The sequence below is a fragment of the Tympanuchus pallidicinctus genome, unplaced genomic scaffold (assembly GCF_026119805.1).
Source record: "Tympanuchus pallidicinctus isolate F22 unplaced genomic scaffold, pur_lepc_1.0 scaffold2, whole genome shotgun sequence".
NCBI lineage: Eukaryota > Metazoa > Chordata > Aves > Galliformes > Phasianidae > Tympanuchus > Tympanuchus pallidicinctus.
This window is the reverse complement of record NW_026294721.1, coordinates 9126721-9198809: the sequence shown is the minus strand read 5'-3', so window position 1 is coordinate 9198809 and position 72089 is coordinate 9126721. Positions and strand designations below refer to the sequence as shown.

The 72089-nt window shown below is 40.3% G+C and overlaps 1 long non-coding RNA gene across 1 annotated transcript; it reads left to right on the top strand.

The window, feature by feature from the left end:
- Positions 1 to 50432: 50432 nt before the first annotated feature.
- LOC128080481 (uncharacterized) lies at positions 50433 to 53574 on the top strand. Its single transcript, XR_008206696.1, has 3 exons — positions 50433 to 50515; positions 50607 to 51733; positions 51836 to 53574. It is a non-coding gene; the product is annotated as an uncharacterized LOC128080481 (long non-coding RNA).
- The last annotated feature ends 18515 nt before the right edge of the window (positions 53575 to 72089 follow it).

Genomic DNA, 72089 nt, shown 5'->3' with positions numbered 1-72089 from the left:
TCACCATAATTCTGACAGTATTTTGTCTTACTGAGTGCTTAATTGGAGAACTAACATAGGAACCACACTACAACACAGAGTAAATTGCTTTATATGGACACCACACTGCTGAGATTCTTCTTCAGAAAGAACAAGTTTGTGTTCATCCTTAAGATTATGTATTTTTCCTACTTTTATTGCTTTGGACACATCATAATGTTCTCATAACTTCTGAAAAACTGATTTCTCTCCCCCATGCAGAATCTTTGGAGAATGAGAAGTAGAGATGTTCTTTGTCTTCCAGCATCACCTACATTTTTATTACTGCACAAAGCAGAAAAAAAGAACCAGGGTTATTTGGAGTGGAAATCATGTATGATTTATAATACAGCTAGCTTAGATGCCCTAATCTGAACAGAAACTCTTTAGCAGGATCTGTTCTGATAGGACAAGGGGAAGTGATGTTAAACTAAAAGGGAGGAGATTTAGATTGGACATAAGGAGAAGGTTTTTCACGATAGGAGTGGTGAGGCACTGGAACAGGTTGTCCAGAGAGGCGGAGAATGCTCTGTCCCTGGAGACATTCAAAGTCAGGCTGGACAGGGCTCTGAGCCCCTGATGGAGCTGTAGGTGTCCCTGTTCATTGCAGGGGCATTGGATTAAATGCCTTTAAAGATTCTTTTCAGTTCATGACCAGAACAAATCCAGATTGCTTAAACATAGTTACTTAGTGCCCTTTGATATTCCAATATATGTCCAAGATGCTTGCATAGGACATCAAATATGACACAGAACGTCTGGGAGACACATGTGATAACAATGTAGAACCTTCTTTTAATTCTCACCTGCAAGACCAACGAGACAAATGTTATAATTAATGTCAAAGGACACTCTAACTAACAAAGTGATTCATCAAATCCCAGACAACTGTTCACTCTGGATTCGATTCTGGCAGCATTTCTCTGGTATGCAGTCATGGATCAAGAGGGCAAATCACTGTCATGGACATGAGATATCAGTTCACAAGTGACACTAATATCTTGGACTTGGTTTTGAGGCAAGTGTAAGAAATATATTGTAATTCCCATAAAATGGCACAAGCAAAGCTCCTATGCACGTCTTTCAGATGCTCTTAACTCTTCAAGTGGAGTCTTCAGTGGCTCTGCTCTGTGGAATTCTCACAAATGGCAGCACAGATCAAGGATTTCAATGAGAGAAGTAAAGATAAAGGTGAGGGAAGTTAGGAGACAAGAGGAAGCATAGTGATGCCTTAATCCCTATCCTAATGACAAGGTTGCACTTCCATTCAAGACTGTGAATCTGCAGGTTGTTAAGGTCCCACAGCTGGTCCTTAGATAGATCTAGGACAATAATTTCCTCAAGAGGGAGTTAATTTCAAGTTCTTAAAACCAAGATGTCTTTCATTAAAATGGCCCAGTGGGAGGTTAACTTAAAATCTGCTCTTGAGACACATCAGCCTTTTGTGAGAAGCAGCATGCTTTGCTTTGCACCAGGAACAAACATGGCTCTGCCCTTAGTCGGATCTAGTGCAGCTCACAGGTAAAAAACACAGAAAAGACACAGCAAAGCACACAGCATATGGTCAGCATTGCACAATTCAGTGGCTGGTAATTTGGTATGCCATGTCTGCATCTTAAAGTAACTCTCATCAGATAATACAGTTGGAATTAATCCAAGCCTTATGAACTATTCCAAAAACTCTAAGCTAATTACTACGCCTGAGGTTCCCAGATTGGCATATGGTGTTAAAAAGCGTTGTGCAATTTAGGGGAAAACATAAATTCCACAAAAACTTTCTTTTGCCAGAAAGCTGTCTTTCTCCTCAGATTACTTACTGCTAATTGCAGGGAAGTGTCTTAAAAATGTTGGTGTGCTTCTTTTTGGATCTACTTATTGATGTCCCAGTGCTCTGTTAAGAAAATGCTCTTATTAATACCATCAGAAGAAAGTCTGGTTCCCAGTTTGGCCAAGAGAGTAGAATTAACTGTTATAAACTATAGCAGATCGCTTTGCATTCACATGAAATCAAAGCTTAATAACATTAAAGCTTGTACAGTGGTTAATTTCTCTCCGAATTCCTTCCCCATCTGTTAAATAAAAATAATGCCATGAGTAGTATTTTCCTTCTCTTTTCTTTAGGGCACTCGGTGCACAGATGTCAGTTTCCAAAGGGTGGAATCTGCTGGTGGATGCATTTCTCCTTACCAGAAGTTGTTGTATCACTGTAGAGTTGTTCTAAAACTGACTTGCCTGCTTAGCCTTCTTTCAGTGCACCTCTGCTTTGGAGCTGGCGCTTGAGCATTCTGCTGTGATACAACTTTGAGTGAACAACTTATTTTTTTTCTCCCCAAAATACAGCAGTTTACTGTACCGATCTGAGACCTTGCTTCTGCCATCTAAACAGCACCATCTTCAGGCAAGTCTTAAAACCTCTCAGGAGCAAACACAGATTGCCTTTCTTTTGCTGGCACAAATTACAGCTGGTAGAAAACATAGAGAAGAGACACAAAATAGCACAAAACATCTGATAATTACTGAAAAATTTGGGATGCTGTTTCTCCGTCTCCCCACCCAGCAAGGACTTCATCATTCTTCCTATTGGAAAGGTTTTTTTTTTCTCACACTGAAATTGTGTTCCTACCCTTACTATTTCTCTGGCCACTGTCTTTCTGTCTTGACACGTGTCAAAATACACCATCAACTGCAAATGCCACAACCTATCTCCAGTTACACTATTTGTGATCAGAACTTTCCACAGAAGAACTCTTAAATTTTCCTTAAAACGTTTCACTGATGTATCTGTTCCACATTGTTTGTTTCAATTCTTTTTGCTTTCTTTCTTTCTTTCTTTCTTTCTTTCTTTCTTTCTTTCTTTTTTTTCTTTTCAGTCTCCCCAGTGAAATTTATGGGATTCATGACCTAGTTTGTGTTCATTGATATGTTCACCAGCGTATTTCATGTCCATGTTTTTTAAATTTAAAAGAGAAATCAAGAGATTTCTAGATCAGTTCTCTTCCATTATTTACTTGACTTCAATATAGGCTTATAATACAAGAAAAATCCAACTAAGTCAAAGGAAATGCATGAATTAATAAGCTCTAGCGGTTGCCTTTGTCTCATTTGTAAACCAGGCATAAATCTGGTCTTGGTGAGTGTTACAATCAAATGAAAACACAACGGGCAACACTCAGTACATTTTATAATGTCATTGTAACCACCTACCGTTATTTCCCCAAACTAAATGTCATTTGGATTGTTTCTTTATTCCCCAAACATTTTTTTTTCTCTATAGAGAGTAGACAAATCAACAGCAAAGACATGCACAGATAGCAGCTCTGGCTCAGTAACCATGTAAAGAGAAGAATGGTGCTTATCCTTAGGGACAAGCTCCATGCCAAGCATTGCCAAGCCGAGATGAGACCGGGCGAGGAGCCTCGGGGAGCAGGGCTGGAGGATGCCTCTCTTCATTGGTGCAGGAGGAGTTGTGGGGAGGGGAAGGAAGGAAGGGGTGCCCCTAGGGCTGAATCCCAGAGTTCTGGCTGGTCCCCTAAAGGGAAACTGGGCTGTAAATAATGAAGAGACTTTTTGATGCCTTAGAGCCAATGACAAAATTCTCTGAACTCCCCCTTACCCACTTTTCCACGTTTCCCATGCCCTACTTTTGGGGCACAGATAACCTTTGTGGTTTAATTTAAGATGGAAGGGGCTGCTGTAAGGGACCAGGAGGGGAGCGGAAGGCTGGGAAAGCATCTGGGCACCCTCTTTGTTGTTGAGGGCAAAGCAGACTCCGTTTTACCCCACCCATCAGCAGACAGATGCTTGGCCCAGCCCCAAACCGCCCCAGCGTCTTACAGGGAAGGGAATGCTTCATCCTTGGGACTCGGCTGTGGCTCACTGCCCACTCCGTTGCTCAGCCCCAAGTCCCGCAGTCCCACAGTAAGTCCTCCAGGCCCAGGGCCGGCTCCCGGCTGTACGCAGGTCATAGCTGGGCTGGGGGCAGAGGATGACCCCCCTCGGGACCAAACCTGGCCCAGACAGAGCTTGGCCGGGGTTTGTCAGTGAAAAAAATCCTGCCTGGGAGTGTCTGAGCCTGCAGTCATTCCCCATCCGTTGGAGCTGGGATGCTATGCCTAATGCTCATTTGCACTCCTGGAAATAATCAAGAACTAAAAGGATTTCATTTTCCTTCCTTTTTCCCTTTTTTTTTTTTTTTCCCCATTTTTCCCCTTTTTTTCCTTTTTTTTTTTTTTTTTTTCCCATTTCCACCCCCTTTTTCCCCTTTTGCCCCCCTCCCCTCCCCTCCCCTCCCCTCCCTTCCCGTCCCCTCTCCTGCCCTCCCCTCCCCTCTCCTCTCCTCTCCTTTTTTTCCCCAGTGGTAAATCAGGACCAGTGCAGCCATGCACTGCCCTCCTAAATCACAGCCAGGACACGGGCACAGGTGGTTCAATAGAGGAAAAGGGCGGGGAGGAATGGAGAGGTGCTGACATACAGGAAAGTACATTTCTGCTGCCCCAGAGCAGCTCCTGTGACCGTCTCAGAACGAAATTCGTTCAGCGTTCCCTGCCCCGGCCAGCCCTACCGCCCCTTCGCTTCCCCCCTGTCTCTTCCGCCCCGGCCGGGATTGGTTCTCTGGCTTCTAGGGGGAAAAAGCTGAGCTCAGGGCATCCGGAGGCTGTTCATTCGATCACTTCCTCTCCCTCTTAAAACAATGATAAATTCTGAAAACGAGTGCAGATCCCAAGAGATGAAGAACGAGGGGAACTTTGCAGAATCCTACCAAAAGGAATTATTCCTAATATTTTGTTCTTCCTTATTTTATTTTATTTTATTTTATTTTTATTGCCATTTTTGGCTGGGTTTGCAAGAGCAGGTGTCTGCTGGGGAGGATTTGTGCAGGAGGGAGCAGGGCTGCACAGCAGCAAGGCGGGCATCCTGGGGAGCTTCTTTCTTCCAGAGACATTTCCTGTGTTAGGACAATGCACGCGGCTCTTACTTCCATGGGCCTTTAATCTGCCCGGACATGAATCAAGGTTAGTGAAAAAGGCTGCAGATTCCTGCCTGGATTTTCTTGCACTGGAGGAGCCACAGGAGCAGGTTATCCCAGCATCACTTCTCAGCATTTCCATATCTGAGCAGAGCTGGGTTTGGAAAGGGAAAGATGTTTGTGTATGATTAAGAGAACCTTTTGAAACATGCAAGTTTAGGTGGCTTTTTAATTTTTTTTTTTTTTAATTTTTTTTTTTACAACAGAGATCCTTCTTTTCCCTCCTCTGATTTTGTTTCAAAGATTGGCAATTTTTTTAAAAATTCACTTTTTAAAAATACATATTTAGAGGTGTTGCAGTCTTTATTGGATTTTGCTCAAATAAATGTATTGCTATTTGTTGTTTTGTTTTGTTTTGTTTTTTTCTGGGTAGCACTCATTGGGATTAGTCTCAATGGGGAGATGAGATGACATCAAACCATTACTCAGTGACTTAAATTAATACTCAAAACAAAAGTGCATGCAAAAGGCAAGATACACATCAAGCCTTTTTTTTTCCCTCCCCAAATCAATAGAAGAACAGGTATTTTTCTTTGGAAAAAAACCCCCACAGTGATTTGCCCTGCTCCCTCTGAGCTTTTATAACAGTGTTTGAGCATAGACACAGAACTCCCACCTAAACAACAGTGGACTTTTAAATGCACAGTCTGTGATTTGTTTTCTCTACTTGCTTCTGCACTTTATCCCATTTTCATAGCACAGTAGCTCCACATAGCCCTTCTTGAGTCAAACCTGTTCATTATTGCCCCATGTTCTGTTTGTGTGTGCCCTACCCTGCTTTTACAGCCTTCCAGAGCCTTCCAAGGTTTCTATTTCCTTCTCACCCAGGAAATGCTGGCAGATGTTTCTGAACTCTGCTCTATTCCTTATTTAATTAAAATGTGTAAATGTTAACCAGCACAACTAAACATACATACAACACACACCAGATTCTTCTATTCTTTGCCTTCCTTGAAGTATGAGGTTTCTAGGGGCTGCATGGTTTTATTCAAAGTTAAATCTAAGTTACCAAGAAGTCTTATCATATTGTCCACCAAATTTCCTCCCCCATAGAAAGAAACTGTAACTCACGTAGTAACAGAGATACTAACCTGACTCTTCTGTCTCAAATCCAGAATATCACATTTGCTAAAATTCAATATTATCTGTGCTTGTGCAGTTTTGTGAGGTACACTGCAAAGGTCAGTTTGTGGATAGGTTGTAATCTCTGGCTGTGTCCTGGCAACATGACACATTGCTAATGGACTTCATATTAGGGAGACGTCAATCCATTTGTACTCTGAGCATTTCTGAGGTTTTGCATTTTGGAACTTTTCCAGTCATATAGGACACTAAAACCCTCATTTTATTACTTTCTGTGATCCATTTTGATTGCTTGGGACCTCAATAGTATTAGCATGAAATCTTACCTAAGGAGTTCAACAGAGTGGGGAAAGGCTGGAATTAACTTTGTGAATTTGCTCTCATCACTCTTTTTGGAAAGATAGAACTATGAGTAATTGGTATTGGGAACATACGAAAACATTAGAGAAGACTGAAATTATTGCCCAGACCTCAGTTCTCCAAAACACAAAACACATGTTCCCTGGGTCTAGGTTTGAACATCAAGCTGAGTTAATTCAGATGTGTTCCTATACACAATTATGGATAACATATAGGACTGATTCCATGCCCCACTAGTAGAACTGCGCGTTTGTGGTATTTCCATCATCCTAATGAGGAAGGGAAAAATTAAACTTAGTGCAGACACATTGGTATCATTCATCTGGATGAAAATGTCCATATGATGTGTGTGGCCATGCTATTTCTTGCCAAAGATATTCTTTTAAGGGATTTGAGCGCAGATGCTTCAAGCAGAAACGGGCAGAGTCTTGCTCTTGAATTGTTCATTTCTCATAGTTGGGCTATATCACAACACCCTTTACTTGCCTAGGGGCTTCTGAATAATCCAAATTCCCAGCAATAGACAAATCATGCTCACTGAGTCACTCAGTGGAATCACTGCCCCAGATTTTCAGATTTTTGCAGGAATCCCAGACTTCATAGGAATCACACCCTTCCACACTGCAACTCATTTCCAGAGTATGTTGTCCCTCCCTGCTTTTATTTCCAAGGCACTTGCCTTGCAGCTCTCAGCCTACTGACATTTTAGCAAGCTGCTGGAAACATTAAGGAGCCTGGCTGCCTTTAGACTGGGAGATAGGAAAGAATCTGTGGGATAAAGGAGATTTAGTGAATTGAGGGGTGAAATACATGGTATTGTTTAAGTTGGAAGGAAAAAAAGAAGAGTAGAGGGACAACAGACTGGCTGGATGGGGCTCTGAACAACCTGACTGAGCAGTCGGTGTCCCTGTTTATTGCAGGGGAGTTGGGCTAGATGACCTTTAAGGGTCCCTTCCAACTTAAATGATTCTATGATTCTATGAATCACTTAAAATTCCTGCAGGATTTAGGATAGATGTTAGAAACATAGTCTCTCTCTTAAGGTGGTCCCAAAGTAAAGATTTGAAGGAAATACCAGAACTTGTGTAGTGGATGTGAAAGTTGAAAGAAATATCCATTAAAGATCACCTAAGGTGACATACTTTGATGCAGAGAGTGGGAGAGTGGTCTGGATGAATTCTTGAAGTCACTTTCAGTGTTTTGTTGCCACAGAGTTCATCCCTGCAGGAAAGGGACTCTTCTGCTGGCTGACAGCTGATGCAGGATGAGACTAATATCAGCTGAAGTCCAACCATGGTGATGGGAACATGTCAGCACATCTGGAATTCAGGTTTCTTATTCATACCTAGATTTGTGGCAGAGCTGTTTCTGGCTCCAACGGCTTAATACCATTCCCTCACTGGCAGTCACTGCCTTGTCCATTTTGTTATGTTCTAAAAACATACTGCAAGCATAGCCTCTTACCAAACCTGTTCCACCTTTGAGAAATATGATGATCATCATGAGCTGAGTCAGAGACAGAGACAGTCAGAGAGCAGAGGGGTGCAGGAAGGTTTTGGGGCTGTTCAGGTCACCTCTGGGTTGCCATATGGAAGCATTAAGCTTTTTGTTTTCGGTTTATTATTTTATTTGAATAATCTTAACCTTGGATAATGAAATTATTGACTGAGAAATGGATTGGTAGTGAACAGTGGTATAAAATAGACCCAGAAGGAGGAAGACCTGTGTTTGTATTTCAATCAGAAACAAGATTACTTGGAGCAGATCTCTAAGCAGAAAGTGCACTGTTGTGTTTATTAATTTTGATCATGGATGGCTCTTATTGTACACATAAATTAAATAGATGTGATGGATAATGCAGGGGCAAAACATGCTTTAGAGAAAGGGACTCCTACTGACATCTTCATTTTACACATTTATGTGCTCAGTGACTTTCTCATGATAATCAGAAATTAGTTTTATTTTTTAGATGAGTTGATTCACTTTATGCTGAAGTATACTAGGAGTGCTCATACAAACATTTATGACATCTCTGAATTAGCATGGTAATGACTGGGAGAAGGGTCAGAACATTTTTTATTTCCTATTTGTCCAATTTAAGGTAGAGACTGTGTATTAAACTGAAGGTGGTAAATGGGTAGAGAGAGGAAATTAGGATGGATGTAGGAAGACGGAACAGTGATGGGGTGGAGAGCAGGAACTGAATAGTTTTGGGATCACTGGGTGAAAATTCACTGGTACCAAAGGAGCCTGTAGGGAGATTAATGAATTAGAAGATAAATTGAGGGATGTAAGGATCTGAGTGAGGAATAAGGCAGATATGTGGTTTGCACATGACAACCCCTGAGCTCTCCTGCAAACATTATACTTGGAAGGAGAGCCCATGTCTGTGTGTATGTGTTGGCAATCTGTGGCTAAGGCTTGTTTTTTTGGGGGGTGGGAAAGGAGGATGCTTAGCGGGAATGAGTGTGAAGGAGCTGCGAGGCCAAGTTAACAAACTGTTCAACCACAAAGGGCAAGGAGCTCTGAGGACAAGAAGGGAGCATCGTACTGTCCAACGCTGCACTTATCACATGTCCTTATAGCCCTCATTGTCACCATTTTGGGTTAAGGAGCCTCACTGCCGTGTTCTGCTGCTTCCAGCATGGTCCACCAGTGGGAGGAACACTGCCATCCCCAGCTGCTGACATCCTCACTGGATGGGAGGGAATGGAAACAGTGTGATTTATTAAGCATCTCTGTGAACAAAACAGCAGGAGAAGCTCTCCCTGACTTGCGTCATCTCTAGGAAGGCGCAGCTCAGGTGTATCACGTGTTGGCTACACTGTTGTTGGTCACACCTCAAAATGGGGCAGGGTACAATGTATTGAAAGCCCATCTCTGCAGGGAATTAACCCAGCGGCTTTCTACCCCAAGCAGAGCACCAGACCTGCAGCCCCAGGTGGTGGAGATAAGGTGGAAACCAACCTTCTCTGTGCCCCCGTGGAAGGCTGAGGTGCTTTTCCACTTTTGTCTGGGAACTTTCCCCTCATTACCCTCCTGACAGGATGGGTGCAGACAGCATTAGGGACGCTGGGCTACACACCAGCCCCAGAGGAATGTCCTCCTCCTCCTACTCATGGTACGGTGGGAGGCACACAGGCCCTTCTAGCCAAACACCAGTCCTTGCTGGGCTGTTTTCCAGCCGCAGGCAGCTGCAGGAGGGCAGGAAGCTCGTCCCACCCCTCGCCTGTCTCCCGGCTGCCACACAAGTGAGTCTGGCCAATGCCTGTTCCCAGGGCTAAAGGGGATTGGTGATTAAAGGGGCCTTCTGACCAGCTTTCCCCCTAAGAGGAGCTTACAAAGTCCGTTTGTTTAACCTTTTCACAGCAGCTTGACCCTGTCATAAAGAACAAATCACTTCGAAACAATGTCAAAGTGTGGGACTGGCAGAGTCCTCCTTTGCCGTTGCGTACCCAGAGCTGACCTAGCTGAGAGACAAGAACATTTCCCTGCATCCCACCAACCCCTTTCCTTGATGTTAGATGGATACAGTTGTGTGCTGATTCATCTTTTCTCTGGTGCTGACTTTTGTGACAAACTTCAGGTTCAGACTGCCTGTTTTATGCCTTTCTGCAAAATGTTGAAGACAGAGGATGAATTGACTCACCAGTGATGTTTAGAAGTAAATGGTATTCAGTTGTTCAAACTCTATTACATTCTTTTTTTTCTTTTGATTTTTAGCTGTTCAGTTAGAAGTAGCCCTTAAATGGTTTTTTATATACTCTGATTTTAAGTGATAGTTCTTTTTTCACTTAATCCAGATGATAACAGCAAGAATGCATAAAATATTGAACAAAAGTTATTATATTCCAGTGTTTTCTTGGAGTGATATGGTACATGAACAGGAAAATGAATCTTAATTGCTAACCACAAAAATATCCTCAGGCTTTGGTAGTACAATTAAGATATTTTCTTTAAATAGTATGCAAGATAATGCAGTACATATGCTGCCATTAGCAAGTTCAAACTAGTATTTAGATACTCTTTTAATTTAAAACAGCGTGTGCTAACACAAAACTTAACACACATAATAAATGTACACTTGCATAAGAAAATAAACGATATTATCTATGTTCAATGCATAAGGCACTAGTCAAAATCAATAGGATCATATTTTGATACCAAACATAAGCTGTGCTTATTTTATTTTATAATAACTATTTTTATCTTGTTTTGTTTGACTTCATGAAAAAAATCCTGCAAAGAATTGCCATATTTCTGAGTACTCAGTGATTGTCCTTATGATGAATTTTTCCTTTGTTTGTGAATACACAAAAAAAATCAATGAGCAGTGAAGGGCAGTGGAACAGACTGAGCAAAATAAAGAGAGATGAACTCCTATTGCTGTTAAACTTTCATGTCTAAGTTTAAAAAACACCCTGACTTTTTTTCTTATGCTGTACTATCTGATGGCATTTGCTGCAAAGCAGTGAGAGAAACAGACTTGTGACCTTATGACAGCACAACTGAAAAGCTACACAGAAAAGCAGCTCTGTTAGTAGTCAGCTGCTGAAAGATCCTTTCTGCAAACCAGAATAGATTATTTATTTGCTGGTTTAATCTGGACACATATAATGTTTTTCAGAGGGTAAGACATGAAGATTGTTCAAATGTTGAGGATGAAATGGCACAGGCATTCTCACCAGCACTCATAAGGAAAGATGTTTCTTCCCTGTCTCAGCTAGCTTTGGGTCACAGCTAATAGAAAACCTAGCGATAGCATAGTGATAACCTACTGATATTAGGCAAGTAAAATAAATAACCCAAAATAAATAACACAAGATCTTTGGAAGAAACTAAGAGGATGTGATAATTTCGCACATTTTTGTTATAATGGCAGTTCCTTGTTTTCATGGCTTCCTGCACTGTTCAGACAACAAGGAGAGCTGAGACACCAGGGACTGAGGTGGGCATCTGGCTTAGAGAAAGAATATGCCCTTATCCTGAAAAATGAGTTGCTGATAGAAAAGGAGCCATGCCTCTCTCCAAGATGAGGCTCCACAGTGGACCTCATCAGGAGCTCCTGTCCTGTCAAGAAAGAGAAGTTATCAAATCACAACGCAAGCAGAAGGCATTTGCTTGGAAGAAGAAAACTTGTATCACCCTCCTGGATAGAAAGAAAGAGGTTTTGTGCAGCGTGGAAGGGCTGCCAGGCACATGGGTATGTACGTCCTTCTTGCTGGAGCTGCTCCACTTTGTATAAATAATTCAATCATCTTTGAAGCGAAACCTTGACCCTGCTTCTCTCGCCTCCCAGGTGAGCACCAGAACAACTGGGCAATAGAGTCAATCTCCTGCTTTCCTCTCTCTTGCCCAATGAATATTTAATTGTCCATACAAAGCAAAGCAGCTCCAATGAGAGGGAGTGAAAGCCAGGCACCTTGCAAAGGCTCTACAGCTCAATGGCCCTTCTGTTTTTTCACCAGCACTGGACAAAAGCCCTTGACATGTGAGAGAGTGTAGTGTTGAGTGGCTGCTCCTCTTTATCAGAGCCCTGAGATGGATGCAGGTAGTTCCTATCTTCTCACTTCTCTCACCATGTTATTTTTTACAGCTGCTGATGTTGATGGCCATTCTATATATGTTTGCCTAGTAGAATCACAGAACCATAGAATGGCTTAAGCTGGAAGAAATCTTAAAGATTCCCTGTGAAGAAAGGCTAAGTGAACTGGGTCTGTTTAGCCTTGAGGAAAGACTGAGAGGGGACCTGATCCTGGTCTATAAATATCTAAGATGTGGGGGGCAGAGTGAGGCCAGACTCTTTTCAGCAGTGTGTGGAGACAGGACAAGGGGAAACGGCCAGAAACTGCAGCATAGAAAGTTCTGCACAAATGTGAGGGTGATGGAGCGCTGGAACAGGCTGCCCAGGGGGGTTGTGGAGTCTTCTTACATAATTCAAGACCTGCCTGGACACCTACTTGTGTGACCTGCTGTAGGGAACCTGCTTTGGCAGGGGGGTTGGACTCGATGATCGCTGGAGGTCCCTTCCAACCACTACGATTCTGTAATTCTGTGATTCTGTGATTCTGTGATCATCTAGTTCCAACAGTCACCTAGGTAGGAAAAGACCAAGGCAGGAGACTCACTTTATGCACTGCCTGATGCAAAATGCAATCCAACACATCACAGCAGTGAGAAGCATAAAGAGGAGCTGCAGGGAATAAGAATGCAAAGAATAAGGTCATTCCGCCTAAGGCACGTTTTGTTTTTTTATAATTCTACAGGAAACTAGGCCATCCAGTAAGGTTTTTATAGCTAATGCAAACTTCTAAGAGAAATTCCAACTGAGGGGTTTTTAAAACGTGCTGAGCCAGAAAAGATACTACTCAGGTATTTCTGCAGCCTATCGAGGTCAGAGTGGAATAAGAATTGCCCCCTGGGAAGAATTGCTCCTAATCTAACAAGATGCTGGACTATCTCAGCAAATATTTTCTTGGTATATTTTACTTATAATAGGCACAAAGAATATAAAAAGCTCTGTTATTTGAAACTGCATTAGAAATCCAGTAATAGGACTGTACAAAAAACAAAAAAAAAAAAGGGAAGAGGTTTAACATATTTAACACTGATAACTGGCTGTAGGTCCATTTTGCAGCATGTTGTTGCATTTTTTCTCAACAAACTTGGAAAACCTGGTTACTTATTTTGAGCTCAAAATAAAATGACAAAACACTGTGTATTTCAGAAAAAAAAGAAAAGAAAAAAGAAGACTGAAACTGAAGATTTTCTGTCATTTCCCAATATCAGTGCAGAGTAGTTTTTTAATTTTCATATTGAAAACTACAAGAAATTAACAGAAATTTCTTAGCCATCCTCTTTGACAAATTCTAATGGTCAGGAGGAGTATTTATGCTATGTCTAGACTTGAAATTGAGATGCCCAGATTAGAAGTTAGTATCCCCTTAGTAAGAGATTCACAATGCTCCAGGAATCAGTTCAATACAGGGGTCTGGACTGTTGTACAATCATAGAATCACCAAGGTTGGAAAAGGCCTCTAAGATCATCCAGTCCAACCACCCAGCTATCACCAGTATTTCCCACTGTCACCTCTATTACTCCACACTCTACTATTCCTACTGACTACCATGTAGTCACCAAAGCTGTAATCTGCACAGGCACAGGTTATCTTTCTGAATCCAGAAAAGGAAAATTTGTTAAGCACAGTCTGGTATTGCTCAGGATTCATTAATTTAACACTTTACAACTTTGGGGCAAACCTGATGAGCTTCCCTTCCCTTCCCTTCCCTTCCCTTCCCTTCCCTTCCCTTCCCTTCCCTTCCCTTCCCTTCCCTTCCCTTCCCTTCCCTTCCCTTCCCTTCCCTTCCCTTCCCTTCCCTTCCCTTCCCTTCCCTTCCCTTCCCTTCCCTTCCCTTCCCTTCCCTTCCCTTCCCTTCCGAAGAGTCACTCCTGTCTGCTACTGCTTGCTGTGGTACAGAGGATAGCAGGAAAACTCAAAAATATTGGAGAGGATAATTTCACAGACCCACCAAAATGGTGGAAAGGATTTTCAAATACTTTCCTCCTCCTAGAAACTGTGTAGAAAGTAGTTTTAACTCGTGTTGCTGCTGTGGCAAACAGACACAGGACAGTGGTGGTGGATGCCGACATCATTCTTGCTGGGAGTGAAACAGAACTAAGAGAGAGAAAACCCAGCATTTTCCATTCTTAATCTAGGCTTTTTGCTTCAGAAAATCTAATGAAAATTGTGAGTCTTTGTTGTTGCTGCCAGGGACAAAATTCCTGCTGAGTCAGAAGGGGGTCGTGCACCACAGCTCTGTTCGAAGATGATTCACACAGCGGCTGTGCTAAGCCAACATGCCTTCCGTGCGCAGAAAATAACACTTCAAAAGCCAACAGAGTTCTAGAAAATGAAAGAATTAATTGCTGGTTTGGGAAGCATTCAGCCAGTCTCAAGCCATTAGGATCACAGCAGAGCAGGGAATGTCATGGAGCCAATTGGAGAAAAGCTTCAGCCCTAACCTGCGGTGACTCCATTACAGGACTCTTCACTGTGTGGATGTGGCAATGAGCACCAAGAATGCTGATTCCACAGTACCTCTGACCAGGGGCAGGCCCGGCTGTTTAATTTGATTTCTCTCTCCCTCTCTCTCTCTCTTTTTTTTTTTTTTTAGGGGAGTAAAAACAACAAAAAGACAACCTAGTCTGTCGTGAGATTTCTGACTGATTGTGGAGTAATTTGGGCAGAGTGGAATAGAGCCTGCTCAGTGGTTCATGAACAGCACTTATCCATACTCCATTATTTCCCTTTTAGTTTGCTTTACAAATTAGAAAAGGGCACCAGTGTCAAATTCTTGATGCAAGCCTCTGTGTGAAATGATAAGCTAAATCCTAAATTGAGGTCAAAGCCGTTCATGTGGTTCCTGCTGCTAATAAAAACGCCTTTCTTTGTTCCTGTCTGCTAAGAATGCCTGCCCCATTTATAAACAAGATCTTATCCCTAAAGAGACACATCAGTGCAGATGTTAGAGGAAAATACATTGGTTAAACTGTACTTTTTCTTAAAAATATAGTATGTTTGCATCTGCACGTGGCATTACAGAGAATTTTTGTGAGCAGTTCACTGTGCTAGGAAATAATTGGCAGCATCACAGAACTGTGTTTCAATGACTTGTCATTTGTGAAACCTCCTTTACCTTCAGTTCAGGGAAGAGCTGTGTTCCCTCTCCCTCTCTCTTTTTTTATTTTTCCTTTCTTTTCTGAATCCAAAATAATAATAATAGTAATAGTAATAATAATAATAATAATAATAAAAAGTTGGGAACCAGTTCTTGCTACTTGCAATGTGAGAAAAATGTTGTGTATCTGTGCCCTGCTGAGGGACAGTGGAGAAGTTGGGAGGGTGACATGCAACCTCAGTACGAGATTTCATAGGATCAGAGTTGGTTTAGGAAGAGGTCTGTTGTTCCCATCCAAGGTACAACAGAGTCCATCAGAGGGATGGTAAATTTTGTTTGGAAGTTATGATTGTATCCTGAAAATCGTTGTCTCAAATCGAGATTGATTTTAATTTCCACGTCTTTCAAAATGGTGATATTTAAATCTTAGATATTGCAGAATACAGATCTTCAGAATGACATTTTCTTTCTTTCATTGATAAGGAAAATCAGTGGACCTCTAAATACAAGAAATGCTGTTTGTCTCTGTTGGTGTTAGACTGCACAATGCGCCTGGCATTTTGGCAACAGCATTATGCGTTCTTTTTCTTCCTGTTTCCTTTATCTCTCTGCTGAGCCCCTGGTAACCACAGTGAGATTAATTAGAAGTGTCAGTTTGAAATTGTTGGAAACGGGTATAAATTGGAACTGTCTTTGCTGAGAAGTCGTACAAGATGGGATGCAGGCTAGAGGCAAGGGAGATCTCAGAAGGGTATGGCGGCACATAGCATGCTGGTTGTGTGCTTGCATATGTGCTCCAAACTGGTACCAGTGCAGCAGAACTGCAACCAGAGCTGTGAAAATCAGAGCATAGAAGACTGTTCGCATTTGTTCTGTTTTTATAAAGCCATATTCTAATTGTATTTACAGCAATAATAATTAGGCAGTGTAGACCATACATGTCTTTGGGTTGGACTAGATGACCTTTAAAGGTCCCTTCCAAATCAAATGATTTTATGATTTGCAATTATTTATGCGAGAGTGATGATAGGGAGCAGTGTGCTCCTGCATTTCTCAGTGAATGTGAACCTCATCAGCCTTAACTTCAAACCACATGGTCACATCATGCCAAGGACTGCACACTTTCACCCTCCTCTGTCTGGGGCCAAAGTTCTCCTAAGACAACATACCCCAAAGAAAATTGCTTATTTTATTCAGAGCAGGCTTGTAAAGCGTTTTCCTGGTAAAATAATCCAGCTGTGCACACAGCTCAAAGTCTGGGCATTAACAAACATAGTGTACAAAGATGGCTAATGCTGGATCCCAGCTCTGGCCTGGTGGAAGCTCAGAAAGATTAAACGTATCCAATTTTTCTTCAAGTACTCCCAGGTTTGCTCCCTGCTGGGAATTTTTCGCAGCCACAGTTGGTGCCAGACACAGCCATGAAGTGGTGTTGCTGAGCAAACATCCTTTCTCTCCTATTGCACAGCGCTTCTCTGCAGAGCATCCCCAGCGAGCATGGAAAGGTGGAGGGAGCCCAGCAGACCAGATCTATTCCCCAAACAGCTTGAATGTCTTCACAAGCAACACTCCTCTCCCCTCCAGAGACCAAAATGCCTTGCAGCAGTGTTACCTGCTGTGCCGAGCTCCCGTGGGGATATGGGGCAGTGGCAGAAGAGGGCTTGGAGCCATGCTCCATGGGGCAGCCCCCTGACATCCTTCCTCCCTGCTCACCCCTGCTCTGTCCAGACAAGGACTCAGTGTCATTACCTTTGAATAACACTATTACTGTTTTTTAATACTGCTTAAGTGAGAGGGTTGAGATGCTAGCATCCAAATGTCTTGAGGATTGTGGGCTTCCTGTTGTCTGCTTTGCTTCACAGAATCCTACTTTTTAGCGAACAGATGGAAGATTTTTGGTTTGTTGAACATTTTGTCATTGCTATTCAGCACCAGCTAACCTGCCAAATGTTCTTGAAAAACACACTGTAGCAGCCTCTGGTTCTCAGTTTTACAAGAGCAACTTTCCTACTTTGTTCTCAGAATAATGACTTATTTTTGATCTTTTTTATTTTTCTGCCTAAAGATCCAAAAGCATCTTATGCCTTATGCATCTTAATCGAGTTATATTGAAAGGAAGATTCTGACTGAGCAGGATAAATCTGGGATAAAACTGAGAGGGTCCAGGATTTTCTATTCAGGAAAATCTATCCACTATGCCAACAATTAATAGTCAAGGACAATTGCAGCATGTTTTTTTTCCAGTTGGAGGTGGTGGTCTCTTAGTTTTTAAATGCAGAAATACAAGGATGTTTAGATCGGGGACTCTGCTCTGTCTGACCTTGTATGGCTACCTTCATGCTTCTGCCATTCAGTAGGATGTGCTCCTGATGGATCTCCTCAAAGATCATAATGTTTTCCTTGCAATCTGAAATTTGTCTTGTTTCATTTTCTATTGACAAACATTAAAAAAAATGCTGTGATTCTGTGACACCGTTTTTTTTTTTTCCTCTTCCTGCTTTCTTCACCTATGATGGCTTTGCCCGTGTGTATGTTTTCTCCCCTTTCCAACTTTTCAGAAATCTTTCAACTCTGAAATCTGTGGCCACAGGATCTCTGTATTGATTCTAACACCCTATACAAATCACTTCTCTATTTTTATTCTCTGCTTCTTGTTCAAAAGGGAGCATACCTATCTCACACGTTTGGGTATGATTTATATTACCACCTAAACTCTTTAGAAAATCCAACTACGGTTTGCTACCAGCCTTCAGTTCATCCCTCTGAACGATGGTAAAAGAAAAGACTGCTCTGTAATTCTTATCTTTTCAGTTGTGACCCTTACAATGGTTGTCTGTGTGTTTCTTATCTCTGGACTGAATCTACTTGAACTTGAGACTCTAAAATCAGCACAGAACTGTAGAGTTGTTGTCAGTTTGTTTTGCATTTGTCATCTGCAATGCCAGGCTGACCCTCAGATAAGAAAAAGATGAGAGAAGCTAGAGCATGCCTGTGAAACAAAGAGAATTATAGCACCCCAACAGCAGAAATTCCCTATATCATGGCAGAAATTCCCACTCCCGATTCCCTGTTCTAAACACTAAGGTGGATCTTATGCTGTAAATGTAAGAAAAAAAACCCACAAGAGGCACACTGAGTTCCACTCCATACTTTGGACAAGAGAAAGCTGTCTCAGGAAGAAAAGTCAAATGTACCTTTTCTTGTATGACAGTGGTAGAGAGTCAGCTTCCACTTCATATTACAAGTCCTGGATAAAACTTTCCCAGTGTTACTCATGCTTCATTAGGGAAAATGAAGCATTAGGGAAAATGAAAATTTTCAGAGGAAGAAAAGGGAAAAAGACGACCAGCTTTCACAAAAGAGATCGTTTCTGACCATGCTCACTCAGATGATGTCAAAACTCGGATCTACGAAAGAATATATTCAGGAGGGCTAAGTTACGTCTCCGAAAATCTGAATTAACCCTTAAAATTTACTGATGCTAAGAAAACCGAAGGGAATGTTCTTCTGTTACTGAACATTACACATTAGATCTTTGTACTAATCAAGGAGCTACATTATTTAAAAGCTCTCTAAACCCAGGTGTGCCTGCCTCAACTATCACTCTACAGAGTCATAGAATCATATGAGTTGGAAGGGACCATTAAAAGTCATCTAGTCCAACTCCTCCACAATGAAAAAGGGAGGACAGTATCTTTGATGTACACAAAGAAGCCTGAAGATTTGGGAAAGAGTAACAGGGAGAAAACAAATGTCCAGGCAAAACCAACAAAGCAATTCCAGAAACACAGTGAAAATCTAAGCTTAACGAGTGATGAGCTCAAGTATAGCACAATGCATAAAGATACCAGATGTATGCTTGGAAACCTCTGAATTATACCTCTGTGTATTATCTTTATGGGGAATCCACTGACAACCTGCAGGTCGGACTGTTCCAATGTGCTTAGCCTTTTTCATCAACTTCCCAAAATTTCTTAGAAATCATGATTGTGTGGTACTCCCTTTGAGAATAAAAATCATCCAAGTACTTTCAGGTTTTTATTCAAGTATTTGATTTGGAGCTGGAATCCCGTGTCTTTTGCAATTCAGCACAGAAAGCAACAAATCATTTTATAAGTGAGGTGTTCAATTGATTTTAAAGCCAGAAAGGCCATTTTTGTAACCCTGTCTACCACAGAGCACAGACCCCAAAGACTTCATCCACTAATTCAAATTAAGGTCGATCTAAATACATCTGGTGAAAGCCTTCTGTTTCCCAAATCAATAGCTTTAATTTTTAGCATATCTAAATCTGACTATTGCCCAGCTGAAAACAAAACAAGGTACTTAATGAAGTACTTAATTGTTAAAAACCACAAATTCAACAAAAACAAATCTTGAAACAAGCAAACTTCTAACAACCCTATATATAAAATAGGGAAGTATATACTTTCCATGAAACCATTTTCTAAGTATGTGTTTTGTTCAACTTGTTCTGGGATGATTACTATTTAAAATAAATTAAAATGACACATTCTGATTTGGGTCAAAATACTTTTCAGATCCACAAAAATGGATCTTGGTCTTACAAAGCACTTTCCAACCAGCTCCAGTTTAATGAGACCTCTGCTTTAAAATTCATATTTCTGCTTTTGAAATTCTCTTTTAAACAAGCATTTGTGCAGTATTTATAGCATAAAGGCACCACATGGTTTGTATGTTTCTTATTATCACCACTGCTATAACACTGATTGCAGCTGCATTAATGGAACGTTCCCTGAGCCCAGAGTTAGTCTTACTTCTACCACAGTAAATATATTGAGAAAAGAGAAGAATTGATAAATCAGTGGGCTCATAGATTATACTGGTGATAGCAGAAACACTTTTTGGCTTCAGAGAAAAAGAGTAAGCGCGTGTTTTTGTTATGAAGATCATATTCCACAGATAGACGTGTGCCTGCTGAAAGCTTGGTCTGACAATATGAAACAACACTCCCAAGGACCAAATAGATTTTACTGCTCCTTTCATGGAGCCATGGAACAGATACTTCCTGAAAATGATAAGCAAATCAGCAGCCTCTGTGTCACGATGCCACTACCCACCATGGTGCTGGGAAAAAGTTTTCTGAGCTCCACTTACCCCAGCTGTGACACAGAAGAGAGGAAAGCTGCAAACTGGGCTGAGTTTGTGGTTGGAGTCACAGTCATCAAAGTTCAGAAAGCAAAGGTAAATTGTAGTTGTTTCTAAATCATTATGGGGTTATTTATTTTAATACTCACTAGTGTAATTTACCATGATTTTATGAGGGAAAATTACATCTATTTCCCATTGTACTGAATTTATTATAAATGACTAATTATTAATTGTTACACATACAAGTCAAATAAATTTAATCTGCATTATTCTGCTTCATCTGTCTATTTATCACTGCACTGTATTCACAGCATGGCCTTAAATTAAGCTTGTAGCTGCCACAGGGACAATAACGCTCCAAAGAAAGTTAACAAGCAACAAAATATGGCCAAATAAACCCAGTACCACTGCTAATTATATTGTCCTTTTGATACCAAGGGTGACAGAGGTCTAGGTACTTTACCCAGCAAGACAGTCCAACACCACCACCACCCTCACCCTCCAGGGCCAATTGGGAACACTGGGATGCAGACAGCCAACAGCATGGATCAGGATGCTCTGCTTTCCATGGGACCGTAGTGTCAGCCTTTGGAGCCAAGGTCATGTTTATCTCTGCTGCACTGATAACAAAGCCTCCTCGTGCCACCAACAGACTTTCAGTCTGCTGGACAGGGAGCTTTTCCTGTGGTGAGGAGCAGGGAGCTCTGCTCCCATGCCCATTACTGAATTCTCTGCAGAAACAGCCAGCAAGGATGGCAGCAATTATCACTAATTGGGATCTTTTTTAAATATGTGGACACATGACTATTAAGAACTGAATGATAGACTGAGACAAATGAGTCCTTTTGCTGTTGCCATAAAGTAGCTACTGTACAATTAGGGAGCCTTTAAAATAAGTAGATACAGCAAACTCTATCTGCTCCCCTTGAAGTCAAAGAGCTTTGATATCAGTGTAAGAGAATTCTACCCTTGAACTAGGCACTGACCTAGCTCTAGCACTTCCTCTTGGTGCCTTTATCCAGGAAGAACACCTTGCTGGATAAAATTGTTGTATTTATTGCTTCAGATTTTAGAAGAACTTTGTGCTTTGTTTGTAAATATCTTCAAGTTTTTCTTCTTTATTCTGTGATTAAAACGATCCTGTTTGAGTTTTGTGCCAGAGCCGAAGTCAATTTTCACCCACTTCAGGATTCCTCCCAAACAGTTTCCAAAAACTACCAACAGCTACCACCAATTGATGGTGAGCTGTAGAGCAAAAGAGCATACAAGCTTCTCTGATGGGAAACCTGTTGGCTTGGGTACAGCAGGAAGCTGACAGCTCCATTATGAACTTGTCAGAAATCAGCTGCATCTAAAATAGGGCACCAGCCCCTGGGTGTCCTCTAGCACAAGGCAGCAGAGTAGCAAGCACGGACACTGTGCAACAAAGGTGAGGGACCCCAAATGCAATTTTCATCTGCAGACACAGAAAAGGAGGAAGCCTGCCTAGGGCAACATTCTTGAACAACATTCTCAGCTGGGAAACCAGTTCTGAAAAATGCTGCTCATTTGGTTTTTCTTTTCCTGACCTGTGGCCCTAATGTGTGGATCATATGCAAAGGCGAGATCCAAGATGACAGATCAGTTTTGCTCTCAGATACAGTCAGGTAGATGAATACATTCAGCTCAGTGAGTTTTGGCATTCAGGAGCAACAGCTGGAAAATTCCTTTTAGCACTTCCTTGACATATAGCAGTTGAAAACCAAGAGCTTTTCTTGCAGGGAGATTGGCAGTGCCTCCACCCAACCCCAGCCCTCATCAAGTTAGCAGCACAAAGACAACTTGCCCACAGGAGATGCAGGAACAACCCCAGCACTCGAGTTTGCTCATGCACTTCGAGCAGCAGAAGTTTGTAAGACTTTCTTTATAACCTGGAAGGCTGGAAACATCTATTACAAATGAAAATAAATGGCTGACATTTGCCCATATTGGTGGACAAAACTGAGAGCAGTCCAACAGTGGCCATGCTGGAAGGATCCCAGACTCCAGTGCCAGCTTTTCCATCCTGGTTTGGTTCTGCCACTAGGAGAAGGGCTGCTAGAAGACAAGTTGCCTGCTAACCCACAGACACCCAGGCACATTGTTCCTTTCCAAATCTTGGCTGGACTCTTACTTACCAAGTCCAAGTGTGAAATTCAGTGGGAATGAATCTCCACATAAGAAGATTAAAATACTATGTTGTTCCTTGCAACAAGGCTGCTTATCACAAGGTAACTCCGAGAGTCAAAGCTTGCAACTCCAATGATTCAAAAGGAAAAATATCAGGAAAAAAAGATCCTACAACAATTTGTTATGTTTGCATCCCAGAAAGGCAGCAACGCCCTAACAGAGGCAGAGCTTTGCTTTGCTGCATGAGTTGAAGGAGGGGAAGACACATTCTAAGTTTAGCTGCTGGGAGAGGGAGCCCCCAGCTGAAGCTGCCGAAGCAAGAACTTTTCTTCCTTATGTAAATTAAAAGTAAATAAAATACCACCTTTTTTTTTTTCCCTTACATGTACTATTGTGTCAGTGTAACATTTTGCTGGATTGCTATTAAATTTAAGAATATAATGCTGACTACAAGGTACTTGTGAAGTCATCTATTAGAACAGGCATTTTCTGATCTTTAGCTGATCTGCTGTTGACCTGTTAACTTCGTATTTTTTTTTGCTAATTATTCAGGACATAATCTTGCCAAACCAGTCTTTTTCCTGTAAATGATTCATGCACATATTTATTGAGTATATTTGGATATAGCACTTGATGGTTACTTGCTTCTTGAGCTGGATTTTTTCTGATTCTGTCCAGTAATTAACAGATGTATTTATACTGCAAGAAACCAGAAGATTTCCCTGTTTTTCAAGTCAGCAAGGTGGATTGAGGGACGTATATATGTTTGTCTCACTGCCCTCTTCCAGCAGTGAACCCAGTTCTCCAAGAACCACTCTCCTGCATCTGTAAGAGACATATGGAATAGACCAAGCCTAAGGTGCAATCCTTGCTCATTTGAGCAAGACACTCCAGTGCTCAGTGCCAAGAGCTTACAGCATTTGGGAAATGCCTCATACAGCTTTTACCATGCACAGGGCAGACCTGGTGGCCAAGAAGGTCAGCTGGAAGCCCCAGAGCACGCAGTGCCTCAGGCTCTTCTGTCTCTTCCCAGCCATCAGCTTTCAGCAGACTCAAGCTTTTCTAGCAGTGCTCAGAGCAATATGACCACTAGCTGCTGATGTGACTGCTACAGGCAGCATCCATCCCTCTGCTGAGAACAGCCTCAGCACCTCACAACCCCAGCATTGCTCATGTGCTTCTCCCAGGGGGTGAGCAGCTGCAAGCACACACTGGACACAGCCCCAGAGTAGGCACTTTCCTCAAAGTAAAGCCACATGTGTGCCTGTTGCCAATCTCTACAGCCCCTTACTTCTTCCAACTAGGCTCAAGCCTGGCAATGGCAGACACTGCCCAGGTGTCTGCCTCCATATAATGAGGATTTTCAGATCTGGTCTTCTCCTGAAATTGCATCATCACAATATGGAGGCATCCTCCTTGCTGAAAATACATTTCATATATAATATAATATGAAAGTATTTCATATATTTAGCTGATTACAGACCCAGATACCACTAAAACAACAAAAAATACAGCAGTTTTAGAGTAATATCTAGTCTCATTTTCTCCTTGTGGCAGTACAAGGCAGTACAAAAATGAACCATGCACTAACCACTGCATTTTTGTCCTCCTACAACAAATTTTTTTTTTTTTTTTTTGCAACTTCCCATTTCAAGGAAAAAAAAAAAAAAAAATCCAACAAGCTGGCAAGTCCTCCTCTTTATCAGCACAGTTGTTAATACTTTAAAGATACTCCAGCTTATCAGCTGGATAACCGCAGTTGCAAGCGCATAATCCTACCCAGAGATGTATTCCAGAATAGAAGACTTCTTCGCATTTTTTTTTTAATGACCAGTCTAGAACTGAGATTGCTCCTATTCATATTTTTTTTCCCTGAGACTAATGCATCTTCAAGGGTCTATTCTCCCTGCCCATCTGCATTAGGCCATTGCGTGAGAAGGCTCCAGCTCAGAAACAAGCATCCTTTGCAGAATGGATAGCCCTAAGGTTTAAGAGATTGCACCAGATGAGTCATCACACAAGACACACTTTGGACCGACTGCTTCAATAAGTAATAATGCTTTCTCCAGATAAAATCACCCAAAAGATTCCGTATTTCCCAAAGGCAGCTCCAGCAAGCAGCATCACCGGGCACTACCACCGAGGGCCGGTGAATACCAGGATTTACAAACAGCAGCGAAAGGGAGCTGTAATGAGATCAGTGTCGAGAATTGCAGCAAATGGCCTATAAAGCAATTTTTAAATGGGATTTCCTGCGACAAAAGCCAGCTCCCAATAACCCCAATAATGCGAGGTGAAAGGGGTTGGATTTGAATTATAATACCCGATAGTGAGGTGTGGACAGACAGCTTTGTGCTCCCCTTACAGGCGAGTTCTCGGGCAATTTGTTAATCTCTCATCAGGAGAGAATAGGGAGTCTTGAAATAAAACCGTATAGGTACATGCAGGCCTAAATTCTTGTGCCATAAGAATTCATCACTGCATAACAAGAAACATTCGATAAAATCGGGGAATAAATGCTAAACTGGAAGCAGGCAGCAAACACAGCCATGTTTGTTTTCTTTTCTGATTCTAGTATAAATGTTGTTCCCGAGAAAAAAAGAAAAGAGTAAATAAATTATTAATAAACCTCTGTGAAATAAATTTGAAATAAACATTTTCTATTCAAAACTTCTGAGTTAAGAACGACACAATGCAGAGCAGCAGGATTCCAAGGCACTAAAACACCTCTATCTAAATAGATTTGGCAAAGGATTTCTTACCTGGAAATAATACCCCTTTATTTCTCAGAGGCAGCCTTCCCTGTCTGCCTGCAAACCTGCTCTTACAGCCAGATCTTTGCTGCTCTTCCCAAAGAACAAGAAGCCGGAGCGCAGAAATACGGCATCCTACAGCGCCCGCCTTGCGCGAAGCCCAGCGCGAAACAAACGCATTCCCTTCCTTCTCTGGGCCAAACCTAGAGCTGCTTCTGCAGAGCATAACGAAGAACACAGAGCTGGGCCGCCGACAAGCTCCCTCTTCCACGGGTAAAGCTCAGCACACGGCACAGTCTCAGCCCTAAGGGCGCAGCTCCGTACGCTCTATTTTCAGAACGACTCCCGCGCAGCTGCGCTGCCGTTTTGCCCCGACTTTTCGCAGTCACGCCTGTCCTTAAATAAACAAGCAAACTGAACTATTTCCAATCCTTTCTTTTTCTCGATGTGTTTAAAAGAGAAGATTTTAGCCGAAAGCAGAGCGCCTCTTTGAATACATCTGGTCGTGATTTCCCGTCGCTGCGTCTCCGTGAGATCGTAGTTAAAAATAAAATATAAATCAGCAGCAGGGAACGCGAAGGAGGGAGATTTCACATTTCGCCGCTGCTCGGGCTGTTTTCTGGCTGTTAATCTCCATTTGTAACGTTTGGGGATTTCTTTCCACGTGGGGGCTATTAGCACGGAATTTAGGGGCTATTACCGCTGGGGCTGTTCTTGTTAACGATTGTGCCTGTTTTAAAAACTACTTGCGGCTTTGTCAGCTTTTAAGTGAGCAGCCTCCTTTCTCAAAAGGGGAAAGGTACCTTTTGGAAAAGTAATTACCTCTATTCCCTGCTCGATATCAGGATTATGCCTCGGGGTAATAGGAACGTATAAATCCCTGTGAAGTCTCAATTTCATGCATTTAGGTACATATATATACACATATATTTAAGTTATGTATACGTATGTATGCGTGAATATATATATATGTATATTTACGTATATATATAATGCTATACATGCAGTATAAATTTTATATATTTATGTATATATATTTCAGTAGAAATGAGTACCTGATTTGTGCCAACCAGCAGAAAGTTTTCAGGGAGCCTACCAACCAGGCCTCACCACTTCCATCGATATTACTCAGGGAACTGAACTAACTAACAGCAAGAATTTGTTAGTGGAATCCTCTCCTCTTTCCGCTCAGCCTTACCCTCTGCAGTCAGTTGAGTGGAGAAGTATTGGTTATTATTTTTTTTTTTTAATTTCACCTTACTCGAACTCTTTCTTGGGCTCCCCGGCTCTGTCTGGGTTGACACGGACCAGGGCTGTCCCTTGGTGTCCCTTCATGCTGTCCCCTGGGCTGGGGGCACGCTGGCAGAGATGCTGATTGTCGCTTCTGTGGCGGCTCTCGAGAAGCAGACGTGCCACCGAGGGGAAATGAGGGGATGGGGGAGGACAGGTCCTTCCCCGGAAAATGATGGTCTAGGAGGAACTGGGACTGCCAGGGTTGCAAAGCGGGGACGTTGTCGGACTCCGGGGAGCCTGCAAAAAGCAGGGCTGGACTTCTCCACCCCCCCAGATAGCGAGAGAACCCCCCCCCCCCCCCTTCATCCACTCCATCCTTCGACCCACTTGAGGATGAGCAAAATAGATGGGGCAGAAAGGGGTTGGAGAGTGGAGGGAGGGCCAAATTGGTCATTAAAGCGCCTTCAAAGGTGACACAAGCCTGTCACCCTGCTGATCTGGGCTCCCGTTCTGCTAGGGGAGGAGCCGCAGCCCCAGGGTTCCTCCGGGGACCCTGCAGGTGGCGAAGCTTCGGGACCAGCTCCGGGTGGGAGCAACTGAAGACCCCCCAGGTCCGCTCCTGCTGCGGGGCCTTTCCCCGCTCCCTTCACGGTGTGCAAAGTCGGGATGGCGTGAAGTTGAGACCCTGAGTGGGATTGGTGGGGAAAAAGATGAAGGGTAGGGACAGAGCAGAAAAGTAACTGGAAACAAACAAACAAACAAACAAACGAAAACAAGGCTTGAGTGAAATTATTTCCTGACAATTAATCAATAAGAGCCCATTAAGGGAGGCTTCCAGGAAATGGTGTGAATCCTCGTGGTTATTCTTTGACAATCGAACAGCAAATACAAGTGGAAGGCTGCAAGGCAGCACTGCAGTGTTCGTGTAAAACCAAAGAATCGAACCTTTCCTCCGCTGCTTTAAGGGAGGATGCCGAGAGGTGCCGTGCCGCTTCCCATGTGCGAAAACAAACAAACCCCACAGCCAACTGCCAAACAAAGCAAGGGAAAACAAACCTCACTCAGCTCTGCATTTCAAAGGTGCCCAGGGACTGTGCGAGTCTGACAGAGAGCGCTCCACACGTTCTCACACGCGGATGTGAGAGGAAGCCGGGCCGGGATCTCCCCGCGGAGCCGCACCCGGGAATTGCGCGGCACTTGCGCGGCTGTGCTCCAGGAGCAGGGAAAGCATGGCAGGATTGATCCTGTTTAATCTTTTGCCTATTGCGTTCAGTACTTGTATTTATATTAGCATCCTTTCCTCCCCTTCTTTTATTTTCTTTTTCGATTTTCTTTCTCTTTAATTTTCTTTCTTGCTTTCTTTCTCTCCTTCCTTCTTTCTCTCCCCCACTTTTTCTCTTTCCCTCTTTCCCCCCCTTTCCTCCTCCTGTCCCTTCCTGCTCCTTCTCTCCCTCCCTTCTTTTCCCCTTTCACTCTTTCATCCTCTTTCTCTCTCATTCTTTCGTTCTTTCCACTCAGTAGCTCTCCCTGAAGGAGATCAGATGTGATTAAACTCAGGGCGTTGGAGAGTAGAGGTAAATTAAGCCAAAGCGACAGAAAAGATGAAAGAAGCTTGCTCGGCTCGAGTGCCCGAGGACAGCTGCCCTCCTCTTCCCTCCTCTGGGTCACGCGAACTTCCGCCGCCTTCCCTGTGACCCTTCCCGTCCTGCACGGAGATGCTTCTTTCGGAGGCATGGAAAAGGACTTTGGATGATGTTTTTGCTGTTGTTTTACACTAGAACCAACACGGACCGCCAAACGGGGAAAGGAAGCGGGAGGTGGTTCCCACTCTTTGCGCGATTCGGACACCGCGTAAATACACCTTCAGTACTGTATTTTATTAGCGCAAAGAATAACAGTGATTAATAAAGAAAGAAAGAAAGAAATACAGCCAAACCAAAGAGCGGACACCTCCTGACAGTGGAAGTTCTTTCTTGCAGAGCAGTGAGTGGTTGGCACCACTGTGTTGTCCGATGGGGGACTTTTAAATCCCGATCGCGCTAACGAAATGCAGATTCGAAAAGTACGCAATCGAATCCGACGGCAGATTTCGCACTTTGTCTTCTGGGGAATCCGAGAAAAGTGCAGAATGCCGAGACCGAAAGAACAGCTGCAGCCCGAGCAGTGAAAACGCGATGCATCAATAATTTTCGGGGTTTTGGCATGGTGATAAAAATTCGTACACACGCACACACAACTGAATTTTAAAGCTGGTCCGTGGGCGGCTGCCTGCTGAAGCGCTCGAGGCGCTGGTAGTTACCCACCCTCTGTTCATTGCCCCAAAGCAGTATATGAGACATATCAGGACTTTTCTTAACGAAATTAAGTATCAGGAAGTGAGAGCCGTGAGTCAGAGGCGCAGGGATGCATCGGAACTCAGATCAGATCGGGTCTAAATTGTTCCAAACTGCCGTGCAACTCAACAGCCGGCAGATACTTAGAGGAAAAACAACAAATTACAAAATTTGAGGAACACCCACAACAACAACAACAAAAAGCAACGCCAAACCAAAGTTAGCATTTCTATTCCATTTAGCGTCCGCGTGTTTCAAGTGAGAGAGGAAGAGGTTTCGCGTGGAGGGATCCCTTCTTCATTAAGTCACGGAGAGCTGAGAAAAACACACGTGGTGTTAATGTGTGTTAATCTGAAATATCTTCTTTTTAAGAGCATAGTAGGGAGTCTGGTATTTATTGCAATCTGAGGGAAATCAACATGCAAATACAAAGGACTTCATTATGTAAACGGGAGAACAGATCACTTGGGTGCGGAGTGGTTCATGTATTGATTTATTTCGGATGGATCGTTTTTCCACAGAGTTATAAACAGAGGCAAAAGAAATCAGGTGGATTCCCCCGTTGAAAGAAAGTCTGTGGCTAAAAGGCGCAGAGCTCTGCCCCCAGGTCTCCACTCCTCCCCACTGCAGGATTTTTCTGGCCGAGATCCCACCGTGATTTACTCCCTGCCTGAGTCTGCTTAATTTGTAAATAAGTTTCAGAGCCTCTTTCACAGAACCCAGTTGAGCAGGTAATTTGTTGTTAGTGCTTGTTTAAATGTTGTGAACCATGCACTCAAAAATAGGAAAACTATACACAAAAGAGGCAAACATGGGAACACAACTGGAAATTATCGAGTTATAAAAATGTCAAAGAAGAGCAATTTGCGAAGAGTCATCAGTAATTGTCATCTACATTAACGGAAATGATTTGCCAAGCCCAATTCTTTTGTTTTGGACGGGCGCTCCACCACTGACCTCAGTGAGAATGGATGAGGCCATTTGCGTCAGGCACTCAGCCCAGGGAGAGCCGGGACCAGGTCCTGCTGGGCAGAGCTGCAGCTTCTGAAGGTGCTTTTAGGGCTATCTGGTGGATGTACGGCAGATGCAAGTCTGAGTGGGAGCAAAAAGCAAGCGCAGACCCGAGGCCATCTGCCAGGTAATCAAGGAGAGCCATCTCATCTGCCTTAACAGAGATGGTTGGAGAGCACAAATTGATAGAGCAGCTGCGGCCAAGCCAAGAGCCTGTGTGTTCCTACCAACCAGAACAGGAGTTACACAATAACTGCAGGGATGCTTCAGTAATTCTATCTCCTGCTCCTTAGCTCTACTATCTTCCCCAAGTCATATTTCAGTGATGAACCTCCACTGCAGTGCTAGACTGCAAAGAGCCCTCTTACCAGACAGAGCATGGTTGAAGCACCACCAGTGTTTGCACAGAAAGGCCATCGCTCTGTGGGGTTATGCTTGGTGACCCAGCTATTCTGCCTTATTTAGGGCACCCCAAGCTTTGGAGCTGATGGGCCAAGCTGCATATTCGGAATCAATTTCTCCAGGCTCTGCCTGACTGAATCCGTTCACTCATCCTTGGCTTTGTATTTTTTCCTCCAAATTTTTCTTCATTGTAAATAGTGAACAGAATAACATCCCATGCCAGAGGTTGATGTGGCTGTATGACTGCAAGTGCTGAGGCTGCAACACGCTCTGTTGTGTTAAGCTCAGAGTGCAGAATGTTTTTAACCTTCCAGCTTTACACATGCAGGGCTCTGCACAGGTCCCTGCTTGGTGTTTTACAGACAGTATTTTGCACAGAGCGGGAGACAGTAAAGTGTATTTGGGGATGGGGCTAACAGAAAGATTTCATCTCAGATCTGCTTATTGTCAAGGGAAGCATAAAAACAACATCCACTCTACAACATTGCACCGTAAAAATCAGACCATATGAGCATAGCATATACCAAAGCATTATGGTTTTTTTTTTTTTTTTTTTTTTTTTTTTTTCCCCAAAGCAAAACTGCTTGTGTAATGTGCTGCTGGTGAGAGCAGCAGTCAAACTCTCAATGACTGCAGTGAGGCCAGGATTTCCCAGGAGTCTCTGCTGTGATTTCATGTGAAAATGTACACACCAACCAGCCCTAACCAACCAACAGTTCCAAGCGTGTTGTATTCTAGAAGAATGGGCGTTTACCTTCTTAATGTGGGAGGGAAAAAAGAAAGTATGTAAAATAAACATCCAAAGTTCAAACATGAAGTTCCCTTTAATGACCGGATTAGTATTTGGTATGGTATCACATGATTACACTGTGTTGGTTTCAGGTAGAAATCCCTTTCTTCCTTCTTCTTTCTCTGTCCCTATGGATAATTTTCTAACTTAAAAGCTAAGGGAATATTTCCCACTTACTCTGCAGAGGATTTTTTTTTTTTTTTAAGCTGATTTCTTGTATCCCATGAATAGCATTAGGTAACAAGATAATATGGATTTTCCCCTCTGAAATCTATAAGGTGGGATTACAGCACTGCTCAGGACCTGATCCTGTCCTGCATTCTTCAGAGCACTCTGCCTGGTACCGCGATCTGTCGGCTCCAGCGCTGCAGCCCCGCGGCTCTCATGGTGAGCATTGCTCCAACCCCACCCGGACATGCAAATACCATCAAGCTCCTTGCTTGGAAGAAATGTGACATGTTAATTTGTTTTGATTTGTGCTGGTCTTCTGCTTAGGGAATTCACGGAGATCTCGGGGCTCCGAAATGGATGCTGCATTTTGCCTCCCAAGGAGGAAGAAAATCACTGTAAACAAATGGGTGCAAGCACATGGATCATACAGAGAAAATCCAGAACTGGACTTTGATGCTCAAATTTGGCTTTTGATATTTGGCACATGGGTAAAGTCAGCCTTAGTCAGGACCAAAAATGTGTGAGGCCAGGATCTCATGTTAGTGGGAATAACCAAACAAAAGGAAAGCTTTTCCAACAGAAAGCAACCCCAGGGAGAACAGCCATAAAACTGATTTTGGTCAACATTTCCCTTTTTAAAACAATCCTCTGACTTGATGCTAGGCACTTATGCCTGAATTTTACTTGACAGAAAAATATATATTTTTTTAATAAAAAAAAAAAAGCAAAATGTGTTGAATATTAATATGGACATCGAGGATTACTGCAGATGACTAAATGTTTGTTGCATTCTTATAGAATCATAGAATTAGGGACATTAAAGATAGTCCACTTTCTTGGGCAGGGTTGCCAACCACTGGATTAGACTTCCTATTCTTCTTCTGGGCAGACAGTGCGGATCATAGGAATATTTAAGAGTAATTATGTCTGTAATAACAATTTGCAGCAGCAGCAATACCACTGCACTCTGCTAGGAACAGCTCACGCTGATCAAGCAGCTCACGCACTCAGCAGTGCTTACAGGTAAGAAAAATAAAGAAAGATAAACGTGCAAAACATTTTCCTTCTGAAGAGTGAAATTCTTCTGAAGCATAAAATAATCTTTTGCTAACTATACAATAAATGTAGATCAACACTTTTTCCAAAGGAATCCAAGGGGTTTAAACACAATTGATTCTCAATGGCTGTACTACAACTTTAGGTATCATAGGAAGTTTTGCTGTAAAATTTGCAACAATGACTCAGATAAAACATATTAATCCTCAGTGGGACAGAATTTTAAAACAGATTTCCAGCTCTATACCAGTTTGATGTTGGTTTACAAAAGCAGGACTGAACCCTTTCCAGTGTGCCTCTGCCTGTTTCAGATTGGTTATAGAATGGGAGATACATTTAATGCACCGATAGTAGGTGTTAACTTGTAGCCCTGTTTTGTTGCTAAGAGCATACTACCTAACAAAATATTTTCAAAGGGTTGAAGCATGTTTAAGTGAATTTAGATTTCTTTTGAAACAAAATTTCAGTCTCTCTGACTGAGTTTTGTAAAGGAGGGGGAACTACATGGGACATATCTGTGTGTGTAGTGAAGTGGAAACCATTTATTTTCTGCAGGCCATTTGCTCAACTGGTTTTTATATATTTATTTATATACAGTTATTTAAATTTCGATTTGTAATTCACACTCACTGATTAACACAACTGATACATCCACTACTTTGTCATTTTCATATTTTTTCTCCCCTAATATCCTTTCAATAAGCCAGTCGTCTCTTTTTCCACCCCATTTGCTTTTTGATTTACTAGTTTGCCCTGTAGTCAGAGCAACTGGATCCAGCTGACAAGGAATTTTGACAGCAGTGAGAGATTTTTTAGGCATTGTGGTACTACTGACACAAACCTCTGACAACCAGAAGCTCCTGGCAATGAGTCAGAATGTGTCATGTCTCCTACCTGATCTACCAATCAGCAGTAAATATGTACATGCTGCTACCCTTCAGTTTGAGCTTGACAATCTGCAGTGATAAAGCTGTAACTTCAAGGTGCCCACACTGGGCTGCCCTCGGTGTCTACAGCAGCCTATGGCTTCCCTTTCACATGGAGTTCTTACTGTGTTTATTTGCAGAAAGTTTGGCATGACGTGATTATCAGGAACAAACTGGGATGTTGTATATTCTCTATATCATCCTATGGTGAAACTTCTGTGTTTATATAAGTATTTATGTGAAATAAGGATCTTTTACATAGTATTTGCAGGTGTACTTTTGTTTTCTAACAAGCTTAATTTTAATGAAATCGTTTCCTTCCCACTGATAATTTGCAGCTTTAAAAATTCCATCTGAGACTTCCACTGGTTCTTTCTGCTTTAATACATTCTCAGATTAAAGAAGTATAATCCAGAGATGACCAGGTGACTCAACATCCTATTCAACAACCCAGGCTGTGTCCTCATCTCACCCGTCCCCAGCATGTCTCCAGGTAGTCACTGTAATCTTCTGCTTGCGAACTACACTTAGAGCTTCACTTCTCTTTATTTTTGAAACACACTGGTATTAAACTCAGCAAGCACACTACAGTCCGTGAAAAGCAGGGACCACGAAGTTAATTCTTGTTTAAATGCAAAATTTCTTGTTCTCTAGCCTGTCCTCACGGGAGTCATTTTGTACGTGTAATGTTTTGTCTTGAACTTTCATGTATCTTGCTTACTACATCTTTATTTATTTATTTTTTTTTAAGGTAAGGTAGATGGATTCAAGGAGCGTGTGTGCGCTGTGGGTTCTTTTAAGTGAACACTGAGTGCTAAAAGGATTCTTTCAAATATTTATGCAAAGTGACCCGTTATTCCTTTCCAGAGCAGTGATAGCTGGGTTACGGCCCAGCATTGTATATATTTAAATGTTGATATGCCTTTATTTATGTAGTGTGTATACGTAAAGAGGGAGTTTTCTTGTTGTCCATGCACACAAATTTATTCTTCTCTTTCAAATTTGCCAGCTTATTGTTAAGTCATTTATAATTAAAAGTATTAAAAGATACTTCTGAATTATTTCATAGACAGTTTTAACTCTAACCACTCCAAACAATATCTTATATTAAAAAATTCTGTTACTGCACTGCTCATCTCCTCTGCAGAACACTCACAAATATGTTGAACATCTGGATGCCTGTGGACTTCATTAGCAATTGCCTTCTCCCCTTTATCACTACTTCTTGCTACAAATCTTTCAAGCAGTTATTAATCCACAGGAGGATCTTCCCTCTTATCCCATTAAATCTTGTCTACTTTAAGTGGTTCTGATAACTGACCTCATCAAAAGCTTTTTAGAAATCTAAGAACGTTATTTTAAGTATGTGACCTTTATCCACCAGCCCATTTTCTGCTTTGAGGAACTTTACTACACTTAGGAGACATCTCTCTATGAAAGCCACATCAACTCAATTTGTACCAGCGTCTGAGAGAGAAGTCATACATACTCATCTCCAATTCTCCAAGCATGCAAAAGACCCTTTAAATTCCAGTGTCACCTGAGCCCATTTTCCTTCCTTTGGTCAACAGGCTGACTTCAAAACTCAATTTCATAGTATCATAAAATCATTAAGGTTGGAAAAGACCACTAGGATCATCTAGTTCCACCACCACCCCTTCCCCACATGCCCACTAAATCAGTGGCACATCTCCACATTTCTTGAACACCTCCAAGGCCAATGACTCCACAAGCTCCCTGGGCAGTCTTTCCAATACTTCACTGCTCTTTCTGAGAATAAATGTTTCCTAATACCCCTCAGGGGCCTTCCTTAATACAAATTGAAGCCATTTAGAAGTGTCAAATCTAAATTTCCTTGGGATATTTGGGGAACACTGCATCCTAGGGCTTTGTTACCATTTATTGCATTGACCTGTTCTGTAATTTCCACTGGTACTGAGAACAGTCTAGGGGGTTAGTTTGATATCCACGTGCAAGGGAGGAAATGTGCTTTGAATTTCCTCAAACAGTTGAACGAATGGGATTTGACTCTCCTTCTGGCATGAGAGACTCAATCTCTACTGACTTGCAGTGTGCTACATTTTGTGTTCTGCTATCTCCGACTAGATCAAACCCTCTTTGAGGTGGATAGGCTGAGGAACAGCTATTTTACAGCTCATGACTGGGTGTAGGTGTAAGCTAAGAATCCCAGCCCTGTGAGGATAAGGTGGGTCTGAGTGAGCACAGACAGAGGAGCTCAGCTATTTAGCCACTTGATAATAAAACTGATGTATCTAAAGAGTGCATAGTTGAATTCTGCGTGTTATCCATACATCTGTAATTTTATTTCTGCACCTACAATTAGCAGAGATGTATAAAATGCAAAGATGTCTTTATATACTTCAGTAAAGCTTTTAAGTGGAGTAATGAGATTTTCATTGTAACTACACTACTCAAATGTATCTCATACTCAGAATTTTATTGATGCAAAGAAACACGTATCAGTCACTCATTTCTACAATAATTCATGTCAGATTCCTCCAGAAATCTGGTCTTTGGATTTGCTGTGCTTCACTACCTTGTGTAATTAAAGCATCAGAACACACTGACTTTCAGAGGCTTTGAGTGATCAAAAAGAAACATTCAGACATTGCGGATTATGTAGGGGAACATATTGCTAGTGGTAGGCTGGGCAAACAGCAGCAACTAAAATACCTTAAGTAAAATGACAGAAAGTAGAGGGATGTAGAAAACACACTGAAGAGGGGGGGGCACTAATAGAGTCACAGAGAGATATTTGCTCTCAGTACTGAACATATGAAAATCATATTCCATACATCTGTTGGTAAATGAATAATGATTTTATTCTTTTGCAATAATTCTTATCTATGTTTAGCTAAATATTACAGGAAAACAATTATGTTTTTGGATTGTTGATAAAAGCTTTATTTGATTTCATATTAAGTAAATTCGAAGTTACATCAAGAAAGTTTCCCACCACTCAGGATACAAGTCATTTAAGCAAATAGAAGTCACAAAATCATCTGTAATGTTATTTAAAGGGCACAATAAACCAGCATGTACAAAGCAGGCAGACGGTGGATCCCACTGGGATCTCTGTGGAGCAGCATTCCTGCCTGCTGTGCAGTTCCCATTTGTCTCTCCACTTCTGTCAGCCTGCTACGGATGGACAACTTCTACATTTTGCAACTGTGCAGATGATTGCAGATCACTGAAGGTGACATTGTCAAATGTGTTATTTCAGTCTTGATCTTAATGTACATGTATTAGTGTCTCTTCAAGTGTATACTTTAAAGAACTTAATCTAAGAGGCATCTCATAGCAATAGCTTTCACAGTCTCAATGACTTGTAATAGTTACCATCACATATCTCACATCATTTTGTAGGTTAACCATGGATTGCACAACAAATTAATAGCACAATATAGTGCTAGCAGGGTATTATAGGAACAGAACAAGTTTTAGGAAAAGTTTTAGGAAAAAGTCCTATTCAGAAGGAGTGATCAGGCACTGGAATAAGCTGTTCAGGGAGGCGGTGGGGTGACCATCCATGGTGGTGTTCAAGAAATGTTTAAATATGGTATTAAGGGATGTGGTTAGTGGGCATGGTGGAGATGGATGGACAGTAAGACTAGATAATCTTAGTGGTATTTTCTAACCTTGGTGATTCTATGATTTGGCTCAGAACAACCTTTACAGACTCATCTCTGTTCTCCAGGCCTGAATGAGTGACATTTCTTCACAAAGTACTGAAGTGGGGAATACAATCCAACTATTAGGTCCACAAAAGGCCTGTGTGCGGACAGTTTTTCAGAGCCTTATGAATTAACACAAGGAAAGGTGACATCACATGCTGAGTGAGGATTCTGAGAGAGTGAAGAGAAATTTTATGCCCAGAAGCAGGACTTTTATCATTATCATGATGAACCCTCCTCTGAGAAAATACAAACACTACACCTAAAATAGGGGAGATTTAGAGTGGATATAAGGAAAAAAATTACAGTAAGACTGGTGAAGCACTGGCACAGGTTGCCCAGAGAGATGGTGGATTCTCTGTCCTTGGAGACATCCAAGGTCAGGCTGGAGAGGCTCTGAGCACCTGATGGAGCTTAGCTGTCCCTGTTTATCACAGGTGAGTTGGACTAGATGATCTCTTGAGATTCCTTTCAACACCTGAATTCTGTGACTCTGTTTTTTAACTTCAAGAGTGTTAAAAATACGAGATACTAAGGCACAACCTGTCTATTCCTTTGAAAATGTTGCCCTCAAACTCTTAACACTGGATTATTTATTTTTTTCTTTTTAATCTTGACCTCACTGCATTCCAGGGGCTCTTAGCAGTGGATTAAGGGCATACTTAGCCATGACCAAACCATTGCAGCTGAACTCTTGAGTTGTCTGCAGTGTCCTGCCTGGTGTGAATTGATGCTTGCCAATGCAAACATATTCCTGCACAACTTCCATTTACTCTGATGTTTATTGCTACTCTACTTTCTACTTCATGAAAAAGAAACATTCATATGAACACCTTCTCATTTTCCTAATAAAATAAAATAAAATTAAATAACATAAAATCTGCATTTTTATGGACTGAAACAATAGGAATAAAATGTATTTCTTTCCTATCTTTTTTTTCCCCCTAGAAAGTTTTGCAGTAAGAGTTTTCTTCTTCAACTCATTTTCACAATTTTTTTCACTCTAATTCATTCGATCTGATTTTTATCACTCTCCTAAATGTGAAACCCCACGATCTTAATGAAAGCTCTTATAAAATTTATGGAGTTATGGACATATGGTCATATTGTTTATCATTTGAAAAGAGAAACTGCATGCTGGAATGTGATTCCCTAACACCAACCCAAGTTCTCCTTGCTTGCTGAGCGCACACAGCCAAAACACATTTGGCCTACAGATATTTGCAATCTGTGAGCTTAGGGTAATCTGGTGGTGTCCCCTCATGTGTCACTACTCTAATGTAGGTGCATTATTTCCCAGGAAACAGAAACAGTGCCTTTTGAGGAAATAAATGAATGAAGATGCATGTCCTTCATTTCCACTTGAAGACATTCCAGACTGTGCCAATCCCTCATAAAAGCAGGTCTTCCCACATCTTAGTACAGTGCTGATAATCAGCTTAGTTTCAGCAAAGCATAGGGATAAGAGTCTGGGATAAAGACCAGTATGTGTCTTTTTTTTTTGTGAGATGGTGGTGAAACAAATTGTGTTCTGCATCTCAGTACAGGTTAATTTGGAAGGAAGTTAATATTCCCTAAAAATCAAATACGGTTGGCTGTCCCATCCTTAAGAGGATGAAAGCACATATTTTCTCACTGCTCTATAAGTAAGTATTGCCACTCCAAAAAAATCACTAACTCACTAGAAAGACAAATCTGAACTCCTTTTTTATCAGTGGAAGATTTGCTTTCACTTTAAAAGATTTAGGAATTAACAAAAAATAGGCATTTCACAAGCTGCTATCCATTCACTTGTGAATGCGCATCAGATACTGGCTACCAGATAAATGAAAAGTCACTGGAATTAATGTGGAAATGTTCAGTGCAAACTAAAAGCAGAATAAATAAATCCAGTAAAAATCCTCTTCTCTTTACATTTACTCCCATATTCACATTTTTAACGTAAATAGCAAATTATTTACAAAAATACTCTTATTTTAAGACCTCTCATAAGTCTTCATGTCTTAAATGTGATTTCCATCTAATCTCTTAATATTGATTTTTAGAAGTAATCAGAAATGTTTGTATCTAAAGCTTTCAGATGCAGTACCAACCGGAGCGATGCGCTCGCAGGAATCCCACAGCCCTGCAGCATCGCAGTTTAGCTGAATTCTTCCCCTTCGCTATTACACCAACGACATCTAGCGGCTGACCGAGGTCATTCCGTTACCAAAATAATTTAAAAGGAGGCTTCCTATCTGCAGGCATGCCTTCCCAATATAAGAAACTGCTTTCTCAGCAGATTCCCACACAGCCCGGCCACGATGGCTCTTCCCAGACTGTAGCTGCCATGTGAAATTTCACTCGTGTTGTATGTTTAGCCCACTAATGACAAAGTCTTAACCTGTGAAGATGAATGAATACACAGAGTTTAAGACACATCATTTCCCTCACTGTAATCAAAACTGTTTTACTGAAAAATGACTTGACTGACAAGGGAAGAATGGTCTAAGGATTTTGAGCTCCCAGGAAAAAACAACCCTGAGAAGTTTTCCACATCTCTACAAAGGCTACAGGAGCCCCAAGGGGAGGGTGACAGGGAAAGAATAAATGAGGGGGTCCAGAGCATCTCATATAGCTGTAGAATCATTTTGATTGGAAGAGTCCTCTAAGACCACAGATTCATAGAAGATCCCAAGTTGGAAGGAACCCATAAGGATCACTGAGTCCAACTTCTAAGATATTCATGTCCAACTATTAGTTTAGCACTGCCAAGTCTACTGCTAAAATGTGTCCCAGGAGAGATGTCTGCTTCTTAGAAATACCCCACTGACTCTGCTAAACACTATTCTCTCAGTCCTGACTCACGTGAGATGCTGTGATAAAAAGAAATTGAGGGTCCATATCGAGTCTGGTGACTTGGACTAAAGCCGTTATTTCATTTTTTTTTAATGTGAATACATTTAGAAGCAGAGCACATCTATTTTATCTTTGCTACCCATCTGAATATTGTGTTTTTATAAGTAAAAGTTACAGCTGTGTAGCAAGAGTCTCTTTCTCTAGAACAAGCTGATAACACCAGCTGAAAATCAAACTCTTTTTTATCTGGAGCATTTGCAAAAGCAATGTATGTTCAGGAAAGAGAAATGGTAGCATGACCTTAATGTATAGATCTGAAAGATCTGTTTGAAGAAATTCAGAAACTGATGTTTGATTCTGAATGGTGAAGGACTAATAGGATGATCTGATGTACCCAGTTCAGCAGTGGTCACTCATCTAATTGATGACCAAAGGGAGTACTACTCCCAGTAATTCATTACAAACTGAAACAGTGGAACATTAAACTCATCCATCTTTGTTAGCTCTGCAACCTACAAACTGCTGAAATGGAATTGCTCTCAGCCTTTCCAGAATACAGTGAAGGCTCAAAGCAGATTCCTCTTGTTTTCAGACCCTAATTGTCCCTGTTCATTTTAGGGGAGTTGGACTAGATGATCTTTAAGAGTCCCTTCCAACTCAAATGATTCTATGATTCTAATTTCAGTCTGGAAAGTATTACTGCTTGCAGACAGCCCTAAGCAGTAAGTGTGCAGTGGCAGACCTGTCTCAGGGGTTCTATGGCCCTGAGCAAGTTGTGCTCCATATCTTCAGAAAAGCTGTCTCTTGCTTAGATTTACAGTCTCGTATGTTCCCTGTCCTCCAGACTCTTCAAAATGCAATTACAGCAGCAGCTTCACCCAGTTCTCCAATCAAAATGTGAGGGTAGTATTTTTAACTTGTTGGGAAGCATATGACTAGAAAGGGAATTGTTTTTAAACTAGAGAATAAAAGAGGAGGAAAAAGTGATCAAACAGTAACAACAGTGGGCAAAAGAGGAATTAGATTTAAAAAACAATCATGTAGTATTCCTACTGAAGTTCACTACAGCAAAGACATGGCACTTCTGCTGCTTTCTTATCTACAACAGCTGCTGTTCCACCATTAAAACATGTGAAACTGAATTATTATACCATGTATTAATATTCAAATGGCAGGAGGTAAGGAAAAATCAGAAAGCTGTATGGAAAGCTTTTTGTGAAGTATCTAACGCTGGTAATCACAGGAAAATCACAGCAGATAAATGAGAGATATAATGTGACAATTCCCTCATCACATCTTCTCACACTTTTTACTGCATGACAAGGAGATGGGCATGTATTGCCTGCATTCCAAGCCTTAGACAATCTCCAGAGCTTAGATACTGCACTTTCTGGTTGCTTGCGTTATACTTACAAATTACTCAGTATTTATCCTTAATAAGAGTTCATTTTCAAGGACTCCAGAGCCCAAACTGACTCAGCTCAATGAATTTATTGAGGAGGACTATAAGGACTGTAATCAATCAGGCAGACAGTTCCTCATTAGAAATGCAGAAGATGCTGGGAGTCTTCTGTGGTGGCTGCAGCAACAGGGCAAACTCCAACAGGTTTTAACACCTTGCTTCCATAAATGAACCTGCATAAACAGGGAAATAAAGCTGTGTTCTTTATGCTGACTGTTTAGGAGCACTCAACATGTCTGCACTTCTGTATTTCTGCACAATCCAGCTGTTGGGTAATTGCCATAGTTCTTTTGATTTGCCCTAATTTTTCTCCGTCACTGATCTGAAATCGATGTTCAGAGCAGTATGATAATATTGGGTCAATACATAAGTACTCCAAATGTTTAACTGTCTAGAATGCTACTTTTTCCTTTGTTAACTCAGGTATGTGCACAGTGCTCATGTGCACACATATACACATACTCCTACTGTTTTCTAAGCCTAAATGCTTGCTTCAACTGAAGATAATGTAGTATTTGCTGTCTTCTTGGCTCCCGAAGGTATTTGGCATCTGGAATACTCCTGTTCAGTTGCAGTCTAACTCTAGCCAAGGTCTTAAGCCATATGCAGTGAACTTCAGTTGAAGAGGAAGAAACTGCTGTGGAGCAGTGACTATTTGCTACCACTTGAAATGTTTGCCTATTTCCTAATTTGATTAGAGGCTCTCCAAGGCTCAAATCCCCAGGAAGATTACGTTACCGAAAAAGTGCAGCCAAACATCCACGTCAAATAAAGCTATAAACAAGTGAAGCAGTTACTGAGCAAGTTCTGGTCACCTCTGGATCCTTCTTACAACATTTTCTGCTTTTGTTTTGCATACAAGCAGAAACATAAAGCACAAGAAGCCGTAATTGGAAAAAAAAACCAACAAAACCAAACCTTCTCGTAGTTTTTATTTATGATTAAATATCTTAATGATTAACTGAAGTGTTACACAGTGGTTTTATATGACAGTGGAGAACTGAGGCCTTGGTAAAGGGCAATAACACAACAGAAGTGATATTTTAACTATTACAACATTCAGCTAACAGCAGAAGTTTTAGGAGGCGATTAAGAAGGTGAAGAGAAGCGGTAATAGATGAGTTTTCATATATTCAGCTGGAATGTGAAAACTGGAATTCGTGGCCTCTGTTCTGCCATAACTGCCTACACTACAGGCCAAGGAATGAATGTATGATGCTACTTTCAAACCAAAAAGGTAACACAGAATAAATGGCAATTCGAAGGGAAGAGTGATTTGTGAGTTACAGTGAAGGACAAATAAAATGGTTTTGTACAGAGTAATGACAAAACAATCTCTGATGAGACATCCAAGAGAACATCCAGTTACTATTATTTCTTGCACAAACCCAGCACCCACTTGTGGGCTCAGTCTAAGAACCAGTAAACCAATACTAGAGGAACTGCTTTCCAGAGCTTGGTGTCCAGCATGGTCTCATCCAGATGTTCTTTCATGAGATTCAATTTTCCTTACTTTGACGTTCATCTTGTGTTTGGAAATCAGCTTGTAAAATGTTTAAATCCAGCCATTTCTAGACTTTTTCTCTCTGCAGAATTGCAAGCTTGTGAGTAGGAAAGATTTCAATGACACTTATTTAAAGACTTCAACAACAACAACAGCAAAAAAAGCAATTAAGTAGTCAGCAAGTATTTTTTTAAAGAAATCAAATTAATTCCTTCTGAGCAATTAAAAAGTGAGTTTGACCTGCTCAGACAGGAACATTTCTATTTAATTACTGGTTGGTTATATTGATATATTAAAATCTAGAGTACAAGAGATTATTTAGGGATAACAACATCCAGTGAGTAAATTAAAGAGTAAACCAGAAAATTTAGTTCTTCACAAGAGAACAGAAATTGTTTTACAGATGATTCACTGTTTCCTTAAGGAGAAAGCAGAATGTATGACTCTGTTGGTACACACACTGCAGACTTTGCTGCTACCTATTTCCCAGCTATGTATGGTTTGCTAAGCCATTGCCCAAAGAACCTGATAAGGGGCTATGAAACACTGAAAATAGTATATTTACAGGGATTTCCAATCTTTGCATTAAAATCCTATCTCTACAAAGATAAGTAGAAGACATGAACCTAAAGGCTAATCACTCTTCATCCCAGAACTCTGTTTTAAGGATGGCAAAAAGACAAGAAGGGAAAAATCTTCTAAAAGATACTTTTTGCTCTTGTCATAGAAATCAGTGCAAGTTTTCATCATTCAGTCCTCTCAGATTTTGCTCAAGATCTGATGTGTGCCAGCCCCTGCTGCCAGACAGAATCCAGAGATGGGTGTGCACCCTCTTGGACAACTGGTATAACAACATAAAATCCATCTGTTAAAAGCTAATTGGCTGATTGTCTCCTGTTTATGATGAAAGGATATATTCTTGTTTTGACAGAGGCTTAACTAAAATATTATTTTGACAAACAGTACTTTGCAATTGTAACCAAGTGGTCCTATCTAAGGCAGATTGGTGGCACTCGTTAAAAAGAGGTTGAGGAAAGCCATCCTAGCTTTGCTTCATCAACTATGAAGTTGCTGTAGGCTACTTTGCTTTTGATATGTGAGCAGCTCTCGACTCAACGTGAAGAAACTTTTAGTCGGACGATTCTACTTCTCAGTTCCTTATGCTTTTGATATGTGAGCAGTTCTTAACTCATTGTTAAGAAACTTTTAGCTGGACAATTTTGCTTCTGAAGAGCAGTCCAGTGGTGTGTGCATTCACACATGCTTTGCAACATGACAAAACCGCACAGCATTATTCAAAGATAATGTCACTTGCCATTCGTATTGCACAAGCCCTGGATGAACAGAGCATGATTACATGAAGCGGTACACAGACATACTGAATAACATTATACATTGTCCATGAACACATAGACAAAGAGAAGACAACAAATATGAAATGTTCACAGCTCTGAGCTTCTGACAGTAACAAGAGCTGTACTCTCCTTAGCCAGTTCTGTTGAGATCCAAGATACACATCATTGCAAGAGTTGCAGCATATAGGCTTAAAGCTTAAGAAATAAATATCCAACCTTTGCAAGGTTCTTGAAGTCAAACATAATTCAATGTCATTTTAAAAATGAAAGTGATCAATAGAGGGCAGCATATTCCTTGTAAAAATGCAGCAGTGCTGTAGATTTAAGAGATTAGACATGGAAATGTAAAGTAACAATTGTATTACTTACATTCAAGAAGTATAGAAGGAAGTATAAATACTTACAAAGCTAATGGTGGAGACCGTACTTTAAAACACAAATTACATAAACAGAATGAGTTTTTTGTGAACTCACAGAACTATTAAGTAACCATAAAGTAAGCTGTGAAAGAAAAGATTTTGTATTCATGTTAGGACCTTAATATCACTACAATGCATATGGCATATGCTTAATTACTTTTACAGTGGAAATTATCTTTTCATTATTATTATTTTTTTAAATGACAGTGGCACGGAATTAAAGACCAGAACATTGCAGATATTAAATCTGTACGTATTTAGACAGCAGAATAGAAACAGCAAAAAAGGCAACAAGCCTTTTATTATTATTATTATTCTCTGCTTACTTCGCTACAGACACAGAAGATGGCCTCATGCTTATTTTAGTCCAAAATTAAGTTTCTATGATGGAATCCAAACTCCATCCCTTCTAAGAATTTTGCGATGTTGTTTGAAGTGAGAGAAAAGAAAATCCGAGTAATGCTTCCTACCAGGCACAGTCCCCATACGTCTTTCCAGGAACTTCCATCTCTGCTCTGTTTCCATCTCTATGCTGTGAAAAAAAAGGGCAACACCCCTCTGCATACACAGAGAATCCTCTTGCCCATTCTTCATCCAAATCAACACACAAGAAAGCAATTTGTCTCAAACTAAAGAAAATTTTAGACCAATTGGGTAGCAACCCACAAAGATAGTCCTAGCAAAATGACACAGGAACAATAAGAAACTTAACTGGAAATCAAGTACTTCAACAGTCATTTGGTTCAGAAAGCAAATTAAATGAAAGTTTAATGGAGAAAATAAACCAACCATGACCACCCCCACCAAAACAAAACAACAAACCACAAACCAAATAGCAACCTAAACTAAACCAAAACAACAAAAATAAAATCCAGCCCAGCCAAGAGCTAAATAAAGCATAGAGGAAGGAAACAAACTTTTAGCAAGTATATTAAGTTAACTTGTTAATTGAGACTGTACAGCAACTGACTCAGATCTATTACTGAGCTCCCTGAAAAACAAAATACTGATCAAATCCTGCAAAGATAACAGCTGTGAGGGATACTCCTTTACCCACAGTGGAATCAAGATTGGAAATCTTTTGAAAAGTGATGCATTCATCTACTGTTGCATAATAGAAATGCACAAACTTCTCTAGCTGCAGTGGTAGTGAAGGAGGAGTATTTATAAATGAATCATGAGATATTTCCTGGTGAAAGATCCTTCCCAGATGAAGAATCAGAGAGTTAGATTAGATTACAGTGGGTGATGGGTGTTTAACCAGCCAGGTTATGCTGGAACAATCAAATTCAGCCCAGACCAGCAAAAATCAGCCTCTTTAAATAAGAGCGGATGAACATAAGGAGTTTATCTCTAAAATAGAATAAAAAGGCAGAATTGAATGGTTGTTTAAAGAAGAATGTGTTTTACTTCAGTTTTATTAATGTACAAACTCTGTATATAGCAGTTATTTTAATGGGGTATATGTATTGTATATAGTAATCATTTTAATTATTTTAATATTTGAAATAAATCAGATCTGAGATTTCTGACTTCTGTGGATTAAAGTCACATAAAGAAGCTAGAGGATTTCTAAATAAAGCTTTGATACCTTAAATTACAATAGATAAAAATTTTGTTATTGTGCTTTAAATAATTTAATTCAATTTCTTCCTTTGTTATTTAAAAAGTAAACTTGAGGAACTTGAGTCCATATATAAGGATTATTGTAGCTGAGTCTAATGCAGAGAGGTACTTGTTTGCACTTAAAATGGACAGACTGATAAGAGGATTTCTGGCTGTGCTGGTATATAATTTGTAACACAAATTGGTAAGCTGCCATGTACCTGTGTTTGACTTGACCTTTTGTGTTTAATTCTTGGTGATGCCCAGTAGCATTCAGTTGTTGGAGGACAGGGGAGAGACAGCAGAGTTGAAATAAGTAAAATAAAATAATGAACCGAAGAAATGCTTTTTTTTCCTTTTTTTAATTTCTTGAATGCTCATGTTTGCGTTCTATTATATATCTACTATTTCATGCTTTTAATCACATCTTAAAACTACTGAAATTTTCAATCTCCAGAGAAACAAAGTTTTAGAAGAGAAATGTAAAAATTATGTCACATGTATTCATCATAAAATCTCCTAACCTGCTAATGATTCATGAGTCACTTGGCAGAGAGCCCAGTGCTTTGGGTCCCAACTGATGCAGTACTCATGCAATTCCTGATGTTTCTTCCCTGTCTAAGGAAGAATGTATTGAAATGCACAGCAGCCTGTGTTAGTGACCAAGGAAGAGTGAATTTCTGCTACCCGTTTTCCTTTCTTGTGTTGATAAATGTCTCATTGATTATGGTAGCATTAGAGGACTAAGTGCAAGACCTACTTACCTAAAAAATGTCATGAAAAAAAAGGAAGAATCACACTTAGAATAGCTAAAGAAAAGGGGTAGAGCAATTCTGATTTCTTATGCTGATCTGGGAAAGCTGAGGACATGCTAGTAAATGCCTTTCTTATCCGGGAAACTATGGCATATTTTGTCAGTTCTGTCACTGAAATCAGGATGTAGCACTGCTCCTAGTTCTGAATGTTGCATGTGACCCATAGACAGACATGGTAGGATCATCTTTACTGAAATACGCATCAGCAGTGATCCATCTTGATCCTGATAAAGTCCCTTCCACAGAGGGAAAGCACTGGGGTGGGAAGGCTGAGGGGTCTGGCTGTCCATCCCTCTGAGCTGGACACTGGATCAAGGTCATCTATCACAGCTAGGTGGCTGTCCAGCTGGGCTGTGCACAAGCAGGCACCTCACATAGCTGCCATTGAGTGTGACAAGAGATTGAGTTTTCACAAAGAGCTGAGTAAAGGGAGGATGTAACTCCAACTCACTGATACATGTTATTCACGCAGATGTGTTCAGTACCTTGTTGTATGTGGCAGTGCCCAAATCTGCATTTGCTTATATAGACACAACACTTCAGTGGTTTCTAAGTGGTATAACTTTAAGTAAATGTTTCATCAGACAAAAAATGAAATAAAATAAAATAAAATTACAGCCTGGATTTTTATTTGACATCCGTAGGAGAAAAGTACTAAGTACTCTACCATTTACAGTGCAATTTCAATATTATTGCCTTCTTCAAATTTGCTGGCATTTAAAAAATCTCACTGTTCTGCATGTGGTTTTCTTTTTTTTTTTTTTTTTCCTTCTTTTTTTCCATTTGCTCATTTCTGATCACATATCAGATACCCTATCAGACTGGTGGTATATTTTCCAGGTATTTTACTCTTGTATTTTGAAGCTATTCTTTTAAATGAGAATTTTTTAACACACTTCTTACTTCCTTTTAAATCTGTGTATAAACTTGTGTTACTTTGAGTAATTTAGCCCATTACATCTGCAGATTATTGCTCTTCATTACATACATTTTCAAGGATAAAGAACAAGAAGCTAAGATCAGAGTAACAGGCTATGCTTCAACACTCTGTTGGCAAATGTAGAACAAATGATTTGTTGCACTGTGCCATTGTTTAGTTGGGACCTTATGTTCAGTGCTAAAGTACTTTGTCTTAATTTAGACTTTGAGCATATAAGCACTTGAGCTTATAGCAGAAGCACTCCCATAAGTAAAGCTATTGACTTAAAAGTTATTGACTACTTGTACAAATAAAGTCCCATTATTGTAGGGTTGAAGGTCTGGAACAATTGTTTCTTGACTAAATATCACATAGTTTATTCAAGTTACTGAATTTTTTAGCAGTCTTCTGAAGGTTTCTTTCTGCAGGTTTGGTCATTTGGTGTAGTGGGGCCTGATCCAAACCTAGTCAGATTTAGTAGAAGGGCTATTCCCTCCTTTACTTTTCTTCTGGGACTATCTTCTGGGAGTACACTGTGGTGCTTCCCAGAACCTCTGCAGAAGCAACTAATACCTGGTTTTCTCAATATACTCCAAGAAAAACAGAGGTGAATGTCAGACACTTATCTTGGTTTTGCTGAAGGCAACTCCTGCATAGGTTTTTAGTGCTGTCTAGAATGATGTGTCAGAATCCCTGGGTGAAAAGCCTTCTATAAAAAGCCTGCCTTTTAGAGAGTAAATCCGAGCATTATGTGCTGAAAGCTATCTGAAGTATTCAGCTCTGTGTGACTAATAGATTCCTTTGCTACCAAGAACCCAGTGGAGATTTGTTATGAGATCTTCTTTGTGAGGTCACAGCAAACTTGCAGAGAAAACCCCCAAACTAGAAAACAACACCCCAAACTCACACCACTTTTATGAAAGAATCCTCCTTGACATTTTTTCATGAATTAAAAAAAATAGAATTATCTGAGTGAAGAACCTGTAGAGGGAGGGAGAGAAAGGGAGAATCTTGCAAGCTCAGAGTGATATATACGTAAAAGTGCCTCATGGGAAGAATATCACAAATTTTACAGCTTTTGCCAAGAACGAAGGAGTTCAAGAGTGTGACATTGTACCCAGTGTTGTTTTCCTTCTCTTTCCTAAAGATAGCAGATGTGACAGAAGTTACTCTACACAATTTTTGATGAATGTGGCTATAACGGCTGAGCAACAAGTTACTATATATTTAGCAGTGACTTACTTAATTCTTGGGAAAAATCCAGTGTTTGCTGTTTAAAGTGGTTAATACCTTTGCAAGCTTCCACTCTTCTACATCAGTCCCAATCCTGATGCTCTTGTCTCCTTACAGAAAAGGAAGACCAAAAGGAGTTTTCTGGGTGTTCCCTTCTTTTACTGGTTTGGACCAAACTTAGTGGCCTGTTAATGTAGGTAAAGGTGAGTGGGGGTTGGAGGAAAATGTTTGTCAACTGGATTGATCATGTTGTATTATACTTTGGATGTCTTGAAACTCTGTTTCAGCGCTTCCATCTTCTTCCTATTTCATTGCTTTTTTAACCCAGATATTGCAAGAACAGTTCCAATCTCCACCTCAGAACAACCTCTCTGTTGCTCTACCTTAAATCTTGTGAACTTTTGTCTGAAGGAGAGTGGGGAACTGAGTGGGGATTACAGGTAGATTCCAGGTCCAATAGTTTTACAAATATATAATCAGACATAACAGCCACTTAATATTTGAACATACCTGATAATGGTTTCCCTTCTTCTGTGAAAGTATATGTAAGCATAATGTAATGGCTTTAACATTTGTGGGGGTTTTTTTTGCTATGGTAGTGTATGCAATGTTACCGAATATCCCATTTTGTAGAGGAGCCTTTTGGGTGACTTTGGTTTTGACCCACATGCTTGTTACTACTGATGCAGTAACAGAGGTTTTTCTTTACACACGGACCATATTTCTTACCACAAAGATTTAATATGAAGAGATTAAATTTAGAAATAGATGGGAAAAAAAATGAAAGAGAAAAAGAGTGATAGGAGTTGCCCAAGGTGGCAAGATGGCTTTAGAGACTTGTATTCTCCATTCTTGATATCTTTTAAGTTTCATTCTTTAGGAGCATAGAAATACTCACGTAGGCATTCTCTAACAATGTTTAAATGTAATTAAAAACAGTATTTGTGGTTATTGGTACTCAGTGATCATAAATGTGTTGCACTACAACTGACACTATTTTTTTAGAATGCTTGTTTTTTCAACATTTTATGGGTGTGAACCAAAACAGAACTGGAGGGCATGTGGAACCGAACACTGGGAAAGATGTGAGGGAATAGTCTTCTGCACAAAAATATGTATAAGAAAACAAATGAAATTCCCTAGAGCACTACCTGGAACCTTCCAGGGACACGATGACTTGTTTCTCTGCCACAGGTATGTGGCATCCATCTAATTCAATTAAAGTATGCAGACAGAGGCTGTGAAGTCTTGTAAGCAAACAAGTAGAATGCACTAGAAAAGTCCAGTTAGTGGGAAAGGAGCTGGAAAGAAAACAATACTATGAAATATTTTTAGGGTACTGTTAGGTCATGGCCTGTACCAATGATTGAGCACCTGGTGAAGGGGAATAGCCAGTTCTGGGAGCACAGGTGCCAGCAATTCACCTGTGCAACTGTAAGGAGTACACCCAGGGCCAACTCCTCCCTAAACTCATTTAAGGGCTGGCAGCCAAAGGGAAGCATCTCTACTTAGAATTTGCCTCCTTTGGGAATTTTTTAGTGAGATGTTATCCTCAGAATGGGGTAAGATGTTCCTTCTTTATTACTGGATTATGATCAGTGCATTTGTTAAGTGATCTGAATACTGGTCTGTGGCAGCTATATTCTCCTCCTGACAGGAGTAGGTCAGATAGAGAGCAGAACGATGTCAAAGGCTGCACTGAAGACTAAGTCCTAGCAGGAATGAACTAAGAGAGTACATGAAGTGCTGAGTGACCTGAATGAAAGACACAGATGGCTGACCCAATAGCGCATATGTTGCAAACAATTTGGACTTCCCTGCTTAAGGCTCAAATTAAGGGAAGTAGTATATGACTAAGTCCCAAGTTGGAACGATGAATAATCTACTCCCTGCCCCTGAGAATCTAGAACCAGGAACCCACAAGGTAAAATGGTCTTGAAAAAAGCCCAAGTGGGGGCAAAATGGTGCAGCCTACTTGCACCATAGAGGCAATTATTAGTAGGGGGAGGAATGGTCATACCACAAGGAATTTGCATGTGGTCCTCAGAAATTGTGAAACACAGATTCTCATCACAAAGGTGACCCTAATTATATCATTTTGGCAGATCAGAGCCCCCTCCATCCCCTATTTAGTACTTGGTATAATTATCCAACTGTCAATTAATGCCAAAGAGCGTGGTATAAAAGGCTTGGATGTGCCCCTGTCCAAATGGAAATCTTGATACACAACAGGAAAATGGCATATATTTCACTGTGGAGGGTGGATCTGCCTATTTTAGTGTCAAACACCTGTTCTACTCCCCCTGAGATTCTCAGCCTGTCAGAATGACCAAAGGAGACAGAAGCAGCATTGGGTTTCAGTGCCACTGAAGAATTATCAAGACATCTTGTTCATCAATGACTCTTAATGACAGATTTCTGAATTTTTGAAGGAAGCTGTACAGGACATTGAAAACTAGGGACTCTGTGTTGTGATGAAAACTGCATCAACGTTGTGACTACAATTATGAACCAGACTGTAAAGGAAAGCTGGTCCTCTCTATGCTCAGTCAATTGTCCAAGCTGCGAAGGGGTGGAGTATAAGGGAATTAATGGTTGTGGCCTGAACACCTGCTTCTGATGGAGTACCTGATGAAGGGGAGTGGGTAGCCTTGGGAGCACAGGTGCAAGCAATTGCCTGTGCAATCCCTAACCTTATTTAAGGGTTCTCAGCCAAGGGAGGAGCATTTCTACTTGATGACTGTTTCCTTTGGAAGTTTTTCAATGAGCTCTTCTCCTCAGAAATGGGTAAGCTATTTCTTTTTATTTACTGGATTGTGAACAGTACCTTTCTTCAGTGATCCTAAAACTGATTAATGGCATCTATATTTTCTGTGTTGTACAATACAGATGTGAAGTTGAAAAGACCACCAAGATCATCTAGTCCAGCTGTGATGACAAACCTAGTTGAAAAAAGTATGCTTTTAAAAAATTTCTGGCTTAAGATGTTGTGTGACTGCTTTGAATGGGCAAGGATCCCATCCAGTAAGAGCAGTAGCCATTGGCATTTTGTGGGGGTTTAAGAGCCAGGATTGTATTTGCTTAATATCTTGGTTGCATTGCTAGTAGCTGCCACTGGAGCTGAGAGGAGCTGTTGAGCTTTCTTGAGTCCTCTCCAGAGCAAGCTGCAGACACCCTGCTCTTCCCAGCTCCTTTTTTCTGGGCAGGCCCTTTGGCAGCAGCACCTCCAGGTCTGTCTCACTCCTGGCACTGCCTTCTCTCTTCTCAGCCAGACCAGTCCCAGTAAACAGAAAGTCAGGGAATGTGTGGTGAGGACTGGCTACCAAGCAAAGTGGGTTATTACAAGCTCTGTTGCAGAAGTAAGCTCTGGAGGGAGGGAAGTGCTCCAGAAAGGAATACAGGGATGTGAATAGTGGCCCCTCTTCAGGTGAGAGCTCATGGGAGGGCCTTTGATATTCATGAAATCCTGGATTGAAGAAACCAGTCTAGAAAACTGCTTAAGATAGGCTTGTAGGGATGAGCGTAAAGACACTGAGGATCTGGAGGGGCTTGTGCACTACAGAGCCTGAAGCTGATAAGCAGAGCTTTGAACAGAGAAAGGGGAAAGCTGTAACTGAGATGAAAGAGGCATTTTTAAATAAAAGAAAACAACTTGTCATGTAACCAGACAGTTAAGGGAGTGAAATACTTGCCTCTGATAGAGTTTTTCTTAGTTCAGAGATAGGAGAAGCCTATGTCAGCAGCGAGCATTGAACAAACGGAATGAGGAACAGGCAAAGCATCAATCATCTTTATTAAATGATACTGAATGTCCACAGTCCTTAACTAGACCCAGCTATACTTGCTACTAGGTTAACACAAACACTAATCTACCATCATTTGAGCATAATATGTTAATAGGGCAGCTTTTCCTTCCCTGATGGGAAGTCTGACAGAAATAGGCAGGTGCATGGGTACCAGAGGAGAGGCTCCCACTGACTTATCAGAGCAGCAGGAAAGCCAGAAAGACCTCATCACACATGCCACTTATTTTGCTGGATGTTGCTTACTTCTGGCTGCACAAAGTGCAACAAGAGAAATGGAGCCCCAGGAATGGGGAGTGGATGTGTTTGTTTCTCCTTAACTGTGTGCATGTCTTCATTTGCTCAACACTTAAATCAGTTACAAGACACTTGTTGACTGGCAATAAATATTTCTCAGCTGATAGCTAGGTCACCTGCTGCAGAAAGATGTGAGATGATTCTAAGAAGCCATTCTGAGGCATCTACTGCTACCATGCTCATCTTGATATGGGCTGGTTGAGCTGGCTAAATCACTATGCTCCAATTCATAAGTAAAAAAAAACGACAGGATAATAAGTTTTCATGGAATTCAGGAGTTCAGATTTCTTTCAAGTCTTAGCATATGCAGATTTTTCCCATAGTAAGCACTTTGCTGTTCTGATAGACATTGGTTACTTCAAAAGAGAGCCTAGATTTGCACTCCAGAATGGTTTGCTTTTGTGGTTTCTTCTTTTCCTTCCTGTTCTATTATGGTTGAAGAAACAAAAGAAATGTTATTCTGTTAAAAGTGGGCTTTGTTCTTGTGGGATAACAACTTCCTTAAATTTATTACTTTTTAAACAGGTTTGTTTTTTTTTTTTTCTTTTTTTTTTTACAAAGAAATTGACTTTTTTTCTTTTGTATCCTGTGAGCCACTTCATTCCTTCCCAATGCGTGTTTTTATAGAATTGTTTGAGTTGCAAGGAGCCTTTAAACATAATCCAGTCCAACTCACCTGCAGTGAACAGGCACATCTACAGCTTGACCACGATGCTCAGAGCTCTGTCCAGCCTGATCTTAATTTTTCCTGTGGATGGGACATCACCTCTCTGGGCAACCTGTTCCAATGCTTCACCGGTTTTGCAATGTTCAGGTGATCCAGAAACAGGATTTTTGTTTTAAATTAATAAGTGAAATTTCATAGCACAGATAATAAACTACTGTAAGAAAGTAATAAAAGAGCCTTTAATGTAAAATTCAGATTTGTATGCCTAAGGGGAAAATATTCTATAACATTTTCAAGAGCTCTTAAAAGCAGAAGAGAATGTGTTTCATTCAATTGGCAGATACGACTCTTGCCCTCAATGGTCGTTTCCTAAATGTCGCTGAGATCTCAAGGGGCTGAGTTGAATAGTTGTTCTTGAACTTTTACCCTGAAACTCTTGAGTAAGGTTGAGCTGACATATATAATCCCACAAGGAGCCAATGGAACAGCTGAAAAAAAAAAAAAAAGGAAATGGAATTTATGGGCTTATGCAATTAAACATAATATAAGCTGCTTTGTCTTTTCCTTGAGTTCCTGTCTTCGGTTAAAACACTGTTTTGTTCTGCTATAAGCTCCAGCCTGTACAGCTGTGATGCAAAGAAAAGGAAAGAAGAAATGCAACTGTAAAAGTAAGCTAGACAGTCTGAAGGATACAGCTGTATGAGGGTTTATATTAGTTTTCTTCGTGTCAGAATAAAATCTGAGAAGACAATACCCCTTGTGCAAGAGGATATTGTTCTACAGAAGCTGGTTAAATGGATCACTTTGTGTTTGATCATTTTTAGCAAAAACCCTGGGAGCTTTGAAACAGAGTTGAACTTGCAGGAGAATCTATAGCTTTTTACAAAATGGATTATACTAGTGTCTTCCATTGTTTCTTTGTACTTCAGTTTAAGAATGTCACATAAATCACAGGAGATGAAGCCAATTCCTTCCCTTTTCAAATTCCTCCCAGATGAAACCTGAATATAGCCCCCAAATTATGGGGGTAACAGATATGCTAAGATAGTCTCTTTTTCATCTTGCTAAAAATATTTTGTCTTGTTCAATTTTGTAACTAGAATATAACTTTAGGTCAAAGGGGATATCTGAGTGTTCATTTGGCTGGAATATTTTTGGGGGTAGGAGGAGAGAAGGTATGGCTGTCAGTATGCTGTTTTCTATAACTATTTATACAGTTTAAAACTTGGGGATGTTCAGAAATTTAGTTTCATAGAATCACCAAGGTTGGAAAACCTCCAAGATCATCCAGTCCAATCATTCACCTACCACCAACATAACCCCATTAAACCATGTCTCTCAGTACATCTGAACGTTCCTTGAACACCTCCAGGGATGGTGACCCCACCACCTCCCTGAGCAGTCCATTCCAGCACTTGACTACTCCTTTGGAGAAGAAATGTTTTCTAACATCTATCCTGAACCTTTCCTGGTGCAACTTGAGGCCATTCCCTCTAGTCCTAGCATTAGTTACATGGGAGAAGAGGTCGACTCCTACTTCAATTATCTGAAAGGAGGTTGTAATGTAGATAGCAATAAGGTCTCCTCTAAGCCTCTTCTTCTCCAGGCTGAACAATCCCGCTTCCTTCAGCTGCTCCCCATAAGACCCATGCTCCAGAGCTTTACTAGCTTTGTTTCTGTAAAGGAGTTTGTTTCTCTCATTATTTTTTTTTTGTAACTGTGTATTAAATCCAAATCACACAGTTCCATCTTGCTTATTTTTGGTGAGAAATGATTTGCTAATCAATTTCTTTGTAATATTTCCTCTATATTACCTGTAGGAAAACACTGATCACTTTATGAACAGAGAAGTAACTACTGGGAGAGGCTGACAAATGAAACTAGAAGGTCTAATTTCTGTTCTTTGGAAACATTCTTGCTTCATAAGCTATTTTGCTTAAGAGAAAGTAATAATTAAGCTTTAATTCTCCTGAGACTTGATCCTTCTTCATACAGAAGAAGACTAACTATCTGTATAAGTTGGAAAAGAAAAAAGCATGCAATTTTAAACTTGTTTGTGATGAGCAAAAGCAGCTGGTTGGGGAGAGAATTGGCTTTCTTGCTTCTAGTTGCTGCATCTTACTGGAATAGTTAAGCATCATCTCTTGATTGTCTCTTCTAATACTCCATAACTGCAAAGCTTTATACATCTCTTCTAGGAATTCTAATAATTGGGTACTCCCTGGACTCTCCCTCATTAGTGTTCACTTGTATTGAATGATGCTGGAGAAGAAGCTTTGCCCTGGCAAGAGCATAGCTGAACGAAGTGAACGTGTGTTATGCTCCTGTTTGTGCATTTTATTGTGGTGCTTCTCTTACTGTGCCATAGCAATCACCTGTGGATAACAGGTGATGAACCTCAGACTTTCTCTTAGTACTGCAGTAAGCCAGCTGTATCACATAGAAGGCATCTTGAACTTAGTTTTATTTTTTGCACCTGTGATTAGATGGATGCAAGGCCAAATTATTCTTTCACTTACCTACAGTTCCATGTGCTATGAAACTAACATATTTCTTGATGCACGAGCTTGTGGATGATTACCAGAATTCTTCAGTTCTGTGGGATTTAGTTAAATCAATTGAAGCTGTTTCAAGGTTGCCACTTGGCTTTCAAGTCCAGAATGAGTTTTCGGGGCTTGAGTAAAATTTCTTAATTAAAGAGATTTCATGAATGTTTTCATGTGCCTGAATGTTGTTTGAAGTATTAAGATCCATCAGAGTATTAATTATTGATGAGCCTATAGGCAATTACTCAGTATGTATTAAAAAAAAAAAAAAAAATTAGTCAAGGAACTCTTTACAAAAAAGAAAAAGTTAATGTTGAAGGGAGGTGGTGGTATGTACTTGTTAATTAACTAGTAATGTAACTTGGTCTGATCAAACAATGTTTAAAGAGAAAGAATATCATGGGAGTGAAAACTAGTCAAAACAAGCTGGTGAATATTCATCAAGTAAACACATCCATGGGGATGTTAGAACTCAGCTTTGCAGGTAAAGCTTACCTTTGGCAGCAGTGTTGTTTTAGACCTGATTACTATGGATCTGACTGGCCTCTGCTGGCAATGACAGAAATACTTCAGGAGAAACACGTGAAACAGTGTGAAACAAGTAGCAAGCAATTCATTTTTCTACTCTGCCTCTCTAAGGAATTTCTAGTTCTGGTCTGCACCTGTTGTGCTACTTATTGTTGGACTTATCTTCAAAGAAACCAGCTCTTCCTGAAATAATTGATACTTCTGGCCTTTAGTTATTATGGTTGTACTTAGTTCAGAAGTGGTTTTCAGTAGCATCATTGAACTCTTTCTAAAACCTCACTCTGGATAGTTATTGTACAGATAGATTTGCTGCTTATTTGCATCAAAGGGAAGAAATCAAATAATTATTGTGTATTTAGCAAGACATAATTACAAGCAATTAGTTCTGTCACAAGTATACAGTTGGTTTTTTTTCTGTATATTTCCTGGTTACAAATAATGAAAAATGGTTTATATTTAAGCAGAATTTGAGATAGGTATTATGCTTTAGAACAAACTTCCAACAATTTATGAATAAAGGATATGTTATCTGCCTGATTTTAACACACACAAGTTTATATGAGGTCTGCAGTAAGTTTACTTTTATCACTATTAATTTCAAGCTGCTTCAGATTTTTCTTTTTTTAGCAGAAATTTCATTTTCCTATGAGCTCAGGAAAATGCTACTTGCCCCCCTGTCTGTCCTTACCAAACAGAGCTCTTGCAAATAAGATCTCTCTGTGGCATATCCGTTGCTTACATTGCTATGTAGGATGTAAAATTCTACAAATTACATTAATATCAAAAGCTGGGCAGAGAGGGCTTTGCTTTGTTCATGTGTTAGGAAGAGCTGCTCAGTTCCAGAGCCAGAAATTCAGCAGCATGACACCAGAGGCATCAATAATTCAACTGCTTGTTGATAGTCACAGCAGAAGCATTCCCAGGACAAGCTAACAAGTTGATGAGCTCTTTGCTCTCCTTCTGTAGGAAGTGAATTCCAGAATAAGGCTGCAGGTTTGCTTGTCAGAGTAATTCAGCATGCACAAATATCTGTAGAACTCCTGCAGACCATGAGATTCTTTGTGTACAAACGGCAATGATTTGATCATTATTTTTTTAATGTGATCCTGAGTAGAGTTTGATTTTAATTGCTTGCCTGCATCCTATTAAACAAACATAAAGGCATTAAAAAAATCTTACTGGAAGGGAATTTCAGAATAGAAAAATCAAACAGTATTTATTCCTCAATGGAAATTAGTTCTGTATTTTAGATTTTTTTTTTTTTTTTTTATTTTTATTTTTTTAAACCTTATTTCATCCATTGTGAAGCAAAGAATTCACTTGACCTTCTTGGGTAATATTTCATATAGTAGAATATGAGTCCCTCCGTAAACTCAAACTACACACAGTGAATGACCAAATATTTGAGCTACCATTTGTCCAAATCCCTTTTCTCTGGCTGTTCATCAGCACTTACTTGCTCGTAGTCTTCTAGAAGGATTATGCTTTTAGGCCAAAGAATTTTTTTTTTTAAGAACTTTGCAGATGAATTTATTTTACTGAAGTTTAAAACAAAATACAACCCTGTTTGTAATGGAGATTAACCTCAGAACTTACCAAGTGAATAAGGAGTTCAGTTCAGCATGTAAAAAACTTGGCTGGTTTAGCTGGGCACTTCAGATGTGCTAAACTCAAGATGAGGAATGGAGATGACAGGTTTCCATAGTTGTTATGTTGTGATCAATTCTGATTAGCTGGCTCAAACTACTGATTTAAAAAGGTGTAACAGGTGCTTACAAAAGAAGAGGCAGGAGCTGACAGATGATCTCTGTGAGACCACACAATTGCTACAAATGCTGCTTTTCACACATGTGTTTTGGTATTACGTTGTTCTGTCTCAAAACAGTGGATTGAAAGGCAGATTTCCTTGGTATACAGGATGTTTTCCATTAGTTTTGATAGGTCTTGGTATTTATGAAGATGACAAGACCAGCAGGAACATTAGATTACAAGGGTAACTCTGAAAAGGTCAGCAGGTCTGACACACAATTTGTCTTGCTCAATTAAACTCCATATTGATATCCTGCTTGTCTGACTGGTATAAACAATGTGTGGGAAATTATTGTATGGGGGTTTTTTTTGTGGCAACAGGGTTAAAAAAAAAAAAATAATCAGACCACTGAACAACTTTAATGACAAAACTGATAAACATTTAAGCTACAGTATCTGATCCCTTGTTGGCTTTGATCATTAGCTCCTGTAGCCTACTTGATTTGAGAATTTAACTGGCAAAAGAAGTGTCCAGCTGTGATATGCGTAAAGCAATTAAGAAATGTTTTATTTTCATTACTTAACTGAATAGACAGATAGCTAGAATTAATCAGAAATGCATTACGCATACTCACTGCATCTTTCTTAATCTAATGCCTGTTACTATGATTCAGCATCATATGGCAGAAGTCAATATATTGACCCGTATAATGTAGCAAAATGTTTGCTCCACCTATTTCCTGTGTTTGCTGTTCAGAAGAATATAAAGAACAGCTGTCTATATCAATTTGCTAGGAAAACTGAAGGGAGGATAAGTGCCTTAAATTTAAATAAAATATCTCCAAGCAGCAAATAATTCAGGGGAATTAGAGTTTCAAATCCAAATCCATTTCAATTATCAATTGTGGTTTATCAATATCCAAGGATTTCCTGTAACTTCATGTTCCAACAACCTTGAACTTAAATGGGAAAGAATGAGAGACTGGGAGATAATTTTCTTCATTTGGTCACAGTAACCTACCCGATTATTTTGTGAAATGGACCTTCTTAATCTTAATGAAACTGAAATACTCACTTCTAATTCCACAGTGCAAAAGAACATTGCAGAAATTGGAATAATACTTCCAGCCAGTCCAACTGCTGCTAGGGAGCATCAAAGATTTATAGAACTGTTAAGGTTGGAAAAGACCTTTAAGATCATCCAGTCCAAGCATCAACCCATCACCACCAATGCCTGTTAGGCCAGTTCCCTCAGTGATCCAGCTCAACATTTCTTGAACACCTCCAGGAACAGTGACTCCACCACCTTCCTGGGCAGCCTGTTCCAAGCCTCACCTTTCTTTCTGAGGAGAAGTTTTTCCTTAAATCCAACCTGAACCTCCCCCAGCACAACTTAAAACCATTAGCTCTCGTCCTATCACTATTACTTGTCAGAAGAGGCTGATCTCCACATTGTAAAAAAACCTTCTTTCATGTGGCTATAAAGAGTGGTAAGGTCTCTGCAAGTAATATTTGGAATAACAATGTTTTTTAAATCTTTCAATAGGTAATTAAAATTAATGCATGAAGCTTCTTCCATTCACTATTTACTTCTATAATGCTATTTAATGTTTTTCTTAATCACCTTTTTTAACATTCATTTTAGAGTCATAACTTTTTTTTGGTGGGTGAAATATTGAATTTATCAACTAATTGAAACTTACATGCTAATTTTGACTTAATATTTCTGTAACAATGATTAAAATCTTTAAAGAAGTTTTTAAATATTTAAGAATTTTTGTTTTCTACCAAACCATTTTTGATCTCTAGTAACTTGCCTCACTCCAGCTTGGCTCTCGAGCAATAAAGAAGTCTGTCTGTCAGGGGAAATGTTTTCACAGTAAATGATGGAAGATTTAAACTGGATATAAAGAATATATATTTTTTTTATGATAAGGATAGTGAGGTACTGGAACAAGCTATCCAACAAAGTGGTGGAAGCCCTGTCCCTGGAGACTTCTAAGGTCAGGCTGGATGGGGTTCTAAGCAACCTGATGGAGCTGATGGTGTTCATTCCTAGGGAGTTGAACCAGATCTTTAGGGGCTCGGGTGATTCTATGATAATGTAATTCTGTGAAAAGTATTATACCTCTTTCTGAGAAAAGAGGCTCCAGCCTTGCCTGTTAGTGGCAAGTGGTAGAATTATATAGCAAATAAACAAGGATAGTAAATCTTAGATCAGGTTAAATGCAGTTCTGCTTCCCTCACTGGTAATTGGCTGTATGTGTTGCTTGCCTTTTGTATCAGGAACTCAGAAAGACATTGATTACTTATGCTGCATATGATCCTTTAATGTACGTTTATGGCCTATATTCCTTTGTAATTGAAAATTACAGTGCTGTACAGGAGAGATTAGTTCTGTTCCTGCTATTACTATGCTTTGCAACTTAAGCTTAAACTTCTTAAATTCTTTTCACATTATGGTTGCCACTGCACTAATTGCCTAGTACTTGGAAGAATCCCTCTGAATATAAAATAGCAGATCGGGTCTGTGGTTTTAATCAGTCTTGAGATATGAATCAGGTATCCAGAGGAGGGCCTCTAAGATAATCAGAGGGCTGGAGCACCTCTACTAGAAAGAAAGGTTGAGGGAACTGGGCTTGTTCAGCTTGGAGAAGAGAAGGCTCTGGGCAGACCTCCTGGCCTTCCAACACTTGAAGGGAGTCTATAAAACAGGAGGGGGAATGGCTGTTCATCAGGGTGGGTAGTGATAGGATGAGGGGGAATAGTTTTAAATCAAGGCAGGGGAGGTTTAGGTTAGATACTAGGAGGAAGTTCTTCACACAGAAAGTGGTGTCACACTGGAACAGGGTGCCCAAGGAGGTTATGGATGCCCCATCCCTGGAGGCATTCAATCCAGGCTGAATGTGGCTCTGGGCAGCCTGGTCTGGTGGTTGGCAACTCTGCACATAGCAGGGGGGTTAAAACTAGGTGATCTTTCAGGTCCTTTTCCGCCCAGGCCTTTGCATGATACGGTTCTATGAATATTTCTGGGGTGAAGGGGCTCTTAAACTAACACAGTGAAATTTTAATAGGAATTCATGCCTGAAAAGCTTATGCAGGACAAGACTTGTGCAACTAAATAAAAAGATCAATCTTGTCTATATAAAGAAGAGAAGAAGGAACTGCAGTTAGTCCAAAGGCAAAAACACTAGACCTTAAAAGATCTTTTGGAAGAGATAAGTGATATGCTTGTCTTGTATTCACCTTGGCATTCTTGTGCAGAAAGTCTTCAAGATTTTTGTTAATATGAAAACTGTAAATGTAATGCAGAGTTGGTATCCATTTAGGTAAAATACATTAGGTTTGTTTGATTCAGATTTATGCAAAATCAAGTAACAGAAAAATGGGAAGAAAAGTATTTTTTACTTTAAACTTCCCATTAGATGTAATGCTGATGATGAAATCTTACTCTATACTTCAAAAAATAAAGATGACTTGTCATACTTGAAGCAGAGACCAATTCTGAGCCACATATTTGCTAAGACTTTTCATCTACTCAAATGTTTTGAAGTATTTTATTAGAATGAAAAATCTATTGGTCTTCAGGTAGGAAATTGTTCAGAGGTGTCTTACGAGGCAGAACGTAGTGAATGCTAGTGTGTACATATCTTCTAGTATAGAGGCACATTCATAAGCCAGTATATATACTGGGCAGTAATTTGATGTAATGATAAAAATCCAGTTTTAAAATAAAGAAAAATAAGTGTCAAAACCTTGCCCTTATAGGCTCCCCAGTTGATATAAATAAAATCTCTGTTCTAGTGACCCTAAGCACCTCCAGGTTTAATCAGTATGAGCTCTGAGTTACCTGTAACCCAAGTTACAACAGAAATGCAGACAAATTTCTCTGCTGTTGGCGATCTGAAGCCAGTGGTCAAGTATATATGGCAGCACTTTCTGAAGGACATTTTTAGACTCTAAAACTGTATTCAATTCTTATCATTACAATGATGTAGCAGATAAACCTTTGGTCAGTATGGAATCCAAGAGAAGAGTAATTAGTATTTCTCATTGCCTTGTACTTTCTGCTTACATCATCCACTCTTAAATGTACTATTTTCTGGTAACTCTGCTTGTGCATATATTAGTAGTCTAATATATTTGACAGCTTCAAACCTTTAAAATAGAAGATTTTCTGATATTTTCTCTTTCTGTAAGAAAATATCTCTTCTTGCACTAGCAATTACCCCTTGATGATGATAAACATTCTCTATCTAAATGATGCAGCAGCTTAATTAAGTGTTTAATATACAGAATTGTGTATGGATTTTTTAAGTATCGTCTAAAGTTGTTCTGCAAGAGATAATTCACTTCCTCTGGAATAGAGGTGTTCCTTGGCAGAAGGACTTGTTTTGTTGCTTGATTGGTAGTTTACTTGGTGTATTGTTTCGTTGAGCAGTGAGTTAGTTATGGGCAATGACTAAGTAACACAAAGGCTTACACATGTGTGCTTACACACAGATGTAAGCACTAGATTGCAATTACCAATACTGTTCAGTTTGTTAATATGACCTCTGGTATCCTTCTGGGGTCTGTAACACTGGCCCAGAATGCCATCAGGGTGACTTATACATGTGAATCTTTTTCTTTGATGAGTTTCAAATGTGAGTACACCAATATGCATTCAAAAAACTATGGATGAGTGACAATACAGACTTGTTGACCCAGGAGCAAAGACTTTTTTTTCCTCTACCACTACCTTCCTCCTTTGCATGTTGTTGGTGGGCATCTCACAAACCTGATGAACAATACACAACTCAGAGGTACAGGTACCACTGGGCATTGGAAGACAATTACTGATTGTGCCTTTCTCTATTGCTCTGCTTGACTCCAAAGAGAGAATTATTTTGGATTCCTGTATTGTCTCCTTAAGTGTGTGAGTAATGGACTAGAGGACTGGTCTGTCTGGAGGATAGTCTGTCACCAGCACTGACACTGTCACCTGATGGCAGACTCCTGAGCATAGCTGTAGGGAAAAACATTGCTGTTTCTGGGCTTGCTCCCCAGGTTGAAAGGATCTCCAGATACTGACAGGAGAGGAGTAGCTCCTGGCTCTGTTTATGGAGCAGTTCTCAGGAAATCACAAAGAATGCACTGCTCATAAAGACACAGACCACATCTCTGACAAGACCAGTTCCAGGCTGTTCTGGGAGACAAAGTGGTAGGGGAGATTCAGATTGGATATCAGGGGGAAATTCTTTACAGAGTGGTGAGGTACTGGAACAGGCTGCCCAGAGAGGTTGTGGATGCCATGTCCCTGGTGGTGTTCAAGGCCAGATTGGATGGGGCCCTGGGCAGCCTGGTTTAGTATTGAATGTGGAGATTGGTGGCCCTGTGTGTGGCAGGGGGGTTGGAGATTCATGATCCTTGATGTCCCTTCCAAGCCATTCTGTGAAAGTGGTTAGATTAGGGGAAGGTGGGATATCTCCTGTGATGTAAGAGGCTTGTCTGGCTGTGTAGTATGAATATGAACTGAAGATCCAGACTGCTGAAATAGCAACTGGGAAGAATGGAATGTGTCCCTTTTTTCTTAGGCACCTTTCCCCATGAACACCTGGATGATATCTACTTAAAAACAAACAAACAAAACTAAATATATAGGTATTTTTTTCTTTCACTTCCTTTCATTGCTGAAACAGTTTTTTTTTTTTAAAGGAATTTGCAAAGAGGAGATGCGAAAAGCTAAAAGCGTTTCATAGCCTTTCAACAGTGAAGTTGCAGAGGTTTTTGCTGATAGGATGCTGGCAATCACTTGCATGGGAAAAGTGTGAGTAGAGGGGTGGCAGCAGGCTGTGTGTGGAGAGCAGAAAAAAAGGGATGTGAATGTAAACCCTTAGTTATTACAGTGATCAGCATGACTCATAAAAAAAGAGTTAACAGTTGGAACTGCAGGAAGGCAAGGCACAGGCAAAAGACCAGCAGTGTTTGTTTGGTGATAGAGGGGGGTAAATGCTACAAAGTCTTTGTGAGGGTTTTAGTAGAAACAAGTTTCATCCAAATCACCAATGCTAGTCCTGGAATTAGGAGAGGCAGACAAATATGCAAGGCTGTCTGGATCAATAAGGCCAAGTAGGATATGTGGGAAGTGGAAAGTTCACACCTACTGTGATCTCTCTGCCTTGCATGAGAATGCTGATGAGTAATTTGGGTAACGATGCTAAAACCACTGCTGATAGCATGGCTTTCTAGGTTTCTCCTCAGTATTTACTGCCTTGCAGTCAACCAGCTGGGCCCATGCTCCACTGAAACAGTGGTTGTTGCAAATAAGCTCTATGACCAATTATTGGAGAGGGAAAGCAATGTTTTCTGTGTTATAGTGTACAGGAAATGATCTCAGCAACAACCTGTAATTCTAGACAGAATGTCCTTCCTATTCAATCCCAACAAGGAGCAGTGCTGTTGACCCAAATAACTCCAGCTGCAGATGAAATCAACATGCTGCAAAGTCCCTAACTGAGGGCAGCCTGCCTGGATCCAGCCTGAAGAAGGAGGCAGGAATAGAAAGAGGCTGTAGAAGATATCTAAAGATATCTGGCAAACTTAAAGGGAGAATGCAGAAAAAGCCATAATATCCATGGCAGATGGCAGAATGTTGTCACACTTGGTGCCCAGTACAGATTTCTAGCCTACAAGCAAAGAACAAGGTGTAATGAATGATTTAATGCCCTGCCATCTGCTTTATCGATGGACCATGGGGATTGTAACCACCTGCGGAGCTTTGCAGATTAGTAAGGGCAAAATACATCAGAATTTCTCTGAGCCAGGACTGGCTACCAATAATTTGCAACTTGGACATTATGACAGTGTTTTGAGGATCACTTTTAGCTGTGTGGATATGAATCAATCTGTTCCTTTTGGCCCTGGAGCCCAATGAATTGTCTTTGGCACTTTTTTTTTTAAAACCAATATAGATAAATTTGTCTGGGTTTGTGGAGTTTTACCTTTTCTTCAGCTGGATCTCTAATTTTCCACTTGTAGAGCTCTAACTGTATGTCTGAGAAAATGTAGAAAGCTGTTGAAGTTATAGGAAAAGGAATTTGTAGCATTATTGACTTCTCAGTTTAACTTCAATTAAGAGCAAAATTCTGGGAAGGAAAAAAATCAAACCATCTGTAAACTGCAGAATCATCAAAGCAATGAGTAGCTACTGATGTGGTTCATTTGTTCAACACAGTTCCTTTCTGTGACAGAGTGGATAAAGCAGAAGCATTAGATATCACATTTTGAGAGTAATAGGGCTTTTGCTACTTCCTTGCACGATACTTCTACAAATACACACATAAATTAAGTTACAGGGTGAACTGTAATGCCTAACCAGTTGGATGATTATGCCCTGAAAATTAATCTGGTATCTCTTCCAACGAAGACATCAAATGAGGGCTTCAAAAGGTCTTCTGAGTGGAATAGTGAGCTAGCCTATTCTCTAAAATTTTAAAAGCAAGCTAGGAGCAAGCAGATTAATTTTATTATTGAGATAGTCTTTCGGTCTTGATAAACTCAGAATACAATCAAGAAATAGAGATTGAATTTAGAGAGGGAAATGTAGGTATTAAGTTCATTTGGGACAATCAATTGAGCAAATATGTGATGGTTAATACTGTGTGGTTCAGAAAGCTTCCTGAAAAAGATGGGGAAATGGGGGAATTGTCATGTGATATGAATCAGGAGTCTCATGCTGGATTTTCTGGCATGAGAAAGAAGTAAATGTCACACCAATTAGTAAACATTTATGTTGCCTGCAAAATACAGACAGTACTTCCATTATGCTTAATGTTATCAAGGCCATTGCTGTACTGATGTGCCAAGTTTTGGGCAGTACACTTCAGAAAAAATACAGACTATTTGGAGATTTTCCTGAGAAGAGAGGCTGGAAATATCACTGACAGCAGAATTTGTACTCTTGGATAAGAGCAGGCTGAATGCAACAGATCTTTTTAACACATAAAAGTTGTGAATCAGTTCATCAAGTCTGTGGCATGTAGGATGATAACCTTTATTAATGGGTTCAGATCACAGGAAGGTTGATGGTCAATGTGTATTTTCATTTCCTGTCTTTTCTGAGCTTACTGATAAGACACATTGTTGGAAGAGTTTTTGGCATCTCTGCATGACTAAAAAGCTACAGGAGCTGCAGAAGCAATGGCACTTCATCATGCAGTCCATCCACAGCAACTCAAACTTCATTGTGTATATGAACTCCCTCCTTGGCCTGTATTTGGATGACCATCCTTTTGCTGCCTTATTGCTCCTGAATGTTCCTGAAAAAAAGGAACTTAGTGCAGCATTTTGTTTTATACAGAGCTAGTTGACTGCCAGCATTCGTTAGAGTATTGCTAGTTTATTCACAACAAAGTGAAAACAAATTCTTGGTTTGGTAGCAGGAGTCCTCCAGGCTGAATTCTAGTCTGGGTAAGGGACGCAAGAGCTTGAGCCAAAAAGGAGAAAATGAAACATGAGAGGAAGTGAGGCTCTAATTCTGTGAAAAAAAATTAGAACAGTATGTGTTAATATGATTCTAGGAGGCTTTCTGAATGCATGCACAAGACTCTTGTTTAATTCCTTTGGCTTATACATACCAAATTCTCTGTACCATATGAAATTTCTATGTTGGTCTCTTTATACTGGGGCCTTGTTCAGGATTGCATGGACTTCATGAATATTGATGCTGCTTTGTGGGGATGATACAGTTCCTCTAAGACTTGATGCAGGAAATTCAAGCTTTGGGAGCATTGCAAAGATATACTTTTTTTCCTTCTATAGGCCTGCTGAAGCATGGCCACATTACCAAGCTTCCTGCTGCTTCTGCCCTGCTTGAGGGAAAGCAGAACAGTTCGTGCAGGTAGTGCGAAATCAGCAGCATTTATATCCATTGATTTCACCTCAGCACATCTCTTTGCTGATGCAGTTACTATGGGCTGGCCTGACTGAATAGTCTGAGCTGAGACTGTAGGGTACAAGAAGTTATCTAATTATTCATTCCTGTTAATTCATCACTTTGCACCAGAAGAGTGGTGTGGGTATCAGGGTTTCATTAGCTTTTAACTAGAACAGAGCTAGAGCTTATGAAAGCTTGTATTTACAAGAAGCAGCTAATGATGTTCAGAGGTCAGAATTTTATTAGGATGTGTGTAGTCAACAAAAGTAATCAGAGACAGAATGCTACTGCTCAAAAACTCTTTCACCTGCACAAGGACCATGGTTTCCCCTCTCCCCTGGTCCATTATTCTCTGGGGAAGAGCAAGAACCACAAGGAGGAAAAGGCTGACTTCTTCAAGGGAGAGAACATGAAGTTAAAAAAGGGACAATGAAGATAGAGAGGGACTTTAGGAAATGCAGAGAGCTAAATGAGAGCATGCTGAGGTGAAAACCTGGAAATGTATCCAGATTACTTGCATCTCTGTTATCCTGCAAGTGCAGGGGCTTTGAAAACTTGATATCCTGGCAGAGTATCTATTAGTTTTAAATGTCAGAAGCACAGACTTGCATATTAGCTGGCAGTGTAGCATCACATCTGCAGCTGTTGTCACCTTTACAGAGGATAACACTCTTACTGCCAATTTGCTGAGTGTTTGCTATGGTCTTCAGGGTCACTGAATGGCTCAGTAGATGTTGAAAGGTAAGATTAACATCCTACATCATGCCCTACTCTGCACAACATTCTCCCCACTTTATGCGCTTTTACCACTTTTTCCTGCCTACGTGAGCAAACGTGACTGTGCAAATTTGCAGAGCTCAGCTTGCACTAAAAGTCCCACAAAAACTCTCAGCTTTGCAGCCTTAGGGCATTCATGCTTTTATTTGACAATCTATGAATTCTGTAGAAGATACACCCAAGTGTGTGTTTGGTCTAAACGGTGAGTCTGTTTATTGAAATATGACTCTTTGTTTATTGCTTTGACAGAGTGAGTTAGGTGATGTTTATCTCGAAATGCTGACCTTTCAGTGGAAGAACATGGGCTTGCACATATCTTCTGTGATAAAAGTAAGAAGAGACCTTGTTTTCTGAAGCTGCTTTCATAGTTGAAGTTCAAAGCATAGAAGGGAGGCTGCTTAAGATTCTTATGTGCTATAGCTTTAAAAAAAAAAATCGTTGTACTCTTTAAAAGGAAGTTTTAGTGTCATCTGCACTGCTTTTAGAGAGCATGTCTTGTAATTGTGTGGCTTTGGTCTGACATTACATGACAGGAATCATGTGGCTACATTCATGTTCTTTTTGACATGGAAGGAGTTCAGAAGGATGAAAGGCTGGAAAAACTTCAAAGCTGCTTCAAAGTACGTTCTCCATACATTCTCTACTTAATATTACAGTTGCTTAATCTAAACCTCGCTATCCAGCTCTGAGACTTTATTCTTTGTGGGTTTTGTTTTATTTGCCTTTGAAGTGAGTGCCACTATTTCAGACACTTAGTGTTTTATGGGTGGTTATAGCTTATCTGAAAAATGAAAATTCTTCTTACTAGACAGGAAAGTTCCAAATTTTGTCAGACTTTTTAGGTTTTTGTAGCAGTGATAGTAGAACACAGAATATTTTAACACTTGCTGTGAAGAAACATATTGTCACCTCTTGAAGAGACTGAGCTGCTCTTTTAATTAAAATTTGATTACCTTACAGCACTCCAGGTTTCTCTTGCTTAGTATTAATCTGTGCCATTGAAAAACCATGCACAGTTAGCATGTGGCTGAATGCAATAAAAGTGTCTTGAAGCACATTTTTCAGCCAAGTGTCAACAACTTTTTCTATATTGTATTTGCTTTATGTTTGTAACTTCCTACCTCGTGAAGCTAGTAAGCTTTTCCTCCATTTTTTCATAGAATCATTAAGGTTGGAAAAGACTTCTAAGGTCATCTAATCCAATCATCTGCCTACAGGCAATATTGCTCACTAAACCATGTCCATAAGTACTACATCTACACTTTCCTTTGGGAAGAAGGTAAAAATAAAATCCTAGTGAGTAGCTCTCCACTCATATTGTTACTTTTGATTTTAAAGGGTTTTAAGATTGATTCAGCATCACAGGAGAGGATTATAACATTGCAGTTGATTGGGGAGATCCTGAAGTCTTGATATACCTGGTTTAGACCAACACTCTTACTATCCTTTCTGTTCCAGACCAGCAAGCCTTTACCATCAGTCACATCTTGGAGTTTCTTTTAAAAATCTTTCCAGTGGATTATCCATTTTTTAATATCAGGAAACCAGGATTTGACTCCTTGTCATAAGGGGCCCTCAAAATTCATCTTGGATTTCCCTGCTTGCAGCAAGTAATATGGAAGAAGGTAGCCATGCTAACTTCGTAGTTTTTCTCACCAGACTTTTTCTTAGCTTCAGGCTGCTGAGATTCTTCCACTGACTGTAAACAGTGAGCGCCACAGTCATGGGTGAAAAATCTCATGGTTTGTCTCTCATTTTTAAAGAAAGTGCTAGAGCCCATCTGTCTCAATACCAGCAATAAGAAAAGATGACTCTGCTGTCCTGCTAGTCAAGCAGAGTGCATCTCAGCCTCTTTAGGAAGAGATTTTCTAATCTAGGGAACTACTCAGCAGTCAACCTCCTCAAGTCACTGCGTGGGGCACAGGAATTTTAGTGCATACTGTCTTCTTTCTGAGCTGGAAGGTACTTTAAATTTGTCAACACAATTGCTTAGCTTAAGCAAAGCCAGCTATCTCCCTACATCTCTAGAGTATCATATAATTTCTTAACATCTCCTAATAGTTTTAGCTAGAAAACAAGGAAAGTAGCCAGTCTGTTTCTCATAGCAAAGGATTAAGAATCTCAAGTATTACCCTGTTGCTCAGATGTGCTCGTGATCATAGTTCAGTCCTTCACCTTGAGGTTTCTTGAGACATTTGTACAGGTTGAGTTCACATCAGCTGGAACACATCTTGCCTACACTTGGCATATTTGACAGGCAGTAGTAGTTGAGTGGCAAGTTCTTCTGCAAGGAGCCTTCAATCCCCCATTTCATGCAGCAAAAGGGGAACTGCTTGTGGTCTCACTCAGAAATTAAACCTATCTCCCGCTTGTTTATGATAACTTCTTTGAGACCAAGAGGTTGTCTCCCAAGTAAATATACCTGTTTACAGAGTTGTTCTTCCCCTCCAACTCTTAGCCCAATGAGTAATAAAATATCTTATCCTTGAGATGATCAACATCAAATGAAGGATTATTTCTACATGTTCTTGTTATATCTGGGAAGTTCACCAAAGATGAGGCTTGTGTATTCAAAGATGGAAATGAATTTGACTGTGTAATACACCAAGTCCTACTGGACTTGTCAACAGAGTTTGGATTTTGTGGTGAGGGACATGGTTTATTGAGTACTATTGGTGATAGGTGGATGGTTGGAGTGGATGATCTTGAAGGTCTTTTCCAACCTTGGTGATTCTGTGATTGAGTCCAACATCCTACTGGGGTGGAAACGCTGAACCACAAAAGATGTTCTGAACAAACCTGAGTATAATGATAACACGACTAGGTGTCTTCTGTTACTCTGACTGTGGTTTGTTTTCCTCTTTTTAAAAATTTTCTCCCCACAAATGATAGTTGACTAAGAGAAGTGACTTTCCTGGAGTGATACTGGATAAAGGAATTTTTGTTTGGGGTTGCTTTGTTTGTCTTAAGCCAATGCCTTCCTGCAATGGGCAAAATTCCTTGAGTATGTGTTTCTAAATTTATTTTCATGTTAATGAACTTGAAATGCTTGCTTTTCTTTCAAATGCTTTGCTTCCATGGAAAAAATCCTTCTCTAAACATAAATTTACAGAATTCTCTGCCAAAATATGATGGAAGTGGCTGCAGAGATGGCAAAAGAAATGTATCTTTCTCTTTTATGAATAAACGTACGTAATTATTTGAACAGGTTAGACAGACACTGTCTTTCCTTGTTTTGCCTTGCAGCTTTTGAGATTAGTTTCATTATTTGTTGTATTCCTGCTGAATCTAGAATTTTCTAACATGCAAACAGGAGAGAAGGAAAGGAGTGTAGAAAGTTAATGAATGCTTTTATATGAAAATATGTTGTGAAAATAGGCTTCTTGTAAAGTATAGCATTAAAACAAGAACTCTGGACCTGTCAGCCAACTGTGTTAGGACTTCCCTTTCCTAGAACTCACTTTATTAGTTTTCTTGGTTGTGAAATAATAAACTGAACATAATTTTCAAATAGTGTTCAGTATCATGGTTTTATGTAAAAACATTGCATTATCAGTTCTCTTTTTCCCTTCTTAATGAGCCTATTTTCTGACAGGCTTGTACTGAACAGGCACCCCTTAATAAGCTGTAGTATTAGCCTGCAAATCTTTTCACTGAAATGTGAAATTTTGATCAGAAATTATTGGTATGTGTGTTTGTTTTTTTTTCCTTCCCCTAACTACTTTGTCCCCATTCTAATTTTTCACTACCCTTCTTTATTTTGGCTTCCACCATAATTCTACCATGACCCATGTCATCAGTATGGCATTTTTTTCCCCTGCCTCATGTCGCTCCTCTGTTTACTTCACAGAACTGAACC